This window comes from Lycium ferocissimum, chromosome 7, assembly GCF_029784015.1.
Source record: "Lycium ferocissimum isolate CSIRO_LF1 chromosome 7, AGI_CSIRO_Lferr_CH_V1, whole genome shotgun sequence".
Taxonomy (NCBI): Eukaryota; Viridiplantae; Streptophyta; class Magnoliopsida; order Solanales; family Solanaceae; genus Lycium; species Lycium ferocissimum.
Window position 1 is genome coordinate 59,705,634 of NC_081348.1, and position 72,089 is coordinate 59,777,722.

General features: G+C 38.0%; 2 protein-coding genes across 3 annotated transcripts; both read right to left on the reverse strand.

Annotated features, from left to right (window-relative positions):
• Positions 1 to 7,855: 7,855 nt before the first annotated feature.
• On the reverse strand, positions 7,856 to 20,771 carry LOC132065787 (uncharacterized). Of its 2 annotated transcripts, XR_009416787.1 has the most exons (15): positions 20,425 to 20,771; positions 14,693 to 14,790; positions 13,430 to 13,512; positions 13,175 to 13,301; positions 12,499 to 12,562; positions 10,955 to 11,052; positions 10,775 to 10,859; positions 10,410 to 10,533; positions 9,789 to 9,890; positions 9,542 to 9,606; positions 9,249 to 9,330; positions 8,607 to 8,686; positions 8,446 to 8,530; positions 8,210 to 8,264; positions 7,856 to 8,119 (listed from the first exon to the last, which is right to left on the reverse strand). XR_009416787.1 is itself a non-coding variant. In XM_059459326.1 (14 exons), exons 1-13 carry the CDS (start codon positions 20,643 to 20,645, stop codon positions 8,473 to 8,475), a joined length of 1,287 nt encoding a protein of 428 aa, XP_059315309.1. In that variant the 5' UTR covers positions 20,646 to 20,770; the 3' UTR covers positions 7,856 to 8,119; positions 8,446 to 8,472. The 2 variants fall into 2 exon arrangements, 1 of the variants encoding a protein (XP_059315309.1); XM_059459326.1 differs by lacking the exon at positions 8,210 to 8,264 and having other exon boundaries at positions 20,425 to 20,770.
• Positions 20,772 to 57,422: 36,651 nt separating this feature from the next.
• On the reverse strand, positions 57,423 to 58,354 carry LOC132062399 (uncharacterized). The gene is made up of 2 exons (XM_059454976.1): positions 58,055 to 58,354; positions 57,423 to 57,821 (listed from the first exon to the last, which is right to left on the reverse strand). The coding sequence occupies exons 1-2, from the start codon at positions 58,352 to 58,354 to the stop codon at positions 57,423 to 57,425; spliced, it is 699 nt and encodes a 232-aa protein (XP_059310959.1).
• Positions 58,355 to 72,089: the final 13,735 nt, after the last annotated feature.

Here is a 72,089-nt window from a genome sequence, read left to right on the forward strand (position 1 = left end):
AAAGTTTTGAATAACAATGTCATTTAAACCAAAGTTTACAAAATACGGTGGCTTGCATATAAATAGAAACCTTTTAGAAGAAAGCTTAACGAGTTTTAAAAATTTGGAATAAAAATTATATTATGAATATAGTAATGTAGAAAATCTGGGCTTATTAAATAAAATGCAAAAGGTAATGAGTTTTCTTCCTCTAACTCTATTGGTCGTATTCGGCTAAAATACGTATAGTTTGATAAGTCTTGAAGAAATTATTTGTAAAAGTTCCTGAACTTATATTTGTGTATTAGTGATGTTTGAAATTAAGATAATACGAATATGACTCCATTAATTCGAAAATATGAATTTATACTATCGATTATTCTAGAAGTAAATATTAGGAATACTATAAATAACTTAAATATAAAAGAAGAAAATGAATCTTATGGGATTAATGGTGAGTTCCTTTCTTAAATTTGCTACCCATTATAGTAAAGCTAAACCCACTAATTTACTAAAATTCATCTAAGTTAAGAAAAGTAAGACAGGATAAGATGTTAGTCACAAAATACACAACCAATGAGGAGCGAAAATATAAATGGGCCCGGCCCATTTTTAAAAGAAGAGCTGCTGCAATGGGCTGCTGTTGGAAATGGGTTCAGCCCATTTTTAGGCCTGGAGGACTGTTCACGCCTATTGGGCTTTGGCCCAGAATTTGTTTTGCTATTTTATTTTCTCTTTGCTGCGGGCAGATGGCTGGGACAGAAGGAAGGATAATATTTCGTTGGGCGAATGCGGAAGACGAGTCCCTCGGACTCGTGTGCGAAGGTCATGCATAAAGTAAAAGAAAAAGGATTAGCATATAATCAAGGAATAAAGTCAAACATACAAAATGTAAACTCAAAGTAGATCAATAGGTTGTGTATATACCGTGTATATTTGAAAAAAAAATGAAATAGAGACAGGGGAAAAGAAAAGGCCTTATAACGACCAAATAAATGAGTATACTAAGAGGGTCTCATGGGGTGTGACTCGACATGGAGAAACCCCAGCAGCTTATGATCAGTAGTACTAGGCTGAGTTGATGAACTCAAAGCCTTTCTTTACTTTTCCTAGCCCTAGGTAAGTCACTCCTTGCCAATCACATCCGAGTGACTACCTCTTAACCCGTTTTACCTTTAAGTGATCATAAGTAGGGTTATTATTCGCCTTTCATGAAACATACTCAGTTTAACCATGATCAGGAAAATATTCAAACTCCTAGACTTCTAATTTGTTAGGATATAGCAGCTTCCATCAGACAAACAAAACAATTCCTAGTCATGAATCATTTGAACCAAACACCTTACCATATACAAACTACTCCAAATCAAACCAACATATGTAGCAAGTTCAACATCATTCTTTAATCACTTTTTAAGCATAGCCATAAGTTTTACAAAAATTAACTCATTTGCAGGCTAAAATATGTGTCACAGATTAACTCAAACAAAGTGAAGACAACCATAATAGATCATACATAAAACAGAGCAGTCCTTAAGGTTTATCTAGTTCAATGATTTGTTTAACATAATTACACAGGATACAAGCTTGGTTTTATCATAGGACACACTATCTTTTAAGTAAGATCTAAACTAACAAATCAATCATATGTATACATGGAAGTCAAATTGATTTTTCTATATCAGGATTAATTACTAGATATGTTAACCAGTCACGTTCAGACTAACTAACTAGACAAGCCAAAGATATGAAATTATCATGATGAGCATGTGATGATATTAACATAGAACATTTAAGCAGGTCCATATATGAGCTAATACTCAGGTAAGAAAACAGTAATTGAAGCATCCACCGAGTTCATAGGCATGATTATGACACACAGTCAAACAAGACTCAACCGAAACAACTTATAGACAAATTGGTGGGTTAACAAATGTCACACATAGCATGATTTGAACAATATTCAATTGAACAAGCTTATAGGCGTGCTAGTGGCTGAGTAATCTGATTTAACACAAATTTATTTGGAACAACAATTAGACTAGGTTGAACCATGTTAACATCTCACCGATTCAAATAAATTCTAACCAAAATACAAAATTTGCCATCATTTCTTGATTGACTAGGGCTTATAACAGGGATTAGGCTAAACTATAACGTACTGAGGGTCAACATAGCACATATTCAAGTGGGAGACATTTAGCATATACTAATCCAGGCAGAACATAATAGACATGAAATAAAACAAGCACATAAACAAACTGAAACAAGCTAATCTAAACACCAAACAAAAATAGACATACATATAGACCTGAATGTAAGCACAATGGTTTAAAGGAGGAGAAATTACCTTCTTCGGGTGCAGCGAACTGGGTGCGGGGGTCTTCGATATATGCTCGAACTCGACGAACCCGAATTCGCGTGAATTAACCCAACTCTCAAAAAAAAAAAATGAAAATAGAATGAATTCTTGACTATATTTTTTGCTTTTCTGTAAGGCTATAACTATATAATTTTTGGGGAAATCAGATCGCCATTTTTTCCAAAAAAAAAAAAAAACCAACCTCCCAAAAACCTCTATTTAGAAATGATGCAAACAAAAATGGAGAAAATATTGGTTCATTGTCGTGCGGTTCAAGAATTTTGGAGCTAAAAGGCTGGCTGAAAAAAAGTTTATAGAGGTATCTATGGTGGCTCTCTCCCCAGAACCGCCTCCATGAACTCTAAGATGCTGGTATATATATAGGATGAAAATTAGGGTTTCGGACTTCAAAAACCCTCTTTTTTTTTTTGGCTCTAAAACGACAATCAAAAGCTGTTTGAAAATCAAATCCCAGCTTTGAAAAGTCGATTCTTTCTCTGAAACTTCAGAATCGTTTTTGGCCCTTAGTGTTGACTATAGCCGTTGAAAACAGGGAGAAAGCAACGTTTCAATCCCTTGAGATGGCGGGATACGAAAAGGTGCAAAGTTTGCCCAAATCGGAGGGACAAACTGTCGAGCTTTGATGAGAGGAAATGGTTTTTCACGAGAAATGAACAAGGTGAAGACGACAAGGCACTGTCGCATATGACAATGAAATGGAAACCTAAATGAAAAAATGAAAAAGAAAGGTGGGCCGATCGGTATAATGGAATTGGGTGATTTGTACGATTGGGCCTCAAAATGGACAGCCTTTAAATAATCGTGGGCTTCAAATAATGAATTAACCTCCTTTGATAAATTACATATTAATAAGTGCTTAAATGAACAAATTATGCGATGCTAAGTATAATTACTAGTAATTACGTGGTAGTGAAAACTATATAATGCGATAATATTTATAAGGTTTGAAAGTAAATAAATGCTATTGTTTAATTGTATAAAATAAATGCGATGCGTCTTGCATAAGACGGAAAACAAAATGTTAAAAACGACTATCGCGATTATAATATTAAGTGCTTGCAGCATGAAAAAATAACAGCAATAATAATAATAATAATAATGATAATAATAGCAGTAATAGGCGATGACTATAAACGACCGTATTAATAGAAAGCAAATAATTGTGGTAAAGTATACATAATTATTCGTAAATAAAAAATTTGGAAAAGGGAGGGACAAAATCAGGTGTCAGCGGCCCATTCACGTGAGGCGTCCAAAAGTGCAACTGCCCATTTGAAGATAGTAATTACGAGCTCAGGCTTGACCGGATTCGGGGTAGGATTCCAAGTTTTAGGGAAATCTATGGATAGAGAGCGGTGGAGTTGGTTCGTGCGAATCATTACAAATCGATGTAACCATCCCCTATCGTAATCGTCCTCCGAGTCTATGAGGCCTCGAGTCCTACGAGAAAGCAAATGGACTACACTCCCTCGGATTACCCCGGGTACATAGATATGGATCAGATGGTCGAGGGTAAAAGAAACCCGGCTATGTTGGCCAAAATTTCGAGGCAGTATACGAGCCTCCAAATCCGCAGAGCAATTTGGCCGATGCAAACGCGGTATCGACGACAGATGTCCTCAATCACTTGGGGAAGGGGAACAGAAAACCCAATAGCGAAGGGGTAGGTATAGGCCATCGAATAACCAACAACATAGTGGTTGATTCTTACCCGACTTTCAACAGGGCAGATGTCGACATCCACCCCAAGGTTACAATCATTCCGAACTACTAGGATAGTATTAGCATCAATGAAGGATTCAAATTTCTCCATGGAATCAAGGTGAGAAGATATTTTGCAGTCGTTTGCATATTTGAAACCGACGGGGAGAATGTCCGTAGCAAGGAACTCCAACTCCTCCTCGGGGCTGGTCGCTCCCATCGCTGACAATGGCGGTGAATGTGGTGGTGACGAAGGGTGATCCGCACTTTGAGTTAGCAACGGTAGAGATGACATGGCTAGGAAAGCATATAATCAAGCGGTGGAAGATAAGGATTCAGGAAGAATTCGGTACTCGGAAAAGAATTTAGAACCAGGCAGTTGCAGGCAAAGGTTTTTGGAAGTTTGAAGTTTAGGGTTTCGTTCAAAATGCATGGCAGAAAAACGTATGGCATGGGCTTTATATAGTGGAGAATGCTGAGGTTGAAGGGTTTAAAAGTTCTGACAAGGGGCGGATACTCGAGACTGATTAGGCGGACGTAGTAATAAGGAACTGGCATCGGTCAGAGTGCAAGATGTGATGGAATGTCTTTTCCAAAGCGTATGGCCTACTCGACTTTATCCGGATCCATTTCCCGAAGTCAATACTTTCCTCCGAAAAATGGAGGGACTATCTGTATACGGATAAAACCAGGGTAGGTAGCCCCGACCCAGGGTTCGACGATCCGAATTCAGAGAAAGAAACAATGGATAGTAGAGCTCGGCTAAACCGGATAGAGAAGTTCGGACCCAACGATTCCCGAGGAGCATACTTGCAGTTGGCAACGTTGCGGGAAATCTGGCCCGTTGCGGATTTCACTCCGCACGACGCAATGGACAATTGTCCAGCCCGTGATTTCGGGGATAATTATCTTCAATTGATTTAGTTACCTTGTTGAATGTAAATTCTTGTACTGTAAATAGGGAGGGGGTAACGCTAGCACAAACTGCTCCCACAGACACGCATGATAAGGGGGTGTGGGGACAACCAGGCCACCACTTTTACCAGATATGGGTCCGGACGACCCAAGAGCCCGCCACTAGAACCCGGGCGCCTAATTCCAATACAATAGGGGTCTATCAGTGCAAGTCAGCTGAACACCGTGATTGATGAGTGGGTAGGTGGGTTAGGTGCCCCTCTCGCCTCAGTTTTACCACCTTCCACACGATTATACATTTTAACTTCTTCTCACAGCTTTGTCAAAATATCAAGTAATAAGAACATCCATAGTTCGGTCCGAGTAAAACTCAAGTCTCAGGCCGGGCTATCCATCCAATTGAAAGGCTATTTCTTACTCTTTTATTTGTAACCCGTATTTTGTTATTGTTAATTTTCCGTTCTATAGCAAGTCAAATCGCATATCCTTTAAACCACTTACAAATTCAATTGTTACCTTTTTAAGGGGTAAACAGATATAAACAGACAAATTTAAGTTGCATGTTAGACGATACGTTGGAATATATGGCTCAACCAAGATATACTGAGATGATCTGAATATTTTTTTTGAGACCAGCTAATTAAATTGCCTCGGAAGAAGTAATAAATGACCTTATTCATCAACAGTATAACTTCATATGCATGCAGGGATCAACTTTGTCGTACGTGATGAGAGGTTGACTGGAGGAATTGTGGTAGAGAGCAAGAGCATGCATTGGTTCGTCTCTCTTTACTTTTCTAACACAACATTCTGTAAAAGTTACTAACATTTTGGTAATAACTTGTGGTGCATAATAACTCCCATTCTCTTTTATGATTTATTTAGAGTTATTTTTGCAAAAACTTTATTACTTCATGGTTTTAGTTTTAAGTGTGATTTTGTACCTTTCTACTAGTACTTGTTTTTTGTATAAAGATACTACAATCTTTTAGAACACTGAAAGTCAGGTAGAAATATAAAATTAGAGCAGCTTAATTACTGCAAAGTGGTGTTGATGCTTTTGACTAACAAGTTTTCCTTCATTGTAGTAGTAGACTACTTTCTGGGCAAAATACATCAAAATCCCCCTGAACTATACACGAAAAGTCGATATCACACCTAAACTATACGGACGACCTATTACACACCTGAAATATAAAAAAGTGATATTATTTACCCCCTCGCTTTATGAATTTAACCGAGTGTGTGGAGGTGTTCCACACGCGCGCGACACGCGCGCGGCGACACGTCGGCCGACACGTAATTATTTGCTTTTTCTCTTACTTATTTATTTGTGGGCCCCACGTTTTAAAAACTTTTTCCCTTTTCATTGTGTCTTCTTCACTGTGCCTTCCCTCGTTTGTTTCTTCACTTCATCTCCCATGGAGATGAAGTTTTTTTAAAAAGTTTTTCCCTTTTCACTTCATCTCCATTAGCTATCTTCATTTTCCTCTCCCATTCCACCATCACCACGACTTCTTCTCCTCTAATGCCACTCCCAAAATCCTTCGTCTTCTTTTTCTCCATTTCACCGAATTGAACAAACCAAATCCAGATATTTTCGTCCCACTTACACTCAAATTTATCCAAGATTAAGAAATAATGCGTAACTACAATGAAGAAATTGCACGAATTGCCCTTCAAATGAACTTTTAACAACAATGAAGATACTTCAAATGGGAAATTTTCATTGCACGCACTCGCCCTTCAAATGGAAAATTTTCTTCATTGTTTAACAACAATGAAGAAATTGCACGAACCGCTTTCAAATGGATCAAGAAGGGTTGCACGAACTGAAGAATTTCAAAAAAAAAAAAAAAAAAAAAACACCACAATCGGCGGCGTAGTGGCATGAACGGAGGAGAGAGAATAATAAAAAAAAAAAAACGGGAATGAAGAGAAGGGGGAGGGGCATGAAGATGATGTTAATTTGGGGATGGGGGATGAAGAAGATGAGGTGGCATAGGTTGGGATTGGGTCGGGTGGAAGGGATAGGTGGGTGGGGGATTATAAAAATATATATTTTGTAATTAAAAAAAGAAAATAATAAATAAATTTTAATTAAAACGCTTTTTCAATTATTTTATAATTTTCCTTCATTGTTTTTAGATGTTCGGGTAAAGTTATAGTTTAGGTGTGATATCGACTTTTCGTGTATAGTTCAGGGGGGTTTTGATGTATTTTGCCCTACTTTCTGCTGTCAATTCTTATGTCACCATAATATTTTCTCGTGTTAATTTTTGGATAAAGGAATGCATCTTTAATGCTTAGTCTTAAAGTTAGATCTACTTTATACAACATTATAATTGGAATCTCTCACGATCGAATTACCATATGCATATTTCTTTTGGGCAGACCTAGATTCATTTCTGAGGACGTACCAAATTTTCCAGTTGAAAGTAAAACAACTCAATTTTGTTCCTCAAGTACTTTTTACTTACCAACACGTATATGTCCCTTTTGCTATTATGTAAATAATTAGTATAAATGTAAATAATATATATATACACACATCTATATATATATATATATATATATAGAGAGAGAGAGAGAGAGAGAGAGAGAGAGAGAGAGTTGATGTTCTCATGGATATAAAGAGTATGTCATTAGCAGGCATACAACATCTATGAGTGATATTTTGTTCCAAAATTCATGTAGATACTATGCAACGATTACTATATATCTGATTAATTAATCACTTAGATGCATCAATTTCTCTTCTCTGAAATATCACCATCACAACAATGTATAATAAAAATAGTACTTCCAATACTTACCGGCACGAGCCATCACTACCTTGTACTCAAAGAAAACACTAAGCACCAGGTGACCAAAACATCTAAAACTAAACTAATCAACATAGAACTGCTTTACATATATATTATTACATTATCAACTGTGTCTTAGCATTGTCATTCAATAGACTTCTCTCGTAGAATTTTACTCCAGCTACGCAAAAGAAGATAATTAAGGAAGAGAAAAGGAAAGGGAAACAATTAAATGAGATCTCATTGTTTTATTTTCACTTTTAATTGGTAAAGATAATGTAAAATTTTTAATCTTCCAAGGCGACAGTGCATTTTGGCTCCACGCTCTTGACACCTGGAAACGGAAAAGGAAATGAGTTTAAATTCTATGCATTGACGATGTAAAAGATATTCACACAATCATGTCACTTGGAAGATGACTAACTGGTAAAAATTTGTAACAAATATTGATTGGTCACATAGAAAAAGTGTTAAGCAACCTGCCACAACCGATAAAGTGCAGTAATAGTATAATTTTTTTACACTGTTAGTATATATAACTCCTATCCAAAGGAAAAAGGGACAAAAAAGGAGAACAGAACTCAAGTTGAAGGTTGTATTTATACTTGTGACATAAAAAATTACATACTATAAACCAGCATGAAACTTAAGCACACTTACTTGATCTGTCAAATCTCTATACTGAATTTATGAATAAATCCCAAAACCGAGCTCTTTAGGATTTGTTTCTACCATCCACGGAGCCCTAAGAAGAAGAAGTATTATTTAAAATTATAAAGTTAAGTAGCACAGTGGAGGAGAAAATGCTAATAAATACATACTTGTTCATTATGAAGTTTATAGTTCCTTGGGAAGCTCTTTGGAGAAGAACTTCCCTTGCTTCAACTGAAATTCCTTCTGGCTGCAAGGAAATCCAAAAAAATGTTTATGAAAAAAGAGTAACAACAAAAGTTGAGGTCCTTTGGGTTAAGTGTCCGACATAAGTTGAAGACATGAGTTGCCTTAATTTATGGTCTTGGGCAGAGGTGAATTCAGAATTTAAACTTTATGGGTTAGAGGTTCTAGGACAGCTAATACTAGTTAAAAATTTAATATTTGTACATATTTAGTGATTTTCTAAACACATATGAGCGGTATAGGACAAACCTTTGGCCGAACCCATAACTTACACTATGGATCCGCCTCTGGTCTAGGGCAATCCTCACCTCGTGAGCTGCTTTTGAAGTTGAGTTAGACCTAAGTTAATTTTTCTTATTATGGTATCAGAGCTAGATTCATCTCCATCTTGAGTTTAACTAATGTTGGGCCCCCATATTATATTATCCACGCACCAAATGTTCAATCCTCGGCCCCCCGTATGGTCTAGCTGTTGAAGTTGAGTTAGGCCTCATGTCATTTTCCTTAATTGTGAAGTAGTTGACAGAACTAATAATTCACAGGTGTGTTGGTTCGTGAATACATACCTCTTCAGGAAACCAGACACCAGGTTTTGTGCTTCCCTCAAGAATAGCAAGGACAAATGCAGCAGTTGAAATTCCCACTGATCTAAAAAATAAACAGTTTTAAAGCTTACAACCTTATGTCAAAAGACTTTCATTACATATTATTTCTTAGATTTGATCAAGAAAGTCACGAAGAACGAACATTCCATAACTGTATGACTTGACCAAAAGTTTGGAATTCACAACGGGAAACAATTAAGATATTTTACATTGACTGACTTTCATTACATATTGTTTCTTAGCTAACTACTTACCTAGAAAGACTTTTATGACTAAATATGCCAATTCTGTTGTGTCCGTCTGAGCATTCCAAATCTACCTGTTCCACAGAAGATCAAAACAACTTTGTGAGCTTACTATTTGCAAATAAGGTTCCAGAATGTTGAAGATATAATTAAATAAAAGTAAACCTTCTCTAACAACTTAAGCTTTTAGATGAGGTAGCCACACAATTCAACAAATAAAACTAAATAAACTAAAGATAATTAGCAGTCATCTCACTCGCATTGAGACTGTCTCTCCAGCTGTTCCGTCAACGGCTCGAACAACTGGATCGAATAGCTGAACCAACTGTTGCACTTTGCTTCTATCCCTCAGGAATTCCTGCAGGATTTGTACTATGTGAATATAACAGCTATTGAGCATGTCATATATTCTTTTTGAAAGTTGGAATGTGGGATCCCCTTGACGAAGCAAGTAAATGTAGTAAATATCAACAGTATTTCAGGGCTGACTATTGGACACATCAAGATCAAAGTGCAAATGAAAATAAAATGTTTTATCTACAAACAAATCAGAATTTTCCAAACCTATTTTATTCTCTCTCATTCTCTGTCAATACACAAAATATAAAGAACCAACTAAGAGCTATATAAATCTTCTGTATCCATTATGCGCTTACAGGTCCAGTATTAAGAGGATTTATCATAGTTGACTTGTCTACACTAGCCATTAATAGACCGTCTTTATTAAGATTTTGAACAAGCTACAGTTTTTGAAGCCACATAGGTGGAATTTTAATGTTTTAAAATAAAATTTTAAACTATATAACGAGGATTCTGCACCAAATGGGATTTAACCATCCAAGAAGGAGATACAAAAGTATCAAGTTGAGAGACCAACTTGAGGAAGTAAATTTCTCATAGCAATCATTCCCCAGTTCCAGAAGAATGGATCTGTTCCAAACCGAGCACTAACGGTTGGTACTCCAAGGACCTCATGCACACTTTTCACCTCTGGCAGGTTTCTGAACATTATGAGATTTTCAAAATATTAGAACTAGATGGAAGGATCACACATATTGAAAGAAGTAGATACTAACGAAAGAAAAATAACTGATTTATAATATTGCCCTTCTTATTATAAGAAGGTTAATTGTACATCAATCTGTATTTGTACTGGAGCTTCATGAGTTCATGGTTTCTCTTATGCAGAAAATATTATACGGCTAGATCCTTCATAACAAATTTTCTGTTGCAAGTACTCACAGGAAGTAAACATCCTTCTTGCCGATCCCTAATCCGAAGTCAATAGTAAGCATTCCACTATATGGCGTCAATTTGATTTTCTCTCCTGGTATATAATTTGAATTCATTGGTGAGATCACAATAAATACAAGCGGATCAGGGTGTGGGGAAAAAATCCATTCCTACATCTATAAAGCTGACCTTTATTATATGCAACTACATCCTCTCCAAGAAGCAAAAAACTAGTAGCTAAAATAGTAGGTCCAGCACCACCGGTGCCTGCAGTGTAGTAGTAGAATCTGAAATACATATCTAAACATGTTAGATTGTAAAAAATTATCAGGAAAAGATGAGGAAACAAATGTATTAACATTGCAAGACCAGGCTACTTTATCATCTTTCAAGATAATAGCTGTAATTCCTTAAACCATACGTATCAGGAGTAAACAAATTGAGTATTTTCTTAGCTTGTAGTTGATGGCAGACATCAATATGTAGCTGTCTCAGCCAATATTGTATAGTCACCCATTACGCATTCGATGTTTATTGATCTATTAGAATTTCACACGATTAAGTGTATTGACTTTAGTCTCTTTATATGATATTACATAATCCTGACCACTTGATCTAGCATATATGTGGAGTTAGGTCTAATATCCCGTTTCTTAATAGTTCTACAACCCTAGAAGGAAGCAGTCAGCAAATAAAGAAGCTTTCCAGTAATGGAAGATCTCCTGATTAATTCTTTTGCAGAGGTATCATTTTGAATCATACAAACATTCACTTAGTGACAAGTTAAGGGCACTGCAGTAAGCTATTATTAAACAAGGACTTGCTAAATTTGGTATTATCTGGGTAGATGAGATTCTGAAAGATTTAACAGGAAAAATCCAGCATTTCCATGTTGGTTGTTACGCGGAGGGGTAGTTTCAAGAGAGTAAAGGTTAGGTAGAGGGGTAATTTAAAGAGAGTAAACCACGATACACTTTTCTATAGCGCACGCTGATGAAGCAAGTATTAAAAACATATTGCTGCCAATATGGTAGATTTTAGATACACCATGGTGGATTAAACCTGCAAGATTCTGATTGATCATTGTCGTTACAGAGAGTGTGTGTCATCCACCAAAACTCTTTTTTCCAAATGGAGTTTTTAGTTATATACACTGATGTTTGGTTGGTCAAAACATTTTGGAGAGCATTTTCTCTAGGATAACAAGTCCTTAAATGAGGAAAATGACTTCCCTAATGGAAGTAGCGAAAACAAGTTCCATAAGTGACGTTCCAAGTTCATTGTCTTCTCCCCACCCACCCAACGCCCCAACCCCCACCCCTTGACCATCCCACCCCCGCCACCCTCGAACCCCCACCCCCACCCCCCATAGGTGTTTTGCTAGCTTACATATAAATGCTTTTGGGATTTATTTTTTTGCTTCTTACCAAACACTAGAAATAAGTAAGAAACCCACTTGTTTTCCAAGAAAACATTTTCCTTCTTACCAAACACACCCTATAAGAGCAATTTAATCAGCTATAGCAAGTCATTATTTTATTTTCAGGCTACCACATAAGGCTTGATAGAAGAGTTACTTGTTGTAGGCAACTTTACCTAATAATGTAAAAGTTCTTTATACAGTCATGCACAGAACATAAACTCTCGGAAGATTTATTAGGATAGAAGTCTTTGAATGATTTAATGTTCATTCAAATAGCTGACCAGAACTTGACAAGAATTAACAAGGTTACCTCAGCCTCTCTAATTCACCCTCACTTTCAAGTTTTGCAGTGCGAACAAGCTCTGCTGCCATCACTATCATAGTAGTAGAAAAACAACGTTTGAGTTAGTAGTAAATTATGACCTTTTTAACAAATATTTCCATAAAAGCATGATGCCAGCTGGAAGGAAAGTCCATTCTAAGCTCTTCCATATAAATAAGTGATTTCTTGAATATTCTTCTTTTTCATAAATTAACTTCATTTGGTTCAAACTCAAATATTCAACGTCCACATTTGTGCATCATATTAAGAAAGCCACCTAAAGATTGTACTGGTTAACAATAATATAAGTATTACTTCATAATAGTAAAAGTTGTATTCCAGAATCCTGTTAAAAGTTTAGTTGTACCTGGTTGTTACTATATATAACTTTTCTACTTATCAATACTAAAGTAGATCAGGAAGCAACGAGATTTGGCTCTTTAGATAAGAATAATTAAAGCTAGAATATACTCAATAAAAGAATGAAAAAGTAAGAGCTAAAACTTTTGAGTGCCACCCACACTCTAATTGCAATACTCATCTGAAAAGTAGGACACAACAGTAAAGCTTTGATGAAAAATCTAAAAGAAGAGAAACAGCAGAACTTAAGCATAAATTTCCTTTGTCAAATGCACAAACAATTATAACATAAGTCATATAGTACCACTGCTCACTCCTGGGTAGATTCCACCAGTAGTTATGGCAGGAATATTGGCCTCCAGTGCTTTATCCATATAGGACTTCGCCCGTGTTGCATAGCTTGTGTCATCACAAACATCAAGATAGGCCGTCTGTTGGATGACCACGACTTAAAAAGTTTCAATAATCTCTTCGTTGAGAGGAAGAGGTTCATAATTCTGTAGTCATTCTCTTAAGAAAGTTAAAAACTTGGAAGTTATGCTGATTACCTTTCTCTCACCTTGGTCCCAATGGCAGCTTCTAGTACTTTACAGTTTGCAGACTGTTGGAATGGTCCAGCAGCATGAACCACAATGTCCGCATCTGCAAAATCGTTAGTCAGTAAAATCAGTAATAGCAATTAGCATCATTTTATCCAGCCCCAAGTAGGTATTATAAATAATGGAGTAGATTCCCAGCATTTCAGCCAATATTTGGAGTATGAAAAACATAACGTGACATTATGTAAGTAGGAAGATAAGTGGCATGCATCATTAACATGCAGCAAAAAATATGACAACAGATCCTTTCCACATTCCCTACCTTTATTTCCTTTTATTTTTTGGGATAAACCCCCATTTTCTTCTAATCACTATGATGAACAATAGAATCACTTGTGCAAAATTTGAAAGACATCTGTAAACAACATTTCTACAACATCATGTTCTACCTTCACAAAGTTTGAAAAGCATCTTTTAACAACATTTCTACAACATCACCATAAAGGCGCTCGGGTAAGTTATAATGCTGAAACTATTAACCATTAAACAGACAATGGAGAAATGACTATAGTTTTGTTTTATTGTTCGCTTGCCTTTGTGTTTCTTTTTATTTTCACTCTATTAAAGGGAATAGGTAGGAACCAGATCTAGGTAAAGCGATAATGATGGATGTTACTGTTACGCTGCAAATTCGCTGCATATGGTAATAGCATAAAGAGAAACAATAAACCTTTTTCCTTATCCCAATGTCAATTATGCATTATGTATGCTGACCAGTGGAAGTTGTATTATATTAACTTGTCTTAATTTTCTTACAAGTGTCCGAAAGTAAGTGCACTAGTCATATATAGCAATCCTATTTTCTAACATGTTTGCCAAACAGGAAATTTGGCTTCCTGCTCAAAAATATAGTAACTGCATTTATGCTAGTTTAACTTTTTGAAGATTACGACGTTAAATTACGCCAGTTTTGTCTAGAGGCATACAACACATATTCCTTAATTAATAGTCCAAAACTCCAAATGAACAGTTTAATTAAAAGAATATAAGTTTACTGGGACTGTTATGGGATTTAATGGAAGAGCAAGGATCAATGACTAAAATATAGTTCATTCCCACTAAGAAAACTTGATATAAAAAATAACATATTCATTACAGCATAGGGTGATTATAGTTGATGATCCATACTCATCAATACGTTAACTTGCAAGGCAGCTGCATTTGATAAAGTGCTTCCCAAGTCAAAAGTATGCAAAAATAGAAAAAGGAAGGATCTGGTAGACCTGTCAAATTGGCTTCTAATGCTTCTCTATCGTCTATATTTACTTCAGCGAATTCTGAGTTCTTCCCTAGTTTTGACACCATGGCAGCCCCTTTCTCCCTGTTATAGATAATATGATACACAATAGTTTTTCTTTATCCAAGAAGTCCAAATTTACAACAAATAAGTTTAGAAAGAAACCAAGAAAGTCATAAAAAATGAGATAAACCAAGAGATCAGTTTAATTATGAGATTGGATGAAACACAGCCAAAATTGGCTATATGCCTTGGGATTGTGCAATTGTACTATTAGGGAAGTTCTTGACTTGAGTGGGAATGTCATAGCACTCAAGACAATTTAATAGTTAATCTACAACATATCTCTCAAAGGATTAGTTAAACTTTTAGTTCCACTTTGAATACTTTGTATCTGTTCAGCCAACTGCATAGTTTATCAACACTTGTTGCCCCAGTCAACTGCATAATACTAAAGAAAGATGTCGACACGTCTACTTTCTACAGGTGATTTTATGAAATAACATTTATTGCTATCCATTTACAGTATGGTGTCTGCTACTATTGTCCATATTTATATCTCATGACATGCACAACAATCAAGAAAGCTTGGTATAACATGGCCACATCCACATATCAAATATATGTTCCCCATGAAGATATCTCTTTGTTCCTCTTACTTCTCAACAACTTCTTTTTACACCCAAAGCTTGGTTAACTGAAACTCAACAATCATTCACAATCATCTAGGGTGCAAAAGGGGGAAGATAGAATACAAAGACAATTGAGTTACTAACAGCTTTTCCAGGAAACATTTTCCTTCATACAAAACACACCGTTTATCCAAATATTTTCAGATATCACTTTCTCCAAACTCAAAACATTATTAGCTCTACAATGATACCCAAATTAGTTTCTTCGGGCACTTTTTCATCTAACAAGAGGAAGTCTTACATGAGTCTTATTGTTTGACCCTCTTCATTCAAAAGTTCTCCTCACTCATACATGGTAAGTAAAGGAATTTCCCCATCAGCACTGAACATTCTTGATTATATTCTTAATTGCACCAATCTAACATCAAATTTCTTTAACATAATGAATCCTTCTAGCTTTGACCTTTGCAGTAATTGGTCAAGAAAGCCTTCAATGAGGTCCACTAACTATATAAGTATGGCCATGCACATAGAGGAGAGAGTAGATGTTATGTATCTAGTCCAACTTATGAATTTTTAGATGTTAGGAAGAGAAACTTACGTTAATCTGATTCAAAACTAACCATTTTTAGATGCTGAAACTAAGCAATTACAAGCATTACCATTTTTGTCTCTAGGAACTAGCCAAACTCTTAAAATCTCACTTCAAACAAACCAAAGCAGAATCAAATAACAAAAAAATTATAACGGTGTTAAACAACCGGTCTGTGAAACTCAACCAATTGATTAATTTTCTTATTTAATCAGCTTTGCTCTCACATCTTTCATCTTTCAAATGCCAAAATATGAAAATCAAAATTGTGACCAAATAACTCATTCAGCTGATTTACATTCTCTGGATGGAAGAGGCCCTTATTTCGTTGTGCCATATTACTCGTTCCAACTACTACTTAGCCGACATTATTAATCTTTAGTACTCAAAAATTTCATCAAAACAGTATCCGATTTGCTAATAAACATGTACTCCCTTTGTCCCAATTTATGTTCATACTTTCCTTTTTAGTTTGTCCCAAACTTCAAACTTACCTTTTTACCCTTAATGAGATGATTTATAGACATCCAAAAAAGTCTATGGCTTATTTAGACCACAATGTGATGACCCGCCACGTCATCACGCCACCTAGGCGCCACGTGGAACTATTTTTGCCATGTAGGAAGCTTATGTGGATGCTTACATGGAAAGGAGGCTAGCTTATGTGAGAAGATTCTAGAGAAATATGGAGATTTTTCATGGAAGACTTTAGAACCTTATGAAATTGCATGGAAAGTCCTTGGAATAATCTAGTTGTGTAGAGATTTCTAAAATAGGGGCTTCTTTGTAAATATGTAGGGACTTATACATTCATTATTATTTGCATACTAGTCCCTAGGTGAGTAGTATAAATAGAGGGGCATCCATTTGTAAAATCCATCAAGCAAAAATCAATCAAGTCTTCTATAATAAAAACCTTCCTTCTAGCAAATTTCTGTTGTCTTATTTACCTACTATTCCCTTAGCGATCTTGAGTGTAGTAATCTAGGGCCGACTTGGCATAGCAAGATCGTGAGCAAGTTGTGCAAGAACGTGAGCGAGTTGTCGAGTGTCGCACGCGCGCTTAGTCAAGACTAAGGACGTGACAACGTGGTATCAGAGCGAAGGTTACGGCTAAGGGAATGGCAAACGATGGAGAAATCAACGCTACTAAAACCCAAGATAACGTCATCCAGGATGCTGCTGGCAAGAAGGGCCATAACAAAAAGAGGAATGTCGCCAACAAGAGCCAGGAGGTGCCACCAGAGGTTGTGCCAAATGAAGGGCTTACATCCCAAGAACCATATACACTGAGGCGAGCGAGGATGACGTGGAGGTCCTGTCCGAGGACGTCTCGCTCGGTAAAGAGTGGGTTATGAAGGTTAATGTTGGGGTGGATGCCATCGACATATTTGGCCAACGTTTGGGCAAGGTGGAGGGCACTCTTAGTGTTCTTGAGGGGCATACTCTTGAAGAAATTGAAAGCATCCAAAATGACTTGGAGGGGCGTATGCAGCCGAGATTAAGGTAAGCAAACCATCAATGCCTTAGAGTGCGTATTCGTGGAGGCGTTAGTACTATCGATGCCACGAAGGCAAAGATAATGGCACTTGAAGAAGGCAGACAATGTTGCGCGACCGAGGACAACCAACAACGTTGTCGTGACGAGGAGGCTAAGATCGAGGCTCCCAAACCACCGGTTCAAAGGGGTTCGTGATGCGCAGGTGGAGAACTTTCTTTGGCACTTGGAGAACTATTTCAGGCATGGAAAAGTGAGGGACAATGAGACCAAGATCAACACCGCTGTGTTGTACCTATCAGAGACTGCCATACTATGGTGGAGAAGAAAGGTCGCCGATGCTGAGAGAGGTCTATGCACAATTAGCACGTGGGATCGGCTTCAAGAACGACTTCGACGGCTTCTTACCAAGTAATGTCTTGTACGAGGCAAGGCGCAAACTTTGAGAGTCAAGCAACCTGGGAGCATACGAGACTATGTCAAAGAGTTCACCACCCTTACGATTCAAATTCCCAACCTCACCAATGATGACTTATTGTTCTACTTTTATAGACAAAGGTTGCAAAATTAAAGCTAGCAGAGGTTGCAACGCCGTCAAGTCGCACATATAGACCAAGCCGTAGAGGCCGAGTCTTTGGACTTCGTGCATGACAAACACGACAAAGGCCAAGGCACGAGTCGAGGCGGTAGCGATGCCAAAGGTGGGGGAGACCGTGGCGAGCAAAGAGTCGCAACAACAATACTCCAAGACTCAAAACGCGAACAAGTTCAACGGTAAGGTCGGTGGTTGTCGTGGCTATGTCGAAAGAAGGTGCGAACGAGAAGGCGGATGCTACCTATGCGGGACGGCCGCACAACTTCAAAAATCGTCCCGACCTCGAAGAGTCCTGCGCTATACGCGTGAAAGTCACGAGCAAACGCAAAACACGGAGTACGGAATCGACCGTCGGGGACGATTAGGCTATGTGGCGGTTGTCACACGAAGCAAGAAAGTCAAACCAACGATAATAAAATCAAGACGTAGATCTCACTATAAACAACAAGCTCGCTCGTGCATTGGTGGACACCGGAGCGACTCATAATTTCGTGACCGAGGTCCGGGGCGAAGAGACTAGTGAGTCAAGCTTGCTCCACCAATCCCTCGTCAAGACCGTGAATGCTAAACCAAAAAATGCTCGTGGTGTAGCCAATGGTGTTGGTGTCAAATTGGGAAATTGGAAAGGTACGACAAACTTTACCGCCACTACTATGGATATCTTTGACATTGTTCTGGGGCAAGAATTCTTCAGACATTGTCGCTACGATCGATCCGTACCTCCAACATCTCTTGGTCATAGAGCGAGCGGCGGCTCGCATGGTGCCAAAAGGATGATGTGTCGCGTACGGATGTGGCCATGCACAACTTTCGACTATGTAGCTTGTCGGGTGGCTCAAGAAAGAGAGCCAACATTCATGGCAACCATTACAAGTTTGGAGGAAGATAATGGTACCCAAGAGCCACCACCACCTTGGATAAATAATTTACTCGAAGAAAACAAAGATGGTATTTCCGAAGAGCTACCTAAGCACATGCCTCTTAGGTGTGAGCTGGATCACAAGATTGAGTTGGAGCATGAACCGAGAAAGGGTCAAGTCATGCACTAGTTACCATCACTGCCTCACACGATAGGGAGATTGAAGCTATCATTGACTACCAGGCCAGGCAGAAACAAGGGAAAGAAGCCACCGCCATTTTCCTCGTCCATTGGAAGGGGCAATCACCGGAAGAGACCACATGTGAGCGATACGAAGACTTGTGGCAGTTTAAAAACAACAGTCGAGAGTTTAAGCAGCAGCAGTGCGCCGCGGTCATCGCAACATCAGGTGGGTGAGAGTGTGATGACCCGCCACGTCATCATGCTACCTAGGCGCCACGTGGAACTATTTTTGCCATGTAAGAAGCTTATGTGGATGCTTACATGGAAAGGAGGCTAGCTTATGTGAGAAGATTCTATAGAAATATGGAGATTTCTCATGGAAGACTTTAGAACCTTATGAAATTGCATGGAAAGTCCTTAGAATAATCTAGTTGTGTAGAGATTTCTAGAATAGGGGCTTCTTTGTAAATATGTAGAGACTTATACATTAATTATTATTTGCATACTAGTCCCTAGGTGAGAAGTATAAATAGAGGGGCATCCATTTGTAAAATCCATCAAGCAAAAATCAATCAAGTCTTCCATAATAAAAACCTTCCTTCTAGCAAATTTCTCGTCTTATTCACCTACTATTCCCTTAGTGATCTTGAGTATAGTAATCTAGGCTGACTTGGCATAGTAAGATCGTGAGCAAGTTGTGCAAGAACGTGAGCGAGTTGTCAAGTGCCGCACGTGCACTTAGTTGAAGACTAAGGACGTGACAACAAGGTTTAAAAAAAGATCTTTCGTTGCTAAACTCCATGGACAGTCAAATAACGCTATATAAATTGAGATGGAGGGAGTATATCTTTTCAATAAACATTTTACACTCGCCAACCAAACATCGGAAGATATTCTATTGAAAAAGACTTACTCCCTCTGTTTCTATCCTTTTTTGTCAGTCCCAAAAAGAATGACACATTTTCTTAGTTGATAATAATTTAACTTTAAACTTTACCTTTTATATTTGACGAGATGATTTATAACCACACAAATATATTTGGCTTGTTTTAGGCCACAAGATTCAAAAGTCTTCTTCTATTTCTTAAACTCCGTGCTCAATCAAACTACACCACATAAATTGGGACGGAGGGAGTATGTCATACCAAGCAGAGAGTACTCAAATTGCAGAACATATATAGAAAGACAGAAATGTGTAAATCAGCAAATAACCACTATCTTTATCACCAAGAACCAAAAAAACTATCAATAACACCCAAATTTCACAGAGAACAAACAAAATCCCAAGAATAAAATCCTGAGTTTCCAACAATTTCACAAACAAAAAAGAAAAAAAAAAACTAAACAAGGGGTAATTACCGATTTCGACCAGCAATAATAATGTGAAGGTCAGGACATAGCTTAGAGAGAGCAATAGCAGTAGAGCCACCAACTCTTCCAGTTCCACCTAATATTACAACTTTTGATTTTTTCACTTTCTCTGCTACCTCTACTCTTTTTTCATTCTCTTTTGCAAAACTAGCAACTGTTACTGCCCTTTTCTTGATTCCTATATTCCAATACATGGCCAAACTAGCCATCTTTTTATAATTTCTGTACACTTCTTGAAGTGCTAGAGTACTGTTGTTTCCTCCTCTTGTTTTTCCTTTTGTCTTCAGTTTCAACAGTTTATTATCTTCTTGATTACATATGCGTGGGAAAACAACTGCCAGAAATGCAATGCTTTAGTGGGTCCCACTAATAAAAAAAGAGTTTTTGCAGCCAAACAAGAAACAGCGTTACTGAAGTTGAAAAAAAGGTTTTGCCAAAAAGAAAAAAAATAGGAAAAGTACGTAAGTTGCCCTTTTAAGTTTGTAAAAATATTATTACTCCCTCCGTCCAATTTATATGACGGTGTTTGACCAAATACAAAGTTATTTTAAGGGTGTTTGACTAAACACAAAGTTTAAAGAAAGTAAGGAAATTTTTTTTAATCTTGTGGTCTAAAACAAGTCAAAAAAATTTGTGACTAGAAATCATTTCATTTAAGAGTAAAATGAAAATTTTAGAGTTAAATTGTTGCCAAAAATAAAAAGAGGTCATTCTTTTTGGGACTGATTAAAAAGGAAAAAGTGTCATATAAATTGAGACAGATGGAGTATATACTTTAATTTAACATGTGACATATCATTCTCAATTCTTATTTGAAGTGGAACTAATATCCCCGTAAAATAACAAGAGGGGTTCCTTAGGTGGCAAGCTTCATCTCCGACCTCAAAGTTGTGGGTCAAGTTGATAAGGGAACGAAGAGAGGTGAAGCTCCTAGGGAGAAATTAAAAAAAAAAAAGAGACATCCCCGTGACATATACTCTAACCTAATAAATTGAGCTTAATGGACCTGGTTTATCTTTCCTTCTACTCATCTTCCCTTTGTACAGCTCAATTAAATTTTCGAAGTTATAGAATCTATTTTGGAACTTCATATTCTATAAAAATGTATTTATTTTCAAGAGATTATTTCAGTATTCGCGTAGTATTGTGTTCTTTCTTATTTTACTACTACTTGTTGATTCATTTACTTTGTTCATCTTGCTATATTGCTATCGTTATTTTTCTTTCAATACTGCTTTAATTTCATTTCTTTTAAGTCGAGGGTGTCACAGCCCAATCGGAGGACCATGACGGGCGCCCGGAGCTAACCTGCCGAGCACGTATCATCATACTCTCATAATCATATCTAGGTGAGCCACATGGCTTTCTCATAATTAACATGCATCAATAACACAATTGCCGTGATCTGAACTTCGCAGTTTTTATACAACATCATCAACTATGCCCGTATATACACAAACTAACAAGGCTATCAAAATTCTATGTCAAAATATGAGCCGACAAGGCTGAGATATACCTAACTGTACACAACTGTCTACGACCCTCTAAGAAGAGTACATAATATCATAAAGACGGGACAGGACCCCGCCGTGCCCCTATATGTGCACCAAAAGAATAATACCAACTATCTCGGCTCCGGATCAAATGAGCACCTCTACGCAACCAACGGTTGAACTCCCTAATGGTCGCTCGTCTCCTCATCTACTCCGTGGGCATGAACACATCATCCACAACAAAAGGACGTCAGTACGAACAATGTACTGAGTACGTAAGGCATGGTAAATAACAAGATCAAGTATGAAGAATCATAAGGTAGATGATTCGTTTATACCTCTTAAGACGTTTGTCATGCTTACTTAACCTTCCTTTGAAGAAAACATTTCATACACATACATATAATGATAGCATACCCAACCATATAGGTTCGGTGTCATCCATACCGACCATAACGGCTCGGTGTTGTCCACACCAACTGCGGTGGTGTGCGCGCAATAGATATCATACTTCCGCCACATAGGCTTGGTGTCACAAATACAGTATTCATACATTTATAACATACATAAGTATCCGAGAGAAACATTACAACACTATTGGGGTGACACAAAGTCGATAAACCCCCGATTTCTATTATTAAATCACCATCATCATTATAGTCATCACTATTACCATCGTCATCATTATCTTAATTACTATCATCATTATCATCATCATTGTGAGGAGCTTTTGCCAAAGTATTTCAAGAATATTAGGAGTTAGGAACTTTTAGCATCTCTAGGATTAGGACATCGTGAATATCTTAGATGACATCTCTAGAATTGAACTCACCATAATAATCGTTATCATTATCATCACAAAGAACAATGTCAACAATATCAAGAGAATCATCGAGGATTATGAGCTTATAGCATTTGTAGGAGTAGGAGTATCATGGATATCATGTATGGATTCAAAATGAGGAAATCATGCCTTTGGGAAGGAGGGTTAGCCTTGCATACCTTTACGCCTTCTTAACTACCTAGCGTTCTTTTTCAAGACCTACAAACTCTATATTCAAGAGAATTCATACTAAGGTCAAGTCATTGAAAACATGCTTAATTTCAACTAGAGCAACAAAAAGGCTAACGAAATTTGGGCAGCACTTCCCCTAAATCACCAACTTCCGCCATATGGAAAAATAACTCCCAAACGACAATAATAACATTCAATACCATAATCAAGAAGTTACATTCAATTTAGTCTCAAATCTACCCAAAATACCCTTTTTAAGTTCATCTTAAAGTCATCTTCTTCACTTCGACATTTATGACTTTTCTGGCTTTAATTCTTTTTCTTTCCAAGGGTCACTAAACTTCTACATCAACTTAACCATATGAATAGGATGAAGAACATACCTTATAATCAAGGACCTTCACCTCACTCAACTCCCTTCAAGATCAAGTTCACCACAACTTTGAAAGGAAGCTAGAACTATCACCTTTCATGGATTACCTTTGAACGTTGATGTTGATCTTCTCTCTTGATGATATGAAAAGGTGTGGAGTGTTAGGGAACCTTCAAGATCTCTCAAGAAGTCTCTACAAATGTAGGGAAATAAATGTGGAAAGTTGTAAATGAAAATGAGGTCTTTTTATGATTTAAAAAGGTGGCAACTTCGCACCCTCGCACCGACTTGCGGTGGAGATGCAGCGTCACATGGTGGAGATGCGGCCGCATCTCTCCTCTTATCCCTTAGGGGAGGGCTTCAGTGCGGGCTTCCATTTTGGGGTAGTTTTTCCAGCCTGCGTTGTCCAAAGATATGCGGCCGCGTAACGCATATAGCCCTATTTGTCCGGTTTCGCGAAATGCGTTCCTTTCGATTCGTTTGACCTCCAATCCTTATGGAACCTTCTTAGCACTTGTATAAAACTTTATTAATAATCTAAGGGACCTTATAGATTCCCCTCAAGTTAATTCTAAGTAATGCATAACCCAAATGATATGAAAACTTCCCAAAACCATGACTCAAATTCCAATCTTTCAACAACTTACTTTAAACCCACGTGACTGCAAACCTTAAGGTATACACTTAAAGTTATTAGATAACATCCTTAACCTTATAAGGGCTTCATATGCACTTTAGGCTTGCGCTAGTTTACTCATAATGCAAATGAAACAAAATTTCCAAGATGTAACATTTCTCCCTCCTTAGGAACATTCGTCCTCGAATGTTAGGCTCATAGGGATTCTACAAAAATTTTGCCAGTGTTTCCCCTGTAATATGACACTACCATCCTGTCACAGCAACCTAAAACATACAACGCCTCACAGGGCTACAATAACAACAATAATGGCCACACACGACCAAGAAATCATCAAAGGAAAGCATTACATACTCTAGGACAATGGTGCCTCTGTCTGAATCTCTTCTGGGGGTGAAAATAAATATAGATACCTGAACTTCATATCTTCCTCAGCTTCCCAAGTCATTTCTTCCCTATTATTGTTTCTCCACAAAACTTTAACCGAAGCCAGATCCTTGGTTTTGAGTCTCCGAACTTGTCTATCTAGAATAGCAATAGGGACTTCTTCGTAAGATAGTTGTTCGGTGACTTGGACATCATCTATAGGTACAATTATGGAGGTATCTCTAATGCACTTACGAAGCATCGATATATGGAAAAATGGGTAGACTAATTCCAAGTCCGAGGGCAAATCTAACTCATAAGCCACCTGGCCGACCTTGCGTACAGTCTTGTAAGGCCCAATATACCGAGGGCTAAGCTTACCTTTTTTGCCGAATCTCATAACGCCTTTCATCAGCGACACTTTCAAGAATACCTAGTCATTCACTTGAAACTCAAAGTCTCGTCGGCGATTATCTGCATAGGATTTCTGATGACTCTGAGGTGTTAATAATCGATCCTGTATATGCTTGACTTTTTCTATAACTAGCGACCAAGTACGGCCCTATCGGTTTAGTTTCTCCCACTTCAACCACTCGGTTGGCTATATACACTTTTGCCTATATAAAGCCTCATATAGGGCCATTTGGATGCGAAATGATAAGCCGTTAAGTTATAAAAACTCAATAAGCGATAAGTAATCATCACAAACTACCTCAAAATCCAACACACGTACGCGTAGCATATCTCGAAGTCCGGATGGTGACGCTTCGGCTTGCCCATCGATCCGTGGATGAAATGTTGTACTAAGACTCACACAGGTCCCCTATCCCCATGAAAAGATTTTCGGAAGTTGGTTTACCATGTTGTGTCCTCACGAGATAATAGATCTTGGGACACCATGGAGTCGTACTATTTCTTTGACATAAAGCTTTGAATAATCTTCCACTTTGCGTATGTAGTTCGGCAGTAGGAAATGGTGACTTCGTAAGTCTATCCATAATTACCCATACGAGAATCATATTTATGCTTAGAACGAGGTAAGCCTGTAATGAAGTCCATATTAATCACTTCCTATTTCCAAGTCAGAATTTCCATAGCTTGCAACAATCCTCCGGGCTTTTGATGCTCAATCTTCACCTGTTGGCAGTTAGGACATTGGGCCACGAATTCTGCTATGTCCTTCTTCATTCCATTCCACCAATATATAGATTTAAGGTCATGGTACATTTTCGTTGCTCTGGGATGAAAGCGAATATTGGAAAAAATGGGCTTCTTTCAAAATCTAATGACATAATCCTGCAACATCGGGAACACACAACCTGCCTCGACATCGGAGAACTCCATCTCCAGAAATCTCAAAGGATGACTTTTTCTTCTGAGGAAGTGTATTCCTGTAATGAACTAGTATGGGATACTCATACTGGCGCTCTTTCACTCCAACTACTAGTGACAAAATAGCTGAATTCTGAATGGTATCTCCCACGTTGCCCGAGTCCATTACTTGAACTCCGAGGCTAGTTAACTGCTGGAGCTCACGAGCTAATTCTCTTTTCTCTGGCTGAACATCGCATAAACTTCCCATAGATCTACGGCTAAGAGCATTAGCCACAACGTTCGCCTTTCCGGGATGATATAGGATGTTGACATCATAATCTTTCAACAACTCCAACCATCGCCTTTGCCGTAAATTTAACTCTTTCTGCTTGAAAATATACTGGAGACTTTTATTGTCACACCCCGACCTTACTAGGGTGTGATGGGCACCCGACTCTCCTCAGAGTCGAGCGAACCCTTAAACGTTCGCGTTACTAAAACCTGTCATTTCAAAAATTTAAAAAAAACATGAAACCTTTCAAAATAAAGATCACTGTTTTTATACAGATTATGAAAACCTGCAGTCAATCACATAACTTTTACCAACTGACAACATCTGAAAATACACATTCCGGTAACATCTATAATGGCGATTCGCGCTCCGACACCCTATCCACAGACAACCGCAAGTCTCTAGGATATACAAATACCATGACATAAGCACTTGCGCAAACACTCCGAACAAAGAAATGGAGCCCGCCAATCCGTTGAACAACTTCTAGCAAAGTCTTCTCTTCATGCAGGTGCACTGCGTGGCATGAAACGCAGCCCCCGAAGAAAGGGGTCGATACGGAGAATGTCCGAATATGTAAGGCGGTGACGGATAATAACTATAAGTTAATTTAGGAGGGAAGAAATCACAATCGAATTCAACACACCTGTAGCCTTATTTGAAAGAAGCATAAATATATATATATATATATATATATATATATATATATATATATATATATATATATACGGGCCTCATTTAATCCTTAAGTGAAAAATGCAAATGAACACACACTCCTTAAGTAAAGGATACAATCTAACCCGTGTGTCAGCTTCCGACATACTAATGAAAATAGTCCTTTTGGACGGGGGCGCGCCCCGCGCAATAATAATGATAGCCCCTTCGGGCATTGCCGCTTCCGGAATAATAATAACGATGGCCCCTTCGGGCATTGCCGCTTCGACATAATAATAATGATGGCCCCTTCGGGCATTGCGCTCGATAATAATAATGATGGCCCCGCCGGGCATTGCCGGCCGGCATAATAATAATGAAGGTAATGTAAACATAAGTAGTAAATGAGATGAAATAGTAAAATCTCGCACCCCTTTCGGAGTGGTTTTAGAAAGTCTAAGTATTAAAATCTCACACCCCCGTCGGAGTGATTTAAAAAAAAAAACCAATTTTATGTTTCTTTGTACAAAACTAGTTCTTTAAAAATCATTAGTGAACCACAAACGCGTTTCCGAAGCCATTTTTGGAAAACCAAAGCAATAATTATATTAGTAACGTTGTTACACAACAAAGTATATTATAGAACATAATGAGGTAGTTAAACAACTGTCCTTTGGTAGTCGGGACAACAGCCCAAAAGTTTCCTTTAATTATTGAACAAAATAAGTCAAATGGAGCAATACAAAAGGTCTCGAGTATTGTGGGCCCACCTCGGGTCAAGTCAAGGTGGCGTACGTAAATTACGTACATTGAGCTTTACTTGAGTCATTATGATAGTTTTAGCGCAATTCGGTCTTAGTTGGGCAAGACGTAGATGTTTAAGCACTTATTTCATCGAAGCACAAGAAATTTGATTCAATTCTATTGAATGAAAAAGGGTCAAATTCAAACTCAGATTTCTAAGCATAGAATCATCCCCGAGGCTTATATCCAAACCTATTAGGTCTAAGACATGCCAAAAGAAGGAAAGGTGAAGCCTTACATACCTTTTTCCGTCTCTTACGCTTCTCCAAATCTAAGTTCAAAACTCTCCAAAATCTATAAATGGTCACATTTACCAAACATTGATTAGAGCCTTTAGAAATTCAATCTTGAATTAACATTTGTCCATAAAATTTCCAAAGATTTCCCCGTAAATGCGCCATCCCCGAGAATTCAACTCGGCCAAAAATACAACAACAAACCGAGAATGGAACTCGGCCACATTATCAATGACAATACTAATAATTTTTGCCAACGACATTAACAATCAAGTCGAGAATATTCCAAACAACTTCTACCTCAACTTCTCACTTTCAAACTAATGTCAACATTTTCATATTCCTTTACTAATTCAAGACCATTCAAATACAATTCGGAGGTATTTCATATCGTTTTACAAAATATACAAAAATTCCACCAAAATCCATAATTCACCCGAAAACTCCTCAACTTTCCTAGAACAATTTTTAATGCATTTCTCGCTTCCAAATTCATAACCTATCCCAACAACACACATCAACAACAATCAAATTACTACATAGAAATTTTATTCAATTGTTCCATACTCATACCCCATTCGGCCACCCTCCACATTTCCAACCTCAAGCAAATTCATTACACTTTCATTTCCAATATAGAGTTTACAACAACCACAACTAGAATACTACATAAAATTAACTCATCTTTGTCTACACAACAACACATGCACACGGCCACATGCATATGTATGCATTCATCATGCAACCTTCCATACTTTCATTAATTCTATCCATTTCTACACACCATAACATAAACAAACCTTTCATAACATATAAAAGAGAATGAAATCTTACCTTTTCCTTCAACTTTCTTCACTTGGCTAGAATGCGGAAACGGCGAAACGAACGACTTATCTTCCGAAACAATTATACCATGTTGTAGAGGACCCTTGAATTAGTAGGAATACATGAAGAAAAGAATTTTTGGGACAAGATTTCATGGTCTTCTTTTCTCCTCCTTGGCCGAACTAGGCCCTCTTGTTGCTCTTCTCTTTTTGTTTTTCTTTCTCCAAATTTCTAGAGCTTTTTTTTGGAGAATATGACTAATATGTCATATATATATAACTCCTCCAAGCATGTGAGGGGCACATGCCTCCTTCCTTCATTTTTTTTTCTAGAATTTTCTTTCTTTTTCTTGAACTTTCTTTTAATTCACAAAGATGACCACTTAGCTTGCTCCATAAGCTTCATCCATATAAGAGTGGGACCCACATATACATGCACATGCACACACACATGGCCAAGCCTTGGCTTGGTCTAGAAATTTCAAAACAATTTTTGTAAACTTCCCATTTTACCCCTGGCCTTCCTCAATATTCTCATACTACCAATGTTCGTAAATAATATTTATAACCAACTTGTACATTAAAATAATTTTTGAAAATGATCTTGTCCTTAACTTACCATGACTTTCTCGAATTATCCGAATGTATGAAATACGGGATATAACATTTATGATTTGTATAAATATCAACATGGATACCATAAAAATAATTTCTCCACATCTTCAATGCATGGATCACCGCAAAGAACTCGAGATCATGGGTAATTTTTCACATGTTTCCACAATTGCCTTGAAGCAAGTCCTTAAATTGTTCCTTAAACTCTTTCAACTCTGCGGGAGCTATCCTATAAGGAGGAATAAATATGGGTTTAGTATCCGGTAGCACATCAATGGCAAAATCAATCTCTCACTCTGGGGGAAGGTCTGGAAGCTCATCCGAGAATACAGCTCATCCGAGAATACATCCGGGAACTCATTCACTACGTGGACTGACTGAAGAGTCAGCGATTTGGCTTCTATATCTTGAACCCGGACTAAATGATAAATACAACCTTTAGCAATCATCTTCCTTGCCTCGAGATAGGAAATAAACCTACCTCTCGGAGATGCTGTATTTCTCTTCCATTCCAAAACTGGTTCTCCCGGAAACTAGAAGCGAACCATTTTTGTTGTACAATGAACATTGGCATAGCAAGAAGCCAACCAATCCATGCCCATGATAACATCAAAATCCACCATTTTCAACTCATGTAAATCAGCCATAGTACGATGATCACAAATCACAATTACACAATTTTTATATACTCGGCTAGCTATTACCGGGTCACCAATGGGTGTCGATACCTCGAAAGGTTTGATTGACTCCGGTTTGATCCCAAATTGACTAGCAATATATGGAGTAACATATGACAATATGAATCCTGGATCAATCAATACATATACATCATGAGAAAATATCGATAATATACCTGTGATGACGTTGGGGGAGGACTCAAGATCCTGTTGCCTCGCCAGAGCACAAATACGGTGCTGAGGACCACTAGAGCTGGGAGCACCTCCTCTACCTCTACCACGACTAACTGGTGTCTGTGAGCCTTGCCTCGGAGGGCGTATAGATGATGAAGACCCAGCTGCTGACCCTGTGGCCTGAACCGTACCTCTAGTACCTCTCGAGGGGCAGTCACGCATGATATGGCCTGGCCGATCGCATGCATAGCAAACATCTGAGCCTAATCGACACTGGCCCCAATGTAGCTTCTCGCACTGAGAACATCGTGGTATAGGTGGTCTTGCCTGGCCCGAGTCACCCCTGTAATGAGAACCTGAAGCTCTAAAACTCTGACTCGGCCTGGATTTAATAGGTCTATCAAATCTCTGGCCCGTAAACCGTGGAGACGCACTAGTCATGGAATGGCCTAAATGCTTAGAAAACTGCTGTCTTTGCCCTCCTCTGAACTCACTAGTCAGACCTGAATATCTAGCTCTCTTGCTATAACCTCTATCATGTTCACGCTCACTTCTTTGCTGTTGTTGGCTTTCCTCCAAATTCTGGGCATGGGCTTGAATGCGAGAAATGTCCATACCATCTTGAAGTGACGCAGTCAAGCACTTATCTATCAAATATGGCCCTAAGCTACTCACAAACCGGTGCACTCGATCACCCATATCCGTTACCATGGCCGGAGCATACCTAGCCAAAAAATTGAAGTGGAGGCTATACTCTAGGGCACTCATGCTTCCTTGCCTAAGATTCAAAAACTTATCGGCTCTAGCCTGTCGAATCTCTGGGTCAAGTAGTGTCGGAGAAAAGCATCAACAAATTCTTACCATACAGGGGGAGGTGCATTGACTCCCCTCGAAGACATCCAAACTGTATACCAATGAACTGCAACATCCTGTAGTCTATAGGAAGCCAACTCTACCGATTCGACGTCCGTTTATGCATTAACCGAAGTGTACTCAACATTCCATCAATAAAGCTCTGAAGGTCCCTATACGGATTTGACTCGAAGAATTTCGGAGTCTTCAAGCTAATAAAATCACGAGCTCTAGCACTCACTGTCACACCCTAATTTCCGATAGGGCATGATGGGCACCCGACCCTTACTTAGGGCCGAGCGAACCCGCTGACTCTCGCAATACTCATAAACATGCTGGCCCTTAAATCATGACATAAGTACATAATGAAAATTTTTCGAAAAACAAACATGCTGTTCATCTTTTTCAAATCAAATAAAATCTGCAATCGTATGAAATCTGTAATATAATGCACAACAATACATCGGCTTATATAGCCGCTTGCAAAACAAATCTGTAACCTAATGCATAATGATATATCGGCCCACATAGCCGCGTACAAACTGACATATCATACACTCGACTCTGTCTGCAAAGTCTCTAACATGACCCAAAGTACCACAACTCTAACATTCTGACTCAGCAGCACTCCGGAGAAAATGGAGCTCGCCAATTCCCGCCGGAACATCTTCTACTCATCCGTATATACCGCGGCATGAAACGCACCCCCCCCGAAGAAAGGGGGGTCAAGACGAATACGTACCGAGCATGTAAAGCATGGCATACGTAAAACGAGGTCATAACCGAAGTAAGGACTACGAAAGTGGGCATAATAACCGAATACCAAAATGCTTGCATCTAAAACACAAATCTTACATCGAGGTATAAGACAAATAATAATCAGAATGCCAAAATGCTTACTCCTGAAATACAAATCATGCGTATCAACGTCATGTATCATATCCGGCCCATAATGGAACTGAGTGACATAAGCGAATAATCATCATGTTCATACCGTAACACATCATAATATCATAACTTTACCATATGAGATGACATTAACCGATGTGGGATTCTCCTAAACCAATGTGGGATTTGCCTAAACCAATGTGGGATTTACCTCATCATTGGGTTTACCCCACCATTGGGTTTGCCCCACCACTGGGTTTGCCCCACCATTGGGTTTGCCCCACCACCGGCTCTGATGCCAACTGATCACACTCCGAATACATATGTACATCATATAACGTGTCCCGCCCTCCAGGGACTCGGTAAAAACGTAATCATCATATCATCATATCATATCATATATCATATCATATATCACATCATATATCACACGCGGTCCATAATGGGACCCGACGGACAGAACGTGGTCGCCACTCCATCTGGGCGCCACAACACATCATACTTCGGAATATTGTATACCTCCGAACACATCATACTCCGTATCACATCATATATCATATCACATCATACTTCGAAAAATACATCATACTTCGGAATATAGCATAGTGCGCACGATAACATACCGGCCCGGACCCGCGAAAGAGGTAACAACGTAACGCACGAGCGTAATCGTGAGTAACCATATGCATAACAATCATTATCACGTACTCAATAGAATAATCAAAGCGAACTATTATTTCAAAACCAAGACAATACTCAAATCAAGTTTCCTCCGAATGTCACTCGGGAACATATCAAATAGAGCTTTAGAAATCATTGTTACGTATCAAAATCATATGCATAAAAATCCTCATTTCAAACTCGACAGATAAATAAGTAATCATACTCGGGTCGTAATCATAGCCACATTAAGTTCTTTCAAATGTCATCAGAACTATACAAAGGAAAGTCGCGGGACCCACGGACGAGCGTCAACCCAATCCGGGCCCGCCTATGAAAATTAAAGTCATTATACGTTATAGGATCATTTGCGAACATATCAAAGCAATCCGGTTCTGTCTATGAAAGTTACGGACATTTTTAGACATAGGAGCCTTTAGGAACAAAACCGTTTATACAACATTTTAGATCCAATCATATCAAAGACATATAAACCATAACTTGACCATATAAGGATGCCAACATCAAGAAGCAAATATGAATCATAAACATGCTCGAACTTCGAATGGAGTTACCCCAAGGCACAAATCATGTCATACCTTAATCCCGTCTAAGACATGCCAAAAGAAGGAAAGAGTAAGCTTTACATACCTCGTCCGCTTCCTAAGCTAATCCAAACTCAAGTCTCGGCTTCTCGAGATCTACAGTAATGTCGTTAGACACCAAATATTAGTCATAAGTACTTAGTAATCCAATTCCGAGCTAACACTTAATCTATAGAAATTTGGGCAGATTTCCCCGTAAACTCAACATCCCCTAGAATTCAACTCGGCCAAATCTTCAACAATAATACCAACAACAATAATATTATCAAATGCATATCCAAATGAAATGACATCCGTCCTTAAATCACTTTTAAAACAGCCCGTCATCATAATACCAACTCCATGAACAATTCGAGATTATAACGTCATTATCTTCATTCTAATCCCAAAACATCAATAACAATATCTCATCCGATTTCTTGCAATTAATTCCGTAGTTCCCATCTCCCAATTTAGCTATGACTGGGGTGAATTTAAATATACCTAGGGGAGAATAGTTCTTACCTAATATACCAAAAAAATGATCTTCTTCCACCTTACTTTGCTTTGAAGAAATTCCGAATTCAACCACGTGACAAATGGAACAACGAGATCAAAGCGGTGAGCAAACCCGTAACCAAAATCAATCACGTTGTTGTAGAGAAGAAATAAGTTCAATTGTTGAAAGGGAGAAATAAGTTAAATTGCTGCTCTCTCATCACAGGAAAAATTATTTGATTGAGGAATACACTTTGTTCCATTAAAATGGAGACAAAAACGTTGTTGCACATTCTATATATATATATCTCTCTATATATATTTGTGGACGTATTGTTGCTGACTATAAACATACATGTCAAGTGCTGCTCCCTTTTTCATTCTGTGAGAAAGAGCAAAAATGCTCTTATTTAAGGTTTATCCCATCATTGTGGGGTCCACACCCTCTTCCATTTCATGATGACAATGCATGCTGTCCAGCCCACGTCTTAACTCGATTTCCTCATGAAATTACTCATATATTCCTCATTTTGTAAGCTTACACGTGGAAATAATACATTCCACACTTGTCCACCTTATTTCCTAATTGCATCAATTTGTTCCCACTAAATTGGTCATTTATTTTTTTGTTCCCCATTCACTTCAATATTGGTCACTTTTAACACACTTCATATACTCATCATCATAAATTATGAGATATAGCATTAGTCCATAGTTTCATTGCCACAAATAAAAAAACACACATATATATATATATATATATATATATATATATATATATATATATATATATATATATATATATTATTTTCAATCATCGCCGTCACATTTTTTTTTTCTTAAATCATTTCGGGACTTCATTCCTTGTATACACCAAGTTCTTGATTTTCATGCTTGAACATGACCAAATCCTACGACCTCAGTAAAATCGCTCATGTTGGACGGTTCAATTTCCTAGTCCAAAAATACGGGATATTATAGCTTGGACCGTATTTCATCAAATAAATTTCGAACCTCGACAAAACTTATTTCCTTCGATTGGTTTAACTTCAAATCCTTACGATACATGTGTACTATCACTTTAACCACCTATAAGCTTGGGGGATAACCTCGTGTCTGTTAGTAGTGTCATTTAACTCGCACACTTTCCGACGTACAAAAATACGGGATGTAACACTCACAGCCCTATCACCATGACCCATACCCTGCCGCTGGGCCTGAGCGGCGACTAACTGAGTTAGCAAATGAATGACCTCTTTCATCTCTTGGCTCAAAGCATCTGCTGGGGAACTGGAGGTGCTGGATCTAGGGCTGAGGCTCCCTCATGCTCCTCTGAAATAGGCACAAGTGAGAGGACCGAGATGGAACCTCATTCTGGGACTCACCCTCCTCTATATCTGTCGGCGGTACTCTCTCAGTCCGCCTCCCTGCCACTGTCTTGCCCTTTTGGGCTGCTGTAGCTTTTCTCTTTACAGGCATCTCTGAAATACATAACACACGGTTAAGGAAAGGAGAAATCCTCATATCATGGCTCTATCGCCCGATCTATGAAGAAAAGAAGGTCATTCATTCCTAGATGCCTGCAGCCTCCTGTTTATAAGTGTGGAAAAACTCTACTGGACATGGCTTGTAAACACACCCTAGGACGGAACTGCTCTGATACCATATTTGTCAAAGTCCAACCGGAGGGCCATGAGGGGCGCCTGGAGCTAACCTGCCGAGCACCTGTCATCATACTCTCATAATCATATCTAGGTGAGCCACATGGCTTTCTCATAATTAGCATTCATTAATAACACAATTGCCATTGGGCTAAGGCACCATTTTATACAACATCATCAACTATGGCCATATATACACAAGCCGACAAGGCTATCAAAATTCTATGTCAAAATATGAGCCGACAAGGCTGAGATATACCTAACTGTACACAACTGTCTATGAGCCATTAAGAAGAGTACATAATATCGTAAAGACGGGACAGGACCCCGTTGTGCCCATATATGTGCACCAAAAGAATAATACCAACTATCTCGGCTCTGGATCAAATGGAGCACCTCTATGCAACCACTGAAGAAGCAGCCTATTGGTCTGGCCTGTCTCCCTATCTACCTGTGGGCATGAACACAACGTTCACAACAAAAGGACGTCAGTACGAACAATGTACTTAATACGTAAGACATGGATAATAACAGGATAAAGTATGATGAATGACATAAGATAAATGATTCGTTTATACCTCTTAAGACGTTTGTCATTCTTACTTAACCTTCCTTAGAAGAAAACATTTCATATAAATACATATAATGATAGCATACCCGAACATATAGGTTCGGTGTCATCCATACCCGGCCATCACAAGGCTCGGTGTTATCCATACCCAATTGCACTGGTGCGTGCACAATATATATCATACTCGGCCACATAGGCTCGGTGTCATAACATAACATTCATACATTTATAACATACATAAGTATCCGAGAGAAACATTACAACACTATTGGGGTGACACAAAGTCGATAAACCCCCGATTTCTATTATTAAATCACCATCATCATTATCGTCATCACTATTACCATTGTCATCATTATCTTCATTACTATCATCATTATCATCATCACTATGAGGAGCTTTTGCAAAAGTATTTCAAGAATATTGGGAGTTAGGAACTACTAGTATCTCTAGGATTAGGACATCGTGAATATATTAGATGGCATTGTTTAAACATCTCTAACTTGCCCAAATGGAACCGAGTGATCCTTAGACCTTCATAAGTGACTCCATGAAGCTTAACGTACGTAAACTGTGTACGCCACCTCCGCTGACTCGAGGTGGGCCCACTATTCCCGGATTCTCTCCTATTGTCCCATTTAGCTTATTTTCATTCTATAGTTAAGGAAAGCTTTTGGGTATTATTCCGACTACTAAATAATAGTTGTTTTAACAAATCCATTGATTCCAAAGCATGATTCTTCTCCTCCGATAGCTAGTAAATGTTTTCCAAAGTGCCCGTATTTTCCCAGAACAAAGGTTTATGGCAAAGTAAGTTTTACAACAATGACGATGAACATGTTCTACAATGATATGGATGATGTCAAGGAAGAAAATGTTTACATGATTAATATGACCATGATGATTCTATGATTAAAGGTTCCAAGTTCGTGATTCATGACGAGATGAGAACGTTAAGCTATTTCTTGAATTCTCAACTCTATTCATGAATAATGACTATTTTTTAAAGATTCCAAGTATACGAAACGATGCCTGATGATCCTGTTTTATGTTTTCTCGCGATATTACTCTTCATTAATAGTCTCGCCTTATATTAATCGTTCCTTCAAGGTGAGCCAAGCGCCCATAGCTATTCCATAATGTAATCGGAGGTTACCGACCTTACGTCACTCCGATGGATACATGATTTTCTTGGGCTCCCCTGCATGCTTATATGATATATGTATATGAAATATGTCTATGTACATGGGGTGGGGGGAAGGGATACAGGGGGGAAATGGGAAGGGAAACATGTTTCATTGCCACCTGGTCAGCTGGTTTATCATCCCGGACGCAGGATGCCCGGACGCGGGATTTATGGCGAGCCGGAGTATTTCGGCGCAATGTGGGCGAGCCGACGCTGTTCGGTGCTATGATACTACATGATATACTATGACTTGATATAATATAACACGATATGATATGATATGATACGATACTATATGTTAAAACATGACATGACATAAGTTCCATTTTCTATGTCTATGAAAAGAAATGCTCTTTTTTTCTAAAAAGGAAAAACAAGCATGCATGGTATCCAAATTAAAAAGGCATTCACATGTACAAAAGTTATCCTCTTATCTTATCACATGTTCTGTGATCCCATGGTATTGCTGTTCACACCTATGTTCCTGTTTGTATTATTTTTCATGGGAATGTTAACAATATCACGAGAATCATCGAGGATCATCACAATAATCGTTATCATTATCATCACAAAGAACAATGTTAACAATATCACGAGAATCATCGAGGATTATGAACTTATAGCATTTGTAGGAGTAGGAATATCATGGATATCATGTATAGATTCAAAATGAGGAAATCATGCCTTTGGGAAAGAGGGTTAGCCTTGCATACCTTTAAGCCTTATTAACTACCTAGCGTTCTTCTTCAAGACCTGCAAACTCTACATTCAAGAGAATTCATACTAAGGTCAAGTCATTGAAAACATGCTTAAGTTCAACTAGAGCAACAAAACGGCTAACGAAATTTGGGCAAAGACTTCCCCTAAATCATCAACTTCCTCCATATGGCAAAACAGCTCCCAAAGGACAATAATAACATTCATAGTACCATAATCAAGAAGTTACATTCAATTTAGTCTCAAATCTACCCAAAATCCCCTTTTTAAGTTCATCTTAAAGTCATCTTCTTCACTTCAACATTTATGACTTTTCCACTTTAATTCTTTTCCTTTCCAAGGGTCACTAAACTTCTACATCAACTCAACCATATGAATAGGATGAAGAACAAACCTTATAATCAAGGAACTTCAGCTCACTCAACTCCCTTCAAGATCATGTTCACCACAACTTTGAAAGAAAGCTAGAACTGTCACCTTCCATGGATTACCTTTGAGCTTTGATGTTGATCTTCTCTCTTGATGATATGAAAAGGTATGGAGTGTTAGGGAACCTTTAATTTCTCTCAATAAGTCTCTAGAAGTGTTTGGAAATAAGTGTGGAATTTTGGAAATGAAAATGAGGTCTTTTAGGATTTAAAAAGGTGGCAACTTGGCACCCTCGCACCGACTTGCGGTGGAGATGCAGTGTCACATGGTGGAGATGCGGCCGCATCTCCCCTCCTCTCCTTATGGAGGAGTATGGGTTGTAAGGGATTCCATTTTAGGGAGTTTTCTTCCCGTATGCGGTCTAGCATCCTGAGTATGCGGCCGCATATAGCCCTATTTTGTCCGGTTTCGCAAAAATGTGTTCCTTTCGATTCGTTTGACCTCCAATCCTTGTGGAACCTTCTTCACACTTGTATAAAACTTCATTAATCATCTAAGGGACCTTATAGCTTCCCTTCAAGGTAATGCTAAGTAATGCATAACCCAAATGATATGAAAACTTCCCAAAACCATGACTCAAATTCCAATCATTCACCAACTTACTTTCATCGCTTAATGTGAATCTGAAACCTTAAGGTATACACTTAAAGTTATTAGATAACATCCTTAAACTTATAAGGGCTTCATATGCACTTTAGGATTGCGCTAGTTTACTCATAATGCAAATGGCGCGAAATTTCCAAGTTGTAATAAAGGTTCACCTGGAAATAACCTCTCTACCCCAGTTGAGGATGATGTCTGTGTACACCCTACCTTTACATTGAGCATGTAATTATTATTGTATTTGTTTTAGGGTTACTTGAAAAAATCAAATTATTTTCATTTTGAAGGAATGAGTTGGGTCAAACGTTTCCTAGTGGTTGAAAAAATAGTGAGGGTGATTGTAGAGAATCTATGAAGTTATCAAAATTTTGGTGAAGAAACTTATTAATTTTGTATTAATATTGATGATGAGGAATATAGCCATATGTAATGTTCTAGGTTCGAAATAGGAAAGCGATGTCGTTTATGAGAAGGCCTAATTACGGTTAACCATATTCATAAAGGAGCATTAAAAAATGGATTGTCAGGATTAGTTATGATCGAAGGCCAACTTATGTCCACCATCGGAATTAAAAGGATCCAAATCTGGTGTTGGAAGCATGTGAATTTTTGGTATGTTCTCTCGAACTCCTCTCTCTCTCTCTCTTCATGCATTGAGCTTTCTTTGTTTCCAAATTCTGGTATGTTGAGTTGAATATCATATGGGTACTGATTATGGAGCTTGAGTGAAGTTAGCTTGAATTTGTCCATGGATATAACGAATTCCATTTCCAATTATGTTGTTGAGTTGTTTAATTTTAGCTGATTTGAATTTTTGCTGAGTTTGTGTAATCATTATTCACTGTTTCATTGTATATCGAGACAAATTGTTATTTCCAGATTTGTATTCAATTGATTTCATTCCAAATTGGTAGTAGAGCATTGATTTTGATCATACCTGTGGAATTATGACTGGGCCTGAGGCTACTAAGTCTAGAAGATAGAGGAGCAAGTTAAGAGGTTGGAAGTACATATCCAAACTAATAAGGGTGAAACAGACTCTAAGTGTGTGGTCTTAGAAATGAAATTAGCTGATATGAACTCTACTCAATTGGCGGTGAAACTTATGATGGAGGAAACTCATTCTGCCCTGATGAAACTGATTACAAAAAGGGAGTAGGAAAGGCCATGTAGAGAGTAACAGGGATGATGGATTACTTTCCAGACTCAGGAATGGGGACTCTACAGGGGGAAACTCTAATATAGGTGGAGAATTTCATCCAAAACTACAATTTTCAGTGTATACATGGTGGAGCAAAAGCAAGGAGTTGGCTGAGGAGGCGTGAGAGATACTTAAGTGTCTACAGGATCACATACCATTTTAAGAAGCTCAAAATGGCCACACTACATCTGGAAGGTGACGCTTAGTCATGTCACTTCTCTTTCACTCTAACTTAGAGATATGTGAGGTGGGAGAAGTTTTGTGAGGAGCTGATGTTGAGGTCTGATGATGATAACAATAAAAGAGTAGTAAGTGACTTTAAGATGCTGACTTAGACAAGCACAGTGAAAATATACTTGCAGAAATTTTAAGACTTCATATCTCTAGTTTTATTGAAGAATCCAAAGGTTCTAGAAGATTTCCTACTGGAATGCTTTATAGGAGGACTCAAGGAAGAGATTTGGGAAACAGTGAAAATGCATGACCCTCACAACATTTCCAGGAAGTGTCACTTGCAAGGAAACAAGAGAGGGTCATCAAACGCTAGAGAGAAGAGGGGCCATTGCTCCTCTCAGTGAAGATACAAGAAAACCAAATTACGCTATCAAAAGACCTGCACAAGTGTCCATCAGACTTAAAAATAAAGCCTAATTTCAGAAAACCTCAGAAGCTAGTTGGAGATGTGGGTAGAGATATTTCGCTGGACATGTTTGCAAAGATAAGAAGTTGAATGCCATGACTACTAAAGAGGAGCAACCACCTGAGAGTATCAGTGAAGAACTTCAAGGAACAAAAGGTGACACATAAGGCCATGAACAATAGCAGGAGCAAGAGGTGGAAGCACTGTGGCTTAATGCTATGACATGTATACTTGAACAAACCCAGGGATGCGTTAAGAAAAGGGTAATGGTAATGTTAGTGAACTCAGGAAGAACTCATAACTTCCTGGATAGCCAGACAACCAAAGAGTTGGGAATAGTTGCACAAGTGGACAACCCTCTAAGAGTGATAATGGCTAATGTCCAATAAATGTACAATCATCACAGTGCTACTCAAGAGAAATGGAAGACTAGTGGGGTGGAATTTGAGCATAAGTTTAGGTTTTTGAACTTAGGCAGTTGTGATATGGTACCTAGTAGGACTGGATGAGAGCTTATACACCAGTCACTTTTGACTTTGACCTCTATGTATTGAATCTCAAATTTAAGAGAAAGTTAGTGACCTTGAAAGGGGTTACAGATCAAGGAGCTCTACACTAAGTGACAACAAAGTCAATGGGTAAAACCTTGAGGAAAGGGCAAGCATTTCTGGCACATTTGTTTCTTATGGGAAGCCGTGGGACAACAAGTGAACGTGAGCCACCACCCGAAGTACAAAAGGTATTAGAGGAGTATTCAATCTTAGTTGAGGAGCCTAAAACATTGCCACCAGCTTGGGACCATGATCATGCTATACCAATCATTCTTGGAGCTAAAGCTATTTTTTTTAACACCGTACAGGTACAACCATTATTAGAAAAAAAAACTAGATAAACAACTGTCTGGGATGTTGTAGTTAGGAATCATTCAGCCTTGTCATTCTCCTTATTCATCCATTGTTGTAAGTCAAGAAGAAATATGGGAATTCGTAATTATGCATTGATTAGAGAGTTGAATAGAATCACCATTAATGATAAGTTTCCAATACCTATAGTGAATGATGTATTAGATAAGGTGAAGAGGTCAAGCCTTTTTTCTAAGATTGACTCAGTTCTGGTTATCACCAGATAAGGATGAAGGCAGATGATATGCATAAGACTGGGTTTAGGACTCACCATGGTCATTTTGAGTTTAAGGTTATGATATTTGGTTTGACCAATGCACAAACAACTTTGCATTCACTGATGGACTCGATATTTCAGTAGCATTTAAGACAATTTATCATAGTGATGTTGAATGACATTATGATCTACAGAAGAGCTTAGCCGACTATGTAGAACATCTGAGAGAGACTTTCAACATGCTTTAGTAAAATTGGTTGTTTGCTAAGAGATCTAAATGCAACTTTTCCCAAACTCAGGTGAATTACCTGAGGCACATCATAACCAAGAAAGAAGTGGCTACAAATCCCACCAAGATTGAGGAAATGATGGCCTAGCATATTCCTAACAATCTCAAAGGATTTAGAGGATTCCTGAGACTAACTTATAGAATATTTTTAAGGAATTATACCATCAGTAAATCATTGACTTCCTTACTAAAGAAAATATCTTTTCAATGGAGTGAAACAGCTGAAGAAGCTTTTAACCAGTTGATGGTAGCAATGAGGACTGTACCAGTGCTAGCAATGCTGGACTATGCTAAGACTTCTATAAGTGAAACTAATGCTAGCAACCAAAGGATTGGTGATGTATTGACTCAAGATAATAGACCATTGGTATACTACAGTAAGGCCGTGGCTCCAAGGCATATCATGCGTGACTGCCCCTCGAGAGGTACTAGATATTTTCAAGGAGGGTACTTCATTATCAAGATCCATCACTTTAGTCTTAATATCTGATGAAGCAAAAGGAGACCAAGACCATCCAGAAAAAAAGGCTAACAAAACTATTAGGGTTGGACTACGAAATCACTTATAGGAAAAAAGCTGAGAACAGAGTGACTGATGTACTCTCTAAGATTCTTAAAGAGTATGATGAGGCGCCATTACTAGTATGGAACCTGTTTGGATGCAAGAAGTAGAAGGAAGTTATGTTGGTAATGAACAGGGTCAAGAGCTCATAACTGGTATATAAATCAACCCTGGAGGGTATGTGGAGTACAATTTCACTATTGAAATATTGAGGTTCAAGGGCATGATCTATGTGGGAAATATCACAGCTCTCGAGCAATATCATAGCTCTGAGGCAATAATTGTTACAAGTGTTTTACTCCTTGGCCTTAGATGGACATTCAGAATAGTAGGGTATATTGAAGAGATTGCAACTATACTTTTACTGGCCAGCAATGACAAAGGATATAAAAAAAAGTGTTATTTTGCACTGCCAGTTATCTATTCTATTGTGTACCAGATTTTTGCCTATAGGATAGAACACATTACCCTGCTTGTTCCAAGCTAGAGTTCGTGGAATAGTAAAGAACAGTAAAGTAAGGACATAACAATTTTTAAGTGGATACCACCTGGCTTACAAGGGTGAAAAAATCACGACCTATACCTTTGTAGGATTTTTCCCAAACTTCAGTATAACTATGAGCCTGTGCAAATTCAAGCTACAATCTCTGTAACCTAGGGACTAAACTCTAATTCCTATCTCACTAATCTCCCTAGAATAATAAGCACAATTCAAGTTATCCCAACTGGAAGTTGAATTTGACTAATGTTTATATCTACAATTATTGCTTCTAAGAAAGCAGATAAAGGTACAACTCGATAAACAAACCTAATACACGAATCTAGATTGCAGACTGTAAGACATAAACTCTGTAGAATAGATTCATTAACCTTTTTCATTGTATCAGGGTTGCACTTATATAATCAAAATTCACACAACTCTAGCATTGATTGTGCTAGCTTAATATTATGATTTCCTCTCTTTGTAAATGCACGAAACTTATTTATGGCATGACTTGAATATTTATAGTACTAGGTTTGCATCAAGTCGACTAAACTCAATCCCTACAAGGTAAGGCCTATAATGAGAGTTAGGCTTTGAGTTTAGTTGGGATTCTTGCATTCAAGCGTCTTCAGTGTCCTTGTAGGAATTTGAAGTATCTCGATAATTATGGAAAGAAATCCTACAAATTTGTCCGCCAAGTCTTTACCATAAAACACAAAAACTACTCACAGTAGGGCTCTGAGTTGGAACATGTTTCTTGGACCTGGTCCAAGCACCGGTTCTTTCTTCTCTGGATCTTCTCAATGTTTTAGATGGAACATGTCCATAGAACTGTTTCATTCACCCTTGTCTTGCATATGTGTCTGATCTAATCACACCCAGCTCGTCTACCTATCTCTGAGATAGAACATGCTTGCAGATATGTTTTACTTGCCTTGTTCATTTACTTTGTCGATCATCAAAACTCACACATGCATATGCCAACAAATTCCTCCTTTTTGATGATGACAAACTCATGCTTATAAGCATTGTGTAACCTGTTTCAAACATCTCACAATCTAGAAAATGAAAATCATGCTAAGGTTAAATGAGGTTAGTCATAAGTATTGCATAGTACATCTTACCCCTTTTGGCACCATTAAAAAGTTGACTCGGTTCAGTTTAGGATTAACTTGAACTTGCAATATAAATCTCATGGCTAGTTGAATATTTAGAAGCACAAAAAAATAATGCAGAAATATAAGATAGCAGAGCACTTTCCATTATCAATGAAAGAGAAAACCAACAGAGTTATCAAACAAACATATAGACCAATCAGAACTAACAGCTGAGATAGTCTAAGCACAAGGAATTTCTAGGGGAAACGAGGAGGATGGTTTTGATCTTAAGGTTGTGACCAAATCTTGAATAGTCATTGTATTTTTACGCCTTTTCTTTATCCAGTGTAGTATGCAGAAGCTTAGTGGTCAAGACTTCTTGCTATTGTTCATACTTGACCTGTAGCATAATTAAGTCATGGTGCTACTTATCCTTCAATGCTGCAATCTCAGCCTCTTTGGCTGCAAGCTGATCCCTTAAGATTTGTAGATCCTCTTCAATATCCCCAGCTGGAACTGGTTGATCAACCTGTTCAGCAATCCCTATACCATCCTTCGACGTCTAATACTGCCAGACTTTAATGGGCACTTTAAAGTGCTCAAAAACTTCAGCCAACCAGAACCCATATACCAATCCATGGCCTTTATTCTCCTATAGAGAGATCCTATACTTGTGTTGAATCATGAAACTGAGTAGATTTATTTGAATTATAGTGTCAAGAAGCTCCATAAGTGCCAAGTCCAAGAAGCTTGCCTCAGCTCTCCCTTCCTTCTTAGGCATAATCATGCAATAAACAACTTCAAGATATAGTTGGTAGAGATTGGGCATTTCCTTTTTCAGTACCCTCTTATGCTTCCTTGCTGCTGAGTTGTTTGAGAATTTTATTGTCATATCCACAGCACTTTCCATTCCATGAAGAGATGGCCATTCATTCTTAGTATACCTTACCCATCCCATAGAGGGCATATGCAAATTTAACCCAACTTCTGAGCACTCAACACAGTTTTAATTCCCAAAGACATTGCTAGTGAGTTGCTCTCCATGAAAAGTGGAATTGACATAGAATTCATTAACCCGTTCCTTGCACATCCTCCTCTTTTCATCTCTTGGAAGGAACATGTTGCTCCATCCTTGGTTCTCAATCCTTTCTAACAGTACAACCATTTTAGGTCCCTCATGACCAGTGATCACTCTTCCGCTCAGTACTGATTGTCTTTTGATCATCAAGATTGTGTGTTTGGTTAGATCTTTTAAGTCCTTGGAGTCTTAGTTATTTTAAATATCCTTGAAGACTTGATCCTTGGACTCAGACGATTCATCATTTTCATTCTTAGTTGCCTCATCCCTCAGCTTAAACTGAGTTTTTCCCTTTATTGAATTAGGTTTTCTAATCCTTTCCTTTGTAGCAGTTGGTCTTGACCTAGGGGTTACAACAACTTACCCTTTCTTCTTCTATCTTTTTCTGCAGTCTCTGTCTTATTACACCTTGTTTTTGCGTACATTAAAGTTTCATTTTAAGTCGGTTTTCGTAGGTTCGTATTGAGAATCATTTGGGAAGTTATATATGAGGACTACAAGTGCATCTCGGAGTTATATAAGTTCTTAAACATGTTTGGACAAGAGTATGAGGGTTGGACATCAAATGAATAGGAAAGAATACATTTCGTCGAAAAATTAGACTGAGACTATTTCACGGATCGTGAATAACTTCACCGGCCGTGAAAGTGGTGGTTGGCCAACGTGAAATGGTGGTAGTGGGGTGGAGTTACTGGAATAGTTTCATGGCCACTTTCATGGCCCGTGAAATAATTTACAGTCCGTGAAAGGAACCGTGAAATTGAGGCGGTGGAATTTTCCCCCTTTTGTTATAAATTAGGTAGCACGACTTGGGGTTATTATTTTCACCAAAACAGATCCCTATTCACCCTATAAGCTCTCTGAATCATCCCAAATCATTCCAAACCATTCTAAGAGAAGATCAAGCCCTAAAATTCTTAACTAGTTTATGGAAGGGGATTGTTCGTGCTTCTAGTTAAAGTTGTGGTGAAAAAGCTTTGGAGTAAGTTGTGTGAGTTGAAGTTCTTCAAGTTATAAGGTATGTTTCTTATGCTATTTCTTATGTTGAGTTGATTTGGAGGTTTAACAAGTCTTAAAAGTGAAGAGAATCATGGTAGAGAAGTCATAAGGTATTAAGTTGAAGTATTGGTTACAAATTGAATTTGAAAGAAAGTATTGGATTGATTTGAGTCTAATTTGAATGTAATCTTTTGGCTATGGTGTTGTTGAGGTTGTTATTGATGTTTGGGAGTTGTTTTGGAGTTTGGTAGAAGTAGGTACTATAGGGGAAATGCTGCCCCATTTCTGTTAGCTCACCTAATAGTTTAGTTTGACCTTATAAGGGTTTCAACGACTTAACCTTAGTGTGAATCATCTTGAATGTAGCTTTACAAGGTCGGAAAGATAGGTGTTGAGTGGTTAAGTAGACGACAAGGTATTTTAAGGTTGTCCCTTTCTTTCTTATGGCATGAACATATTGATACAAACTTATATGAATGATATCCATAATGATTCCATTCTTAGAAATGTTAGGAGCTTATGTCCTTGATGCTTTTACGATATTATTGATTTTGTCTCATGGTTATTTATCTTGACTTATGGTTATTGATCTTGTTTATTGTTTTTGATCTCATCCTAAGGTCATTGATTCCTTCAAGCTGAGATATGCCGACGATGATAGTTCCATAATGGTAATCGAAGGTTTACCGACCTTACGTCACTTCGATAGAGTCATAACGTTTCTTTGAGCTCTCATGCATGCTTTATATATTTATATATATGTATCTATTTTATGACACTGAGCTACGCTATAGTTGGTCGGGTACGACACCTATTGTGCACACCACTACAGTTGGTTACGGATAACACCGAGCCTATTATGGCCGAGTATAGATAACAACGAGCCTATAATGGCCGGGTACAAATAACACCAAACCTATTATGGCCAGGTACGGTACTATGATGATATGCCTTATATATGTATGATTTTTTTTAAAAAAAAAGGAAAGCATGCATGTTATCCGCCTTAAGAGGCATTCAGATGTACATGCTGATTCTCTTTTATCTCATGTTATCTTCATATCTTTATTATATTGTTCTCCATGCCTTACATACTCGGTACATTATTCGTACTGACATCCTTTTATTTGTGGACACTGTGTTCATGTCCGCTAGTAGACAGGGAGACGGTTCAGACCCTTAGGCTGCCTTCTCAGCGTTTGTATAGGAGTACTCCACTTGTTCCGGAGTTGCAATTCATCTTGATATGATTCTTTTGTGTATATTTGGGCATGGAAGGGTCCTGTCCCGTCTTTATTATGTTATGCACTCCAGTAGAGGCTCGTAGACAGGTATGCACAGTTAGATGCTCTATGACCTTCTCGGTCCATATTTTGTTGTATTATTATTATTATTATTTTTGATAGCCTTGTCGGCTTGTATACTTGGGTTTAGCTTGGTGACGTGTATGTGTGTGTGTGTGTATATATATATTCTTTTGGGCTTGTGTCCCTTCCAGTTTATGATATCTATTAGTTAGCTTCCTAGCCTACCCAGGTATGATTATGTGATCCATGTATGTCTTGTGGTGCTAGGTAGGTTAAATCCGAGTACCCGTCATGGCCCTTTGGTTGGGTCGTGATAAAAGTGGTATCAGAGCAGTTCATCCTAGGGCTGTCTATGAGCCGTGTATAGTAGAGTCTTGTTTATGGGTGTGTAGTGCACTAAACTTATAAACAGGAGGCTACAGGACATTTAGAAAGATTGACTTCTCTTCTTATCTTAGATCGTGCATAGAGCCATGTTATCAGGATTCCCTTTTCCTGACCATATGTTATGATTTCAGTAATGTCCGTAATGAGGAAAGTTTCAGCAGTCTAGAAGGGCAAATCAGTGGCAAGTTGGAGAACTGGATGGGTACCACTTGTAGATGTCGAGGAGGGCGAGTCCCATAATGAGGTTCCATCTCAGCCCTCGCATACTCCACCCGTTCCAGAGGAGCATAGAGGAGCTCCAGCAGCCCCAGTTCCTCCACATAATGCCTCAGGCTAGGAGATGCGAGAAGCTATGGTTGTTGACTCAGTTGGTAGCCGCTTAGGCCCAGCGTCAGTGTCCTGGTTATGGTGACAGGGCTATTAATTCCAGGGTTTGAGGTTTTATTAATTTAGACCCTCCAGAATTCTTTAGTCAAAACAAGATGAGAACCCACAGAATTTTATAGATGGGATGCTGAGGACGTTGCGGGTGATGCATACTTCAGATACTAAGTCAGTAGAATTGACATCTTATAGACTATGGGATATTGCTGTTCACTGGTATGAGACTTGGGTGTATTCTAGAGGGATTAATGCACCCCCCCACCCGTGTGGCAGGAGTTCACAAATGCCTTCCTTCGGCATTATTTGCCTCCAGATATTCGACGGGCATGAGCTAATAGATTCCTAAACCTTAGATAGGGGAATACAGTCTTCATTTTAACTCATTGACTAGATATGCTTCAGCTGTTGTAGCGGAGATAAGAGATCGTGTTTACAGGTTCGTAAGTGGATTGGGACCACACTTGATTGATGACTGCATGACGGCCTCTCTTTAGATAAGTATGGATATTTCTCGCACTCAGGCACACACTCAAAACGTGGAGGAGCGTAAGCAGCAGCGGAGGCTAAGCGTGAGCATGATAGGTGTCATTGTAAGAGAGACAAATATTCAGGTGCTGTCAGTGAGTTTAGGGGTAGCTAGGGGAAGCAGTATCTAAGGCATTCAGCCTATTCAACGGCTAGTGCACCTCTGCCATTTGCAGGTCAGAAATTCGATCGATCTGCTTATTCAGGACCAGGTCAGAGTTCTAGAGCCTCAGTTTCCCGGTACAGAGATGAGTTAGGGAAGATGAGACCACCCTTACCACGATGTACTCAATGTGGTAAGTTACATACTGGATAGTGCCGCTTGGGTTCAGATGTTTGTTATGCTTGCAGTCAGCCAAGTCATATTATGCGTCAGTGTCCATCGAGAGGTGGTGGAGGTGCAGTTCAGCCTACCAGATCAGTAGCTGATTCATCATCATCTGTACGCCATCTGACATTGGCAAGCCACGGTAGAGAAAAAGGGGAAGCATCTAGCTCGAGCGGTCCTCAGAACCGCATTGATGCATTGGCTGGTTGACAGGATCTTGAGTCTTCCCCTGATGTGGTTACAGGTATACTATAAGTATCTTCTCATGATGTATATGCATTGATTGATCTAGGTTCTACATTTTCATATGTTACTCCTTTTATTATTGTTCAGTTTGGGGTGAATCCTGAGTCGATTAAACCCTTTTGAGGTGTCTGCACCCGTTGGTGATCCAAAGGATAGCTAGACGGGTATACAGAGATTGTGGAGTTATAGTCTAAGATCATCATACTATGGAAGATTTGATTGAATTAGATATGGTAGACTTTTATGTCATTATGGGTATGGATTGGTTGGCTTCCTGTTATACTAATGTTGATTGTAGAACAAAGATGGTTCGATTTCAGTTTCTAGGAGAGCTAATTCTAAGATGGAAGGGTAATACAAAGATCGCCGAAAGGTAAGTTTATTTCCTATCTCAAGGTAAAGAAGATGATTGCCAAAGGTTGTATGTATCATATAGTCTGGGTTCAGGATGCAGAAGCAAAGCCGACAACTCTTCAATCTGTACCAGTGGTTAATGAGTTTCCAGATGTATTCGAACAAGCTTCCAGGTCTTCCACCAGAGCTGGAGACTGATTTTGCCATCGACATATTACCAGATACTCAGCCATTATCTATTCCTCCTTATAGGATGACGCCTGCTGAGTTGAGAGAATTGAAGGGGCAGTTGAAGGACTTTCTTGAGAAAGGCTTTATCAGGCCTATTACATCACCGTAGGGAGCACCAGTGTTATTTGTCAGAGATAAAGACGGCTCCTTGCGAATGTGTATTGATTATAGGAAATTGAATAAGGTGACAATAAAGAACAAGTATCCACTTTCAAGGATTGATGATTTATTTTGTCACGACCCATTTTCACTAAGTCGTGCGGGCACCTACCTTTCCCACCTCGGTAGGCAATATCCCAACAAGCATAAAGCATAAATAAAGTGGAAGAAGATAGAATAACGTAAGTCTCACGATAATAATATAAAGAAAATGCGAAAGTAATGAGAATCCAACCCCAGTTTCTGGTCTGGTCATACAAGAGCATCTACCAAATACTACAAGTCTGAATAATACATAAATCTCAAAAGATGTCTCGAAATGAAAATAAAACATAAATAGTAAGAAGTGTCTTCGGGTAGCGAACATCCTCATGCTTACCTTGAATAGACTTGGCAAAGAACCTCAATAATCAACCATGAGGGGTAGAAGTAGATCAAACCTGGTACTCTACATTCATAAAAGAATGCAACAAGTTTAGGTCAGTACAAACAACAAGTACTGGTAAGTATCATAGGCCGACTAAGACTAGCTAACGTATATAAAGACAACAAAGCAAGATCAACACGCAAAACAACAAGGTACAAGTCAACACGAATCCATAACCACGGTACAAGTCATCACCTATGTTATAGCGTCTAAACCCAACTATGCTAAGTCTCAGTGTGACCAATCCAAACCAGTATATCACAATCATATCACAACAAGTCATCACCTACGTTATAGCATCTAAACCCAACTGTCCCAATCCTCAATATAACTATTCTGAACCAGTATACCACAATCGTATCACAACCAATCACAGAAAACCAAGAGGTACAATGCAATGCAATAACGTATGAATGATGAATACAATGCATATTCACCGTACACATGTACTCCGACCGATGGAACATCACATCTCGGCAGTATAACCTATGGGAGACCTGTGAAGTTCATGTACCACTCACTCCGTACATGGCCCAGAGATGACTCCATTCCCACCTATACACCTCATATCAGTCATTCCACACATAACCCAGAGATAACTCGATATACAATGTGTTTAAATGCATCTGTATTTCCTTCTCACTTTCCATCCTCAGTACCGTAACAATGCAATATCGATATTCATGGAAATGAGTATACGATTCAATGTAATATCAACAACTAATTCAATCCCAAACAGTACCACATATGGCACACAAGTAATATAAAAAATAAGGCTACACAATAAGTCACAATGGAATCACAATTCTCATCTCACTATCAAATCAAGTAAAGTACTGCAATATCATAGTCATAATATATCACTAATCACCAATATTCAGTGTCTCAACGTGGAAACGAGCCAATAAGTAAATAGAACAAGATAAGTCAACAACGCAATAGAATGCCTAGCCCCAAATCATTCAACAAGACCCAAGCTAAGGCAATATCCAACTCAACTTCAAACCCGAAGGTTTACATGAATTCTCCGACCATATCATCTAAACATACGCTTCGCTAATCGAAGTTTCACCATAAGGTAAACCGTAACCTACCTTGAAAGCCGAACAACAAATCTCCAACAGTTAAACCTTAGTCTTGCCCTTCCTTTGAGCTTCGTGATAATATAAGTCTAATCATATCCGAATTATGAAATTAGAATAAAGAAAAAATCATCATTCAACCTTTACTTGTATTCAAGATCCAAATCTCAACCGATGGAATGAGATTTATGAACTAAAAAGATAAAATAAGGAATCTATAGGTCTGAACATGAAATTACTATTCTAGGTGATCAACTCCCATCAATTATAAGCTAGAAGAACTAACAAATAATTTAAATTCGTATTCTAGGCAAAACCCCAAAATTCGGGTATAAACCCTAACTTTCAATTTCATAATTACACGCTAATAATGAAGAAATCATGAAGTAGTAGACTCTAATCATCAATCCCATGCTTAATGAAGCTAACCCTATCAACAGTTCAAGGTTTAATAGCCTAGAATGAAGAACCCACAAAACGCTCTTTCAATCCACCATTTCTTAAGGAAACTAGCATGCTTAATGAATTCCTAAGGTGATTAATGGAACAAGGAAGGGAAAGGAAGGTGAAAGAACTTACCACAATGATTTTCTATGAAAAACAGCCTTGAATGCTCCCAAAAAGCTCTAAAGTCGGAATGATATTGAATGAAAGACTTAGGGCTTTTAACACACATTTAATGAATCTAACTACCCGTCACTCACTTCCGTGCTCACTTTAGCACTTCAGCGCATCCCGCTTCCGCGGTCCTATTGCCGCTTCCGCGGTCCATGACAAATGTACTATGTCACTATAGCAGCAGGGTTAACACTATAGCGGTACCGCTGCTGTGGTCCTGGTGCCTCTAAAGCGGGACACCAAACACCAGAATTCCCCAAGTTTCATCAACTCAACCCGAATTTTCACCCCAGACCATCTGGTCACAAACCATTTATGCAAACATACATAAAAACACGCTACGAACGTACTCGTGGCCTCAGAATTCCTAGCGGAGGTCTTGTTGACCGAGTCAACCCCCGATACCTCAAAACTAACTTTCTAACCCAAGTCCCAAAAGGTAGCCGAGTGCATTGGGAACCGAATTGAATATACACACGAGTTCTAAAAGATCATCCGGACCTCTCGGAATTGACGAATTTCTGAAAAGGTCTGTTTACGAAAAAGTCAACTTTGAATCAGCTCTTTTTTACTTTAAGCCCAAATTTCCCACAAAGTCATCCAAATCATAGCCAAAGGCCTCGCGAAGCGTGTCTATTATGGTTCGCATTTTGTGGGCAGGGTTAGCACTCGAAAAGCTACTTTGAACTTGTTGGTGCTCTTTCAGACTTGTTTTGAAAAAGAGTAGCCGCCTAATTTTTGTAGGAAATTAGAAAAACCAATGGTGAAGGGTTTATTCAAATATCGTGATAAATTCTTCGTAATCAAAAGTTCTAGGTAAGGGTTCTGGTGATCCCCTAGGAAAGATGTTAGGCACTCTAGTATTAAGGATCCGTACTATACGATTGATCTCGAATTCCAGTGTGTGATTATTCGCATGACCTGTTTATTTTGTGCTTACTTTCCGCATTTATAAAGATTGTCATTATTGTATATCATTTGGCTTTGGAAAAGAGTTGAATATTTTCCCTTTATATATAGGGTATTTTAGGTTTGGATTTATAATATACGGATAAGAATAGTCTCCTTTTATGTACAAGGATAGTGCATTTTAAAAAATATTTTGGTTCCGTAGTACTTATATATATGTGTGTGTGTGTGTTTGTGTGTCCTTTTCCATTCATGCTTAATCCCACACTATGTCTCGGGTCAATCCATATAATACGCCAGAACCTCTTATTCTACAACTTTTGCATTTACAAATATATTTCACTTATTTGATTGAGTCTGGTTTGTATAAATGGTTTGATTTTTTTTGTCTCGAATCCGTATATATGTATAAAATTGGTTTGTTGTTTTAATTGCTTTTTCTGAAAGAATCTGGTGGGCTTTGGCCCAAAATGTGTTTGTTTTCAGGTGGGATTCAGCCCAAAATCTTTTTTATTTCCACTTTGGGCTTGGCCCAAATTACTTAGTTTCGATTAAATTTTTGTCCAGAACTTATTTCATTTTTGTAGAAATGTATTCCTTTGTTTCCAAAAAGCTGACCTAGTTTGTTAAAGGGAAAGGCCATAATACTTGTGGTCTAAAAAAAAAATCCCTTTACCTTTCGATTTTTAACTTGTATCAAAAATTAATATTTATCACTCCTAAAGCCGTTGTACTTAGCCCCCCCCCCCCTTTTTTAAATCGTTAAAGTCTACTAAACGGCATATGTATCGTTGTCCTAAGACGGCTAGTTCTAAAAAAAAAGATTCCAATATATAATGTGAATTCTTACAAATTATACATGTACATTATTCAAATAACATAACAATATTCAAATACAATAGCATAACTGAAAGAGAGGGCTAGTCTAGGTGTGTACCAAACCCTAGTTGACCATTTTTACCCATGGTTGGGACTTCAATACATCTACAATATTATCTTCCCTTTCACTTTGCTGGAAAACCATGACTTTGAAAGAATTGATCTGTTGGACCTCAGCCCAACAGATTTGGTTTAGACTTGGCCCGAATGGCATGCAATGAGGAGGAGAAAGGAGAAAGGAGAAAGGAGAAAGGGAACATGGTTAGAATTAATTTACTGAACTTATCACACTTATATATATACATAACACACACACACACACACACACACACACACACACACATATATATATATAAGGGAAAACACATGTATACGTATATTGTTCCAGGTTATTGGGCCTGACAACCCAAAGTTGAATTTAAAGAAACCACTCGAGCCCCCTTTGTTTCCTATATATGTTTTAGATTAAGCAAAACTTGGACTGTTCTAATGTTAAATCGAAATGGGCCAGGCCCACATTCATGCTAAGTCTAATTTTGGGCTAAGATTAAAGCCTAAAAGAAATCTATTCCATTTATACTCATGGTATATAGCTTCCTTGTGCAGATATACACCTGACATGCTATTGACAATACATATATGATTAGTATATATAGTGTATATAGCGTGTATACTCATCCTCCCTTTTGCCAACCTAAGTACACTTAATGTATATCTATCCCTTAAACTTAAGCCCTGGACTTATGAACAACTTTTTCCTATATGCACATGATATACCCATGGTATACATGTTTGATATGTATATCGCGTATATAATTCTTCTCTTTTATCTGTTATATCCCGTATTTTGTGCATTAGGATATTCCGAGCTAACCGCGATAAGTTAAGGACAAGACTATTTCGGGATACGAGGTAGAGACTTTTAACCTCCGATTTTGTTTTAAGGCACAAGTTGCTTATAATTTTATTGGTATGGAATATTAAAGAAGATTAGGGGTTAAAGGTTAATTAAGGAAAGTTAATTATTTCATGAACTAGGCCACAAGTGGCCGTGTGGAGTGAGTGGGCTCCCACCCATGGCTTGGCCAAATTTGAATGATCCAAGCCATGAGTGGGTATGTGTGTCCACTTGTATGAATCATATATGTAGATAATTGATGACTAGCAAGACAATTACTCATCATTTTCAACTTAAGAAACTTGGAGAAGCTTGGAGAAAAAGAGAGAACCATATTCGGCCATGGCTAGCCGAATTTGATGCCCTTGAAGTTGATCAAAAAATAATTTTCTTCTAGTATTTCAACCAATTGGAAGGTCCCTAATAACGTGAAGTAGTTGTGGGAGTAAGCAAAGCATTCATTTTTGCAAGTTACAAGCCCTAGCCAAGTTGAGAAGTTAAAGGGTAAAGGTAAGGTTTAATCTCCTTTTACATTTGTTATGGATGATTTGAACGTGTTGTAGTGTGTAGAAATGAATGAAATTCATGGAACCATGTATGTTGATGATAAGCCATGTGTGAGCTATTTTGTGTAGAAGGAATGAACTAAATTTACTTAGTATTTTTGGTTGTTGTTGTTGTGGATTCTATGATGAAAATGAAGGTTTAATGGTTCAAGTTGAAGTTGTAATCGTTGTGGGCTGTTGTAGAAGCTAATGTGATTTTAATATAGACTCTTGTATTTATGAGAATGAAGTTGTTAACGTGTGGATTATTGGTATAATTCATGAATTTGGAAGAGAGGAATGTGTTGTTGTTGTTCTTATTGAGTTTGGAGGTTTCGGGTGGTGTTGTATGTTGGTTGGGCCGTTTTGAATATTGTGCGGATTGTTTGAAGTGTTCTTGAGTCTTGTTTGAATGATCTCGGGTTAGTACTTGAACGTGTGAGCATTGATGTTGGCTTGATTGTATGGGGTTAAATTGAATGTAAATGAATGCCGTCGAATTATGTAGAAAAGAGTTACTAACGTTAGAATATGTTTTGAATTGATTGTTGATGTTTTTAATATGGTTGTTGGTATTGTTGTTGAGGATTTGGCCGAGTTGAATTCTCGGGGTTTGTTGAATTTATAAAGGAAATGCTGCCCAAATTTCTGTAAATAAAGTGCTAGCTTGGGATTGAATTCCTAAGTACCTATAACTAATGTTTAGTATCTAATGACGTTGTTGTAGATCTTGGGAAGCCCGAGACTTAAGTTCGGATTAGCTTAGGAAGCGGACAAGGTATGTAAAGCCTATCCTTTCTTTACGTGGCATGTCTTAGATGTAAGTAAGATATGATACGAGCCTTGGGGTAACTCTATTCATAAGATCCGAGCATGTCTACGATTCTTATTCACTTCTTGATGTTAGCATTCCTAATATAGTCGAGCTATGGCCCTTGTGTCTTTTGTATGATTGGATAGTAAATGTTGCATAAAGAGTTCTTGTTCCTAAAGGATTCTATGTTGAATAAGGTCCCTAACTTTCATAGACGGGCTCGGATCGCTTCGATACGTTCGTAGAGGGTCGTAAAGCGAATAATGTCCGTAACTTTCATAGGCGGGCTCGGATTGGTTTGATACATGTCCATGGTCCCCGAGACTTTCCTTTGTATAGTTCTAACGATATTGTGAAAGAACTTAACATGACTATCGTCTTAACCCTCGAGCGTTGATTACTTACTCATCTATTGAGCCTCAAAGGATGATTTATATACATATGACTATGTACCATTCTGTGTGTGCATTCTGTTTTGCATCTTTCTCCTAGTCCCTCACTAGAGGGCCGGGTTCTGTATATCTATATGTGGCGTTATGATGTGTTTTGGAGTATGATGTGTTCTGGAGTATGATGTGTTACGGAGTTATGCTGTGTTCTGGAGTATGCTGTGTTCTGGAGTATGATGTGTTACGGAGTTATGCTGTGTTCTGGAGTATGATGTGTTATGGCGCCAATGACGGGGTGGCGACCATGTTTACCGGGTCCTATAATGGGCCGGATATATATGTATATATATATGTGATGTTAATATGCATGCAAGGTGTTGGGATCAAAATAACAAGGCATTATGCAAAAGCTAACAAATGCAAAACTTGAATGACGATAACAAAGAGAAATTATAAGAAGACTCATAATATATTAAATTAGTTTAGTCAATTAACCTACATATCATTTTGGTAACTATCAATATATTACCAAGTGAAGAAGTTTACAGCTCAAAAAGAAAATAAACCTGTGCAGTTTGGACAAGCAGCCCCAAACTTGCATCTCATCTAACCCTAAAACACCTACTTACATTTGCATCTATGCTAAGGATAAAAATTCAAATCTAACATACAACTGGCTAGTTTACTATTAGTGTAAGCTCTTGAGTGAACCTCTTGAACAACTTGTGTCACTAGTTGCTCAACTGATTTGGTCCTTGTATTAAAGGCTCGAGTTTTCCTTTCCTCCCAGATATGATAGACACCATATGCCATAGTCATCTTAAACACCTCTTGGCTAGCAGTCTTTCTTTTGGCATGTTGTGTTGCCCATTCCATTTCATGTTGCCAATCACCCACAGATCTATATATCCCTTACCATACGAGTAGCTTTTCCCACACTCTTCTAGCATATTCACATTTAAACAAAGTGTGGTCAATCTCTTTAAGTTTATCCTGGCATAAGGGACAGTCCAAATTCTCAATATTTGCCCAACTAGCAATCCTATCCTTTGTTTGTAGTCTCCTATGTAATGCCAGATACATAATAAACACCCATTTAGGAGCCCCAACATTGTTCCAGATCAATCGTATCCAAGGAACCTCTAGATAATCCTCTCTAGTAACGATATACAGTTTCTTAATAGAATAGGTCTCCATTAGCGTCACACCTTGCTCACTCAGTCCTGCCCGTTGAAAGGTTTTTCTGGCTTTGAGGATATTCTGGACCATCCAAGAAGCTTGAGCTGTCTTAGCTTCCCACACAACGAGGCCCTTTACATAGTAAGCATGTATCTATCTAACCCACAAAGTGTCTTTTTCTTTTTGGAGAAATTCCAGAGTAACTTTGCAATGGCTGCCTGATTCCACCTGTATACATCTAAAATATTGAGACCATTTGCAGACTTAGGGAGACATAGTCTATCCTAAACTTTTAGAGCCCTTCTAGTTATATTGACATCACCATCCACAGGAAAGATCTACACGAGGCCTCCCATTTCAACTACTTTTTTAGGCAACACAAAAACTTGTGACCAGAAAACTTGGATAGAAAAGAGTACAGTCTTGACCAAGAGTAATCTTTCAGCATATGAAAGAAACCTGGTTGTCCATGACTTAATTCTAGTAAGAATTTTATCAATGAGTCGCTTGCATTGCATAATAGACAGTCTCTTGCTACTAAGGGGAATGCCTAGGTATCTGAAAGGCAATTCATCCCTAGTGAACTCCAAAGCTTCCAAGATATTTTGTTGAATGTCAGGTTTAAGACCTCCAAAATAAATGAAGCTCTTTTCTAAATATGCCATTAATCTAGAGACTTGTGAAAAGTGAAGAAATCTTTGAAATAACAGTTGAATAGATAAGAGTTCACCCTTACAGAATAATAGTAAAACATCAAAGAAAGCCTAGGTAAATTATCTACAACTTTTTACATCTGGGGTGGAACTTGAAAAGTGGTAGTTTAATTAGTAAGGCCCTTCAGAATTCTTGAAAAATACTCCATGGCAAGCACAAATAAAAAAGGTGACAAGGGATCTCCTTGTCTAAGACCTTTCTTGGCAGAGAAAAGGGGAAGTGGATGACCATTACCAATAATAGAATAGGAAACAGTAGTCAAACAACACATAATTCACTTATCAAAGCAAGTAGGAAAGTTAAGACAACTTAGAACCTGTTCAATATAGAGCCATTCCACTGAGTCATATGCCTTTCTCATATCAATTTTAAGCATGCATCTGGGGGTAATACCCTTCCTTCCATACCCCTTGACAAGTTCATGGCTTAAGATTATTTTGTCTGAAATTACTCTAATAGGTACAAAGGCAGATTGGCTTTTATCTATTAGATTGTCCAGGGCCAGTTGCATCCTTTTGGTGAGTACCTTAGAGATAAGCTTATATAACATGGTACAACATGATATTGGCCTGAATTCAGTTACTCGTGAAGGATTGGGAACTTTTGGTATGAGAGTAATTATAGTGTAGTTAATAGGCAGATACATGTCACTAGTAATAAAGAAATGCATTACAAACCTTGTAACATCTTCTCCTATTATGGAACAGGATTTTTAGAAAAAGAGGGCGGTATACCCATCATATCCAGGGGCCCTTTGATCGTCTATACTCAATAAAGCCTGATATACTTCTTCCTTAGTCACTGGAGTAATTAGTAATAGTTGATGGTCTCTTGTCAAACATGGCCCTCTCTTCATGGTATTAGGATCAATTGCAGGTAACTGGGTAGAAGCATTACCTAGCAACCCCTTATAAAATTTGGTAACCTCTTCCTCAATCTCCTAGGACCACACCATTTTCATCTAATAAGCCCTTGATCCTATTTTGGTCTTGTCTACTTTTGAGATTTGCAAAGAAATAGGCAATGTTATCATCACCTAGCTGCATCCATTTTGTTCTTGACCTCTGCTTTAAAATACCCTCTTCCACCGGTATCCATTTTTCAAGCTCTTGTTTTTGTTCCTTTTCTAATACGAATAGATTTGTAGGATGAGTATGTTAACCTACATATCATTGATATAAAAAGAGTATAAATCTATTAAGAGAATAATCTCCTTCGTTGGAGGACTACACTGTGTATGTTATTGTGTTATGTTGTATGAGAGGGATTCATCAATTTATAAAGGCCCAAAACCTTTTCCTTCAACAAAGAGGTTAGCCAAATATTAAAGATTTTTTTCCTTTTTAAAAAAGTAAAATCAATAATAGTAATACTTTATATTTCCTTAAAAGAAAAGTAAAATCAATAGATTGTAAGAAAATCAGGTCAAAAGCCCTATCACAAGGAAAGGTATAACTATATAGATTTTAGCTTCGTCGTTCCCCTTGTTTCATTTTGAAATGCCTTTATTGGAGAAGGATTTGGTCTCTATAGACCACTGATCTTTAAGAACCCAAGCTTTTTTTGAAGAAGGATTATTGGATTAATTCCATGTTAAATCCAATAGTTTTTACAAAAAAAAAAATTGTGTACAATGTTCATCAAGTTCATCTCCTCTTCATTTTTTCTTTTTTAAATTATGATTCTATTAAAATTTCTAACTTCTGTTGCCTTCTGTTATGTTCAAGGATCACAATGCATGTGTGTTTTAATTGAAGACCACTTGTGTTCAGTTTAGTAACACGGGGACTAAAATAGAAATAAGACAAATAACTCAAGGATTAAATTTTTTATCTCCCTTGATAATTGAAAAATAATATATAAATTGGCACATAATATCTAATGTAACATAATCTAACTTCTGTTAACTTTTGCTCTTTTTTTTTTTTTTTTTGTTCAAATGATAACAATAACTACAAGCACTAAATGTAGATAAGATCTAAGCATTTAGATTTTGTAGGAAAATCAAATGAATTAATAACTCTTTGCCTTTTAAAGTATTAATCTTGCAACTTCACTTGAGAACATAGATTACAAAAAATAGATCTTCATTTATTATCATCATTTTCCTCCAATATATAAGGAGCAATCCGATGGTTATGTTTCATGCAAACACATTTCTCCTCTTTTCTTCATTTCTAAATGATTAGATTTTTCTCCTCGTATAATAGTTCTTCTACAATGGCCATGATTTTGCTTGTTGGAGTGATGTTGCCAATTTTTTTATATTAGGTTTCACGTTTTAATTCCTTTTAGGAAAAAAACATAGATTACTCCCTAAAGTATACCCGAAATCTCGATACCCGACATTTTCATCAAAGTTTGGAGGACAATCTAAAAGGTTACACCTATTTCATCGTCTCCATTACTAAAAGGTTAACCTTATGTCTCATTTTATTTCTGTGCAATGCGATCAAAACTAGGTTTTTTTCTGTCTTTATTTTTTTTTCCTCAGTTTTTCAGTGTAAATGCTTGAATGTGTTAAAATAAGTGGTAATATGTTAAAATAAGTAGTTGTGGTATGCTTTGTTGCTGTGTCTTGAATATTCTAGGGTTAAATTGTTATTGTTGATCCAGTCGTGATCAAGAGTGTAATTTTATATATAAAATTAAAGTATTTTTACTACTTGCAGGTCGTAAAATGTCTTTTGAACTGATTACTTTGAGATTGTACCATGGTGGAAGTTTAAAGAAGGGAAAAAATCCATATGTTGGTGGAGAAATTACTGATGTTAGAGGTGTGGATATAGATAGGTTTAGTTATTTTGAATTGAGGGACTGTGTGAAAGAAATAGGCTATGAACCTGAGAGATGCATAGTTTATGTGAGATTGCCTAATAGTGTTCCATTGATAGAAATTAAATCAGACAGGGAAACAATGAGAATTTCGCCATGTTTGGGACATGGGGATATTTTGGATTGCTTTGTGCATCACATGATTGATGAGCCTATAGTGGTCCCACCTTTACTAGAATATTTAAGTCATATGGAGGGGGGTAGTGGTGTATCTTTTGGTGAAGGGACTGGTCAAGACATTAGGGGTAGTGAGGGAACATCTCAGCTGGGAGATGTGCATAAGGCAGCTTTTGATGAAGACTTAGAGTCATTATTTGAGGCTCCATTTGAACCAACTCCACAGGTCCAAACTACTACTCCCCCAACCCCAACCCCTACCCCTGTCCAAACTGCTAATTCTCCAACTCCTCTCCAACCTACTACTCCTCCAATTCCTCCTCTTCTCCAACCTATAGCTCCTTCAACCGCCCCTGTCCAAACTACTACTACTCTAAATCCAGCTCATGTACAACCTACTACTGCTCCAAACCCTATCCCTGTACAACCTACTACTGTTGAATCATCACAAACTAGGATTGTACTTAATGATGTTGAATCTGATAGGGATGCTTTAGAATCAGATCTACCATCCAAAAATCTATCTGTTATACCATCTGAAGTTATGAAGTTGTCAGACAAGCCTAAGAAGTTTAGGAGGAAAGAACCAAGTAAAAATAAAAAAACTAGAAAGCTATCCAAGAAGGGGATGGAGATGACATGCAGAAAGAGTCATACCAATGGTCACAACAAAAGAAAATGTATTAGGGAGTCTACTATTGCTGACCCAAGTTCAAGTGCAGCTGTTGCTTCTGATGTCCTAAATCCAAGAAGTGATGCTGCTCCATCTGGAAGAGGAAGGGGTGTACCAAAGGGTTCAAAAGACAAGGTTGTAGTTTCACCTACTTAATGTGTAGGTTATAAATTTGTAGTGGCTAATTTTTTTTTTCCAGAATGTTGCTACTAGCAGGCCAAGTATTGTTGGAATAGGGGTGTTACAGACACAAAGTTAAAAAACTATCATTAATTTAAGTTTCTTATCACTCAAATATCACTTTCTATAATTTAGACCTACTAATAAGTAGTACTAAAACTTTCTCGATTCATTTGAACATCCTGTATTGCCTAGTGAAAGATTTAGAAATATCAAGTCTTCAAAGAATGGTAATTGGAAATCTTGGACATAAGGCAACAAGTGGTGTGAAATGGAAGAGAACAAGAGATATCACCTCCCAAAAGCTTCAAGAATTGAGGGGATTCAAACAAGGGACAAAGCTACATAATTGAGGCAAGGAAGCTCCACTGCTCAATCCTACAACATCTGATGCAATGTCTAGTCTTTTATTTTGGTGTACTTTTGATAGTGTGTGAATGTTTTGTAAACTTTGATTCTGGTTGGCGTTATGTACTGGTTTGGTAGTTGTGGCTACATTTAAGACTATGGTTTGATAATGTGGCTGTATTTCAGATTAGTCAATGCTTTAGAATCAAATTTGACATGTGTAAATTCACTCTATTTTGGTTAAATGGTTATGCAGTTATGATTGCGCTTTCATTTATGTTTTGTGTATATTGTTTCCATTAGTGTTTAGGCAGGATATCTTTGCAACAAATGTGCATTGACATCACATTTTGTGAACTTTATGCACAAAATGTTAAGTTTATGCAATATTTTGTGCAGTTTATTTACACCAAATGCCGTTTCGTTTGGTGCAGTTTATATACACCATATGCAGTAGCAACTGGTAACAAACTACTAAGAAAATACATTGACAACCTAATCTAAGAAACTAGCATTATCAATTCATTACACAAAAATAAGGGTTCATTACAACAACACCAACAAGTTCTAGCAAAAGACCAACTATTGCAATCCCTTTACAACATGCAGTAACAAGTAGAGCAAAAGTGTAGGGAAACTTCATTGAAACACCTCTCAATTAAATGTTTTTAGACACAAACTGACAACTAAAATTCAAAGACACAACAGAGCAATCCAAAGTACTTTTCCCCTTTTTTGGACTTAGCCAACTTGCTCCTCCACTTCTTCACCCTTTCTTTCATTTTCTTAATATATTTTCAAAAATTGTCTAGTTGAATCTCTATGTTGTTCACATCAATTTTTCTTTCCACAAAGTTTTTTGATCTAGTAGGCTTATCATACCCTTTTCCAGAAGCTTCAAATGATGCTTAAATTTGACTAATTCTTCCCATCAGTTTAGGAATCACAAATTTAGATCATAGATCAATCTCATCATCCTTCCACAGATAGAAATCATATGATCTAGCACCCTAAAGTTCATCAATTAAAGAAAAAATCAATCTTCCAACTCTTCAAAGTTCAATTCGTGAAAACAAATTCACTTACACCATAGTATGGACAACTTTAGTATCTTTTACCAGGGTTCCTTGGGATCTAATAGGTCAACAAAGGCAGAAGAAATCCATGTTTGCATCACACCTCCTTCAACTCATGATCATCGTCTTCCCTACGAATCCTCCTTAAGCCAATTCTATCCATTATATGTCACGACCCAAACTAGAGGGCCATGACGGGCATCCTAGCCCTACCTTCTGAGCACTGCTAATCATGCTTTCATATCATAATCATAAACAAGGGTAGACCACGAGGATCATCAGATGGTAACCTGCTAGATCATGTGAGAAATATGTTGAAAAGGGATGAGCCTGAAAGAACATACTATACAACTATGTTGGACAAAAATATACAAGCCGACAAAGCCATCATGGATAACTATACAACAAAAATGTAGGCTGAGGGGGACACATAACTTCTGACTATACTATATATCTACAAGCCTCTACTAGAGTATATGACATAATAAGGTCGAGACAGGGCCCCGATATACCCATGTGTACACAAAAGTATAACATACCAAAACGCAATAACACCTACCTGTGATCCTAGGCCTACTGTCGGTCTAGCTATGACCATGGGGGATCAGGAGTTATTCGTCAGATATATTAAGATGGAGCCGCCAAAGTTCTTTGGTACTCTACTTGAGGATGTCTATGAGTTTATCATTGACAGTCATGGGAGGTTGTACAAGATGGATATTGTTGATTCACATGGAGTTGATTTTGTGTCCTATCAATTGCGTAGGGACACAAAGATGTGGTGGTTGTCTTTTGTCCAGTTTCAGCCAGCTGGGTTACCTCCATTGTCTTGGGCCCAGTTTGATCAGGTGTTCTTGTAGAAGTACATCCCCCGTACTCTGAGGGATCTAAGAAGAGATAAGTCCAATAATCTCGACCAGAATAATATGTATGTTGCTGAGTACGAGGCCCGATTCCTTTCTTAGCTCACTATGTTGTTCAGTTAATACCCACTGAGACTGCGAGGGTTAGGAGGTTCGTCAAGGGATCGGTACTTCAGGTACATTTGGTTTGTCTTTAGCTTGTGACTATAGGGTCTTCATTCCAGCCAGTGGTGGATCATGCTACTAGTGTTGAGTCTGCTAGGCTCCAAGATTACGATGGGGGTAGTGACAAGAGGGCACGTCAGGTTGGCAGTTTTAGTGGCTACACTTCGAGAGGTAGGGCCAGTCAGGTAAGACGCATGTCACGACCCAAATCGATGAGCCGCGATGAGCACCCGACCACTACTGATCAAGCACCCCTAAACTCACTCCCACTCTGTACTAAACAACTTGGTGGCCCACTTTGACTAATATTCCACTGGTACCGTTCGCGGTAGCATTTATACAATAGATCTTATCTCAGAATTCCACAAAATATGCATATAGATATGTATATGTAAGCATACTAGCAGAGGATGACAACACAGACCAACTTGGTCACCGTATATACTGTTCACCAAAATTAAGGGACAGGCGAAAGCACACTCGACGACCCCCACTATATATACACTGTCTCTGTACCTCTATGGAATATAGACTACAAAAAGGACGACAAGGCCACTCTGCTACCCATATATGTACATGTCAAAAGGCATACCAAAGGGTTAGAGCTCCGGTCCCAATAGAGCTTGCTGGCTGGAACTGGAAAGAGGTTCTACTGATATGGCTCACTCGGCTGGCTATCTAAACCTGCGGGCATGAACGCAGCGACCACAAGAAGGGATGTCAGTACGAGTAATGTACTGAGTATGTAAGGCATGAATAATAATATAGTAAGAGATACCGAACATGAAAAATAACATAATGAGAAATATAGAGCATAACATGAGGTAAGGAAATAACCTGTACATATGATTGCCTCTTAAGGCAGATACCATGCATGCTTGGCTTTAAAGAAAACATTTCTTATATACATATATGTAGCATAATCATTAGCCCGTGTCAAGGCCTCCCGTGTCCGGGGTAACCATCTCACGCCGCCCACTAGTGGTGCTGCCCATGCCATATAGACACGGTATGACTATCATTATCCATAGCTGCCCACTACGCCCACTGTAGTTGTACTTCCTAGCCGTCTAGGCACGATGTTATTATCCTTATCCATAGCCGCCCACTACGTCCACCGTAGTGGTGCTGCCCTGCCGTATAGGCACGGTGTAATCATACATATACATAGATATAAAGCATGCATGAGAGTCCAATCAAAAGCTATAACTCTATCGGAGTGACGTAAGGTCGGTAACCTCCGATTGTATTATGGAACATTATGATCGTCATGTCTTACCTTGAAGGAACTAGCATTATGAGGTGAGACTATCAATGAAGAATAACATCAAGGAAAAACATAGAATAAGATCATAAATCTCATAAAGCGTCAATTCAACAACCAACAACAATACCAACATCAATAAAATCATTGGTAACATCAAAGTATTCCATAAAACACCTCACATGGTGTTTATCCCATTTCTCCCTTCACAAATTCACTACACCATTATTTAACGGCTTTATCTCCGTAAATAAACGTTAAACAATACCAAAAGAGAAAGATTCATACTTTTTTCTTGTCAAAACGATAATATCTTCAAGATTCCACCTTGAATCCAAGACAAATCCAATGCAAAATAATACCGTGATCACAACGCACTATCCGAGCCTTGATTAGCTAAAATCACTCAATTGTCTTAAATTTTTATGACCAAAATACCCCTATATGTGCTGAGCTCTAAAATCTGATTTTTAGTGAAAAAAATGGGGGGTTTTTCCCCTTTTATAAGGTTCAAATTCGGGTCGGGGTCACTGTAGCAGTTCTTGTAGTAGATCGGTACTGTAACAGTACTGTAGCACGTGTTTCTGCTGTATCAGCCGAACTTGTAATGTCCATAATTCTCTACTTAGATGTCCTATCAATGAGTCGTTTGTTGCATTGGAAACTAGACTCGACGAACTTCATTTTAGGCTTTTGTTTCACTTTAAAACACTTCATATGTTAAGAGAATTCTTCCCTCAAGTTCGATCAAAATTTTCACACGAAACTTTACCCATTCTTTCTTCAATGTCGTACTACTCCATTTCTTCCACTCATTTTCTTATAAAACCTTCCGGTATACCTTATATACATCCTTCACTCATTAAATATACTTAATAATGCTTGCTTATATTCCAAAGTGGTTTTACTTAACCATAACTCAACGTACTTATGTTTCAAATTTGATAAATGCTTCTTCGAAGATATGGGGTGTAACAATGCACTAGCATTATCTTGGCTACCCCATCAAGTCAGTGCTCTAGGCTTCAGCTAGTGGTCCTTCGAGGCAGAGTGGATTTAGTGCAGGGCATACTTCTAGGGGTTTCTTTTCTAGACCTGCAGATCGTGGTGGTTATACTTGTTCTTTAGCTTCCATGTCACAGCCCTGGGATGTTAGATGCTATGGGTGTGAAAATTTAGGGAACTTTTCTAGAGAGTGTCCCAGGCCTTGACAGAGTAGGGCCCAGCAGGGGTTCCAGATTTAAAACTCCCAGGACCCCAGCTCTTTCAGTTAGTAGAGGTGTATACTGTAGTAGACGCGGTAGTCAGACAGGACAGGGTGGTTCTCAGTTTGCTTGAGGTGGTTATCAGCTCGGGAAAGGCATCTTTTAGGGTTCTAGAAGAGGAGCTCCATCAGGCCAGAGTGGCCGTGGTGATGCACAGTCTGATGGTAGACAGGTGTATTGTTATGCCTTCTCTGGGAGACCAGAGAGGAGGTTTGTGAGTCATTGGGCAGCTTCAATTTTATTCAATTTGGGATCTACCTTCTCATATGTGTCTACATATTTTCTACTGGATTGGATATGACTTGTGATACTTTTTATGTGCCTATACGTGTGTCTACTCCGGTTGGCGATTCTGTGGCAATAGATCGAGTCTATTGGTCTTGTTTTGTTACTTTTATCGTCTATGATATGTGGGGAAATTTGGTGATCCTTAGTTTGGTGGATTTTGATATTATTTTGGGCATGAACTGGTTATCTCCATACCATGTGATCTAAGACTATCACGCTAAGACCATCACGTTAGCTATGCCCGGTATTCCATATTTTGAGTGGAAGGATACTCCTAGCCCTGCTCATAAGAAGAATAATTTGTAGCTCCGGGCAAAGAAGTTAGTGGATAGGGGTGTTTAGCCTATTTGGCTCATATTCGTGATATGAGCGTGGATACTCCTTCTTTGTAATCGGTTCCCGTTGTGAGCGAATTGCGGAGGTCTTTACTGTAGACTTGCTTGGTATGCCACCTGGCCGTGATATTGATTTCTATATTAATTTGGAGCCAGGTAGTCGGCCTATTTCTATTCCACCTTATCTCATGGCCCCAGTCGAGTTGAGAGAGTTAAAGGAACAGTTGTTGGATCTATTGAGCAAGGGGTTCATTTGTCCTAGTCTTTCCTCTTGGGTTGCTTCCGTGCTATTCGTGAAAAAGAAAAATGGTTCTATGCTGATGTGTATCGATTATCAGTAATTGAACAAGGTTACTATTCATAACTAGTATCCGATACCTCGCATAAATGACTTATTTGATCAGCTTCAGAGTGTGTTGGTCTTCTCTAAGATCAACTTGAGGCCAGGGTATCATCAGTAGAAGATCCGGGCGGAGGATATTCTGAAGACAGCCTTCAAGACCCACTATGGTCATTACGAGTTTCTGGTCATGACTTTCAAGCATACTAATGGCCTCGCAGCGTTTATGGATTTGATGAATGGGATCTTCAAGCCATACTTAGATTCGTTTGTGATTATGTTCATTGATGACATCTCGGCATATTCACAAAGTAAGGAAGATCATGAGAAGCACTAGAGGATCGTTCTAGGACTATTGAGGGAAAAGAAGTTGTACGCTATGTTCTCGAAGTGTGAGCTTTGGCTTAGTTTCGTGGCATGTTTGGGCCATGTTGTGTCTAAGGACAGGATTATGGTTGATCCTAAGAATATCGAGGCTATTAGAGATTGGGCGAGGCCTACTTCAGTTACTGAGATTCATAGTTTCGTAGGCCATGCGAGCTATTATCGTCAGTTTATGAAAGGGTTTTCATCGATTTCTTTGCATTTAATTTCACGACCAAATCCGAGGGCCAAGAGGGCACCCGGAGCTAACCTACCGAGCACCACGTGACTTATATGCAACACACACACACATATATATATATATATATATATATATATATATATATATATATATATATATATATATATATATATATATATATATATATATATATATATATATATATATATATATGTATGACACAACAAAATATGGATGAGATGGTCATTGAACCTCTTCTTGTACATATCTATCTACGAGCTTCTACATGGAGTGCATAACTTAATATGGACGGAACAGGACCCAACTTGTTACATCTCAAAAATTTTCATGTCGTTCGCGTCGTAAGTAAGCTAAAGCAAGCTCGGAGAGGTTATGGAAACCTTATAAGGTTAAGATATACTTTTAATAAGTGTTAATCAAGTATCTAAAGGTTACGGATCAAGCGAATCGAAGAAATTAAGTTTGTCGAAATTTTGGGAAAACTTGGAAGGATTTTGGATAGAAATTTTGGTCCAACTTGAGAGAGGCATATCTCCTAGAATATGAGGAGTTACGGAACCCATACCCTATGTAAATTGAAGTTCAGGAAGTCTCCTTTCCAATGCAACTGGCAGATTGCAAATCTGTGATATGAGGCCAATTATACGGCTCATATAATATTATATGACCGAGTTATACGAACTGTAGTTTATACGACCAACCTATACGAACCATATAATATTATACGGACCATTTAAGTCAATGTCGGTGGAAATTTCCACAATTTAAGTATGATGATCCCTCTTCATTTCCATCATTTTAAACACACTCCCAAGTCCTAGAGAGATCTAAAAACCTCTCCAAAACACATTCAAACATATTTCCAAGCCTAAATCAAAGATCAAAGGGAAGATTAAAGTGGTTAGGGTTTCCAAGTAAGGTCTACCCTTGTCTCCTCTTCTTGAAGGTGTTTGGGTGAGTATTTTTAAGGTGGAGTAACCATGGAATTGAAGTGTTCTTGAATTTTGAGGTAAGATTTCATCTTAGTTTCATATTTATGAGTTTGTTTGGTAATTATGTAAGGATTTGAGGAGAAGAAAATTGGAGGAAAAGTTCAAATATGCATTTGATGATATTTTGAGTTGTAAATCAGCTTGAGCTATAATTATTAGCATGTTTTGAGCATAATCTTGTTATGAGAGATAATAATGATGTTAAGGAATTGTCATATACAAGTGTATAAGGGTTATATGAAGTTATTGTTATGGATTGATTATGAAAAGAAGTTTTGGGAATGAATTGAGTATAATTTGAATGTAATCTTTTGATTATGGAATTGTTGATATTTTACTGTGGCTTTGGGAGTTGTTTTGAATATTGGAGGAAGTAGATGATATAGGGGAATTGCTACTGGAGTTCTCGTAACCGAATTATCCTTCGATATACAACTCATCTAAGTTGATGTATGAACATAATGGAGATATGACTAAGGATATGTATTTTCAATATAGGTTTGGATAAAGGGCAAGCATCGGAATAAAGGGTCCTTTTGAGTGGTAGCTTGACGAATAAAGTATGTAAGGTGTTCGTTTCTCTCTTTCTTCGACACGAATCCAACTAGACATGAACATGAGCGTTCCATAACAAATTCACTCCATTCCTAGGCTATGTGTTTCAATCTTAGTGCCTTAATTATTTGATTGATTCTTGAAATATTATTATGTTTATCATCATTAAGTTATTTCTTTGGATTCGATGCGAATTTCATAATTTATTCGGAGGTTACCGACCTTATGTCACTCCGAAAAGGCCCAATGTCAGTTTATTGACTACTCATACATTGTATATATATGTATTGCACTATTTTACTACACCGCGCCGCGCTATAGTCGATCGGGCAGGCACCTAGATGTGCACACCACTGCAGTGGGCAAGTTATGATGTTACCCCAGACGCGGGATAATAACACCGAGCCTTAATGGCCGGGCATGATACTATATATATAACACCGAGCCTAAATGGTCGGGCAGGATACTATATATGTATGTATGTATAAAAATGATTTTATCATGCATTGCATCTCGTACAATTTCCAGATGTCCAGGTTTCTCCTATCCTCATTTATGCTATATTATGTCTTACTTATGTCATTACTTTCCTGCCTTACATACTCAGTACTCTTATCCGTACTGACCGTCCCGTTGCACGGGGCTTGACAGCTCAGCGACGTCAGCAAGTGCCATTCCTCCGAACTTGCTTATTTTGGTATATGCTATGTTCACATGCTATGCATATGTTACTTTTGGATACTCTTAGAGGCTCATAGACACAGTTGGGTATATAGATGTCATGTATGGATGTATGGCCTTGTTTTGGGTTTTGATATTCTCTTGATAGCCTTGCCGGCTTTATGACATTCATGATGATGTAGCGGCCTTGTCGGCTTGCTTATGTGTGTGTGTGTGTGTATATATATATATGTTGGATTATTGCATACTTCTGTATTTGGGCCTTTTCTGCGTGCAGGTGTCCTTCGAGTTATATTATATGATATTCATAGTATAGGTTACATCGGGTGGTATCCGACCTACTGGCCGGTGCCCGTCATGCCCCTCGGTGGGGTTTGACACTACTGTGCCCATATATACACAAAAGAATCATACCACGCTGATCTGCAACCCCGGAATAAGTGGAGTGCTCCTGTACAATCGCTGAGAAGGCAGCCTACGGGTCTTATCCATATCTCTATCTACATGCGGGCATGAACGCAATATCCATAAACAAAAGGACGTCAGTACGAATAAAGTACTGAGTATGTAAGGCATGAAAAACAACATAACATAGATATGAAAATAACAAGAGATAAGAGAGATAACTTGTACATCTGAATGCCTCTTAGGCGGATGTTGTTGACACCTAATTTTTGACTTCTCATAATTTATTTTAATTACTCAAAGTCCTTGGATAATAAATAAAGCAAACCAGGCATCTTAAAAGTTTAAATAATTTTATAAAATTATTCAGGTCAATATTCTACTCCTTCAAATTGATAAAGAGATCTTTATGGCATTATAAATTATTTAGAAATTAAATGGTATTTATGGCATTAATGAAATATTTTGTTAGGATTAATCAAAGGGAAAATAGTTTTTGAATAACTATTCACTTAATCGCAAAATTGTAAAAAAGACAAATTAACTATTTCCTTTAAATCTAAGGAACTTGAGTAATTAAAAGAACTGACCATTTTCCCTCCAACCTTTAATTCTCTGTGTTTGCATAATTGTTTGAAATAAATAAAACTGTTTTAGTGCATTAGATTAATTAATCAATTAGAGGGTCATTATTGCAAAATTGATTTTTATTACTAAT

Excerpts from the sequence above, each read along its gene's own strand:
- LOC132065787 (XM_059459326.1), bottom strand. The coding sequence starts at position 20,645 with ATGGCTAGTTTGGCCATGTATTGGAATATAGGAATCAAGAAAAGGGCA. Across the intron at positions 10,860-10,954 it reads TGTAGTTGCATATAATAAAG|GAGAGAAAATCAAATTGACG; the intron begins GTCAGCTTTATA and ends ATTATATACCAG. Across the intron at positions 8,531-8,606 it reads ATAAACTTCATAATGAACAA|GGCTCCGTGGATGGTAGAAA; the intron begins GTATGTATTTAT and ends TCTTCTTCTTAG.
- LOC132062399 (XM_059454976.1), bottom strand. The coding sequence starts at position 58,354 with ATGGCATATTTAGAAAAGAGCTTCATTTATTTTGGAGGTCTTAAACCT. Across the intron at positions 57,822-58,054 it reads TTTTTGTGTTGCCTAAAAAA|GGCCTCGTTGTGTGGGAAGC; the intron begins GTAGTTGAAATG and ends TACTATGTAAAG.